At 33.5% G+C, this 72089-nt stretch overlaps 5 protein-coding genes and 1 non-coding gene across 10 annotated transcripts; 2 read left to right on the top strand and 4 right to left on the bottom strand.

Moving 5' to 3' along the window:
• Positions 1-2909: 2909 nt before the first annotated feature.
• On the bottom strand, positions 2910-14900 carry LOC126701884 (uncharacterized). 4 transcript variants are annotated; one of them, XM_050400310.1, is made up of 10 exons: positions 14772-14894; positions 12795-12933; positions 11364-11493; positions 11140-11219; positions 8255-9361; positions 7183-7220; positions 6892-7093; positions 3859-3945; positions 3357-3409; positions 2910-3099 (listed from the first exon to the last, which is right to left on the bottom strand). In XM_050400310.1, exons 2-8 carry the CDS (start codon positions 12927-12929, stop codon positions 3943-3945), a joined length of 1695 nt encoding a protein of 564 aa, XP_050256267.1. In that variant the 5' UTR covers positions 12930-12933; positions 14772-14894; the 3' UTR covers positions 2910-3099; positions 3357-3409; positions 3859-3942. The 4 variants fall into 4 exon arrangements, with proteins under 4 accessions (XP_050256267.1, XP_050256266.1, XP_050256265.1 ...); XM_050400309.1 differs by lacking the exon at positions 2910-3099 and having other exon boundaries at positions 3130-3409; positions 12795-13031; positions 14772-14900; XM_050400308.1 differs by lacking the exon at positions 2910-3099 and having other exon boundaries at positions 3130-3409.
• A 6236-nt stretch (positions 14901-21136) lies between these two features.
• TRNAS-GCU (transfer RNA serine (anticodon GCU)) lies at positions 21137-21218 on the top strand. The gene has a single exon. It is a non-coding gene; the product is annotated as a tRNA-Ser (tRNA).
• Positions 21219-35095: 13877 nt separating this feature from the next.
• Positions 35096-36385, top strand: LOC126702699 (calmodulin-like protein 3). The gene has a single exon (XM_050401520.1). It carries the CDS (start codon positions 35413-35415, stop codon positions 35863-35865), a length of 453 nt encoding a protein of 150 aa, XP_050257477.1. The 5' UTR covers positions 35096-35412; the 3' UTR covers positions 35866-36385.
• A 3955-nt stretch (positions 36386-40340) lies between these two features.
• LOC126703067 (uncharacterized) lies at positions 40341-45740 on the bottom strand. 2 transcript variants are annotated; one of them, XM_050401977.1, is made up of 3 exons: positions 45589-45740; positions 43783-43856; positions 40341-42785 (listed from the first exon to the last, which is right to left on the bottom strand). In XM_050401977.1, the coding sequence occupies exons 2-3, from the start codon at positions 43793-43795 to the stop codon at positions 40870-40872; spliced, it is 1929 nt and encodes a 642-aa protein (XP_050257934.1). In that variant the 5' UTR covers positions 43796-43856; positions 45589-45740; the 3' UTR covers positions 40341-40869. The 2 variants fall into 2 exon arrangements, with proteins under 2 accessions (XP_050257934.1, XP_050257935.1); XM_050401978.1 differs by having other exon boundaries at positions 40341-42694.
• A 3724-nt stretch (positions 45741-49464) lies between these two features.
• Positions 49465-52464, bottom strand: LOC126703835 (uncharacterized). The gene is made up of 6 exons (XM_050402904.1): positions 52373-52464; positions 52056-52195; positions 51382-51461; positions 50894-51271; positions 50160-50802; positions 49465-50003 (listed from the first exon to the last, which is right to left on the bottom strand). The coding sequence occupies exons 1-6, from the start codon at positions 52462-52464 to the stop codon at positions 49465-49467; spliced, it is 1872 nt and encodes a 623-aa protein (XP_050258861.1).
• A 9047-nt stretch (positions 52465-61511) lies between these two features.
• On the bottom strand, positions 61512-63335 carry LOC126703834 (uncharacterized). The gene has a single exon (XM_050402903.1). The coding sequence runs from the start codon at positions 63333-63335 to the stop codon at positions 61512-61514; it is 1824 nt and encodes a 607-aa protein (XP_050258860.1).
• Between the last annotated feature and the right edge of the window lie 8754 nt (positions 63336-72089).

Below are 72089 nucleotides of genomic sequence, written 5' to 3'. Positions count from 1 at the left end.
AAAGTTATGCAACAAATTACTTGATGTAAAATGCATTATTTTAAATTCACCACTTATATTAAGAATGAACTCAGTTAAACTTATTAATACTTATTTAATAATTTTAAAGTTATACAAATCCTAACATTGTTATATAAAACAAAATAATACAAAGATAAGTAAAACAAATACACAAGTTTTATTTCTACACAATATCAACATTCTAAAATATAAAACAAAATTACAAATGACTTATTGGATAACCCATTTGATAAAGAATAAAAACATATAAGAAATTTACAATCTTGAAAATTAATTTTATAATCTATTATTAATTGTGGTTGGCACTCTATTTCAATTGAGATATACATTAAAGTTTGATTGCTTACTTATTTATACATGGTCTCTTTTATGAATATCATATCATTGTTAAGTAACACACACACTAGGAAATATCATAATTTATTTTGAAAAGTCATTTATTTTGGACTTAATTGTTAAAAAAATAGGTCTAAGCATTCATAATTTATACTAATTTGATACTTTAGCTTCACTATTTTCACACTTGTGAATGTTTCTCACACATGTCTACAATTTTAAATCTATGCTTTTAACTCTACTGTAACCAGATTATCTTGGCATGTATTTTACTATTTGATATTTAAAAATCTTTACTCATTACAGAATGCTCAACCATTTATCTTTCAATTAATTTGCATGCATTTATGTAAATGCATCAATTGTTTCCTTAAAGCTCACAACAAACAATTAAACCAATATTGTCTTAATTTTACTATTTTTTTTTTTTTTTTTTACCAAAAAAAAAAAGTTTTAAAAAATGGTTCGGGTTCGAGTCGGGTCGGGTTGACCCACAAAAAACACGGGTCGGGTCACGGGTCAACCTGTTTTTGCTTCGGGTCAAAAAAATCGGGTTCGGGTTGGGTTTTTCGAGTCGGGTCGGGTCAGAAAATTCTGACCCGTTTTGCCATGTCTAGTCAAGTTTGACTCAACTCAAACAATTTGAGTTGATAGTTTTTCAACACATCTAATCCTACTTGATCTACCATATATATAAGTTTTTATTATTACCCTTATTTTAATCTTTTAGTCTAATTTATTTTTATATTTTGTAAATTAGTTTTGATGAATTTAGAAATATTATGTGAATTTCTCTGATTTATTAAAAAAAACTTAAATAGTTCATGAAAATTCAATTTTCTCATTAGGCATAAAACATTCGAGCACAATCTATTGGATTGGAAATTTCTCAACTGGTCCTCGTTATATTGGGTTTGAAAAACTCTCCAATCCACCCATATCATTGAATGTTGAAGGTCCCAATCAGAATCCATGTTTCTTTCTAAAAAACCTATTCTCCCTTCATGATTAATTAAAGAGAGCGGGGTTCCCATCCATTGTTGTGCAGTCTTTATTTTCTGGCCAATTTGTACTTCAGACCCACAAAATTGGAGTTCAACCTGATCAATTAACGTTCTTTAAATCCGTCCTAGCTGCGGAACCACTAACTGGACCGCCTTAATGCTAAAGCCCAAAGGGATAGTTTGATCTCATTTACTCTGCTGCCCATATAGCATATAGATAGTTGGTCAGGACCATTGTTTTTCACTTCAAAACTGATACGGAACCTGCCAAATATGGCATCATAATGTTTTGTAATGATGCTTGAAGAAAATCTCAGGACGAGCAGGAGAAACATGGGTAGTTTATGGTGCATAGTAAGCAACATTTGTCATGAACAAATGTTTTAAGTTAAACAAAGTTTCTCTCCAAACTAGTTTGGAGAGAAACCCTACAAACTCATAATATATATTTATTTGAGTGTGAGTTTTGAAAATCTAACCATTAGATTACATGTTCTTATCCTTAATGCTTACAAAATTTCAAGAAAATCAAAGATCAATTACTATGTAATCAAATAAATGTTAAAATTTCAAATTTTTGTAATCTAGAGTTTTATATAAAAAATAAGTTAATTAATCAAATAGTAAATAACATCCGATTTGAACGAAATTTGATATGCATGTTAAGAACATAAAAAATATGAAATTCAACAGTTAGATTTTTAAAATTCACACCCAAAAAAGAAATATATGAGAAGTTTGAAAAATTTCTCGAGAAACTTTGTTCTTTCAAGTTTTATATAATAAGAACGTTTCTACCTCACAGATGTAAATCAAGAGGCCCACCGCCCACTCAAATGCTTTTTTTTTTCTTTTCTTTTTTTATGACATGAAACTTCACCTAGGTAGGGCCCGTTGGACCCACCCCTAGGGAGTAAACCATATATGCCCTACCTGCCAAAAACTGTGTATCAAGTAATTCTAGGATACTCCTAAGGATCGAACCCAGGATGTCTGGGTCTACAATTTATCTTAAGCCTCCAACCACTAAATTGCACCCTTATGGGTTCCAAATGCTGTTCTGCTAGAACAAACTATAAAATAAATCAACAAGCATCATGACACCCAACTTTTTTGCTCATCTGTATCGTATCAGATAATCATGTATTTGCATGATGCTTTTATATAAATGCATTTCTGACATTTATTGCAAATAGCACGACTGAAAAGAAGAGGACGAAAAAAGGGGAAGATTTAAAAGAACAAACTATCGAACACCTTGTTATATCCCCACTGCCCTCTCTTTTCACTTGTACTCAAGCTTTTTTCATTCAAACCGCTTCATCAACAATTTACAATTATAAGCCAAGCCCAAGCATGATTTTCAAGCTGAATAACATAACATGAAAGGCTCGAAATATGCTAGCCTAATCCAACCAAGCTCACAATTGCAGTGGTTGTCCTGCCGGTCATCATATGTAGCTGAACATAGATACCAGTGAAACTAACTAACCGAAACCCAACAGAATTAATTAATAAATGGACTTGCAAGGAAGCAGGGAGGCACAATGAAATACACAAGTATATGAGAATTTAATACTGCTTATGGATGGGTGTAAGTTGCGCTAATATACCAAAGATTTAGAATCATGATAAGAATACAAACATCACTTTAGGCTGAAAATTTTCTGCACAAGCAAGATCAGTCAAGGTTGGCTCAGTCCATGAGTCAAGCTGCCCTGAAGCTTGACACTCACCTCTAAACAAAATAAAATTAGGGTCAAGACACTCAACCCAAGTTCTCTTTTTCTATATTCATGTAGCAAAAAGACGGTTTCATGTCGACAAATAAAATAAATTAATGTAATTATGACACCAGGATGAAAATATTAATAGAGTCCACTTTTCAAAATTCTGATACAACACCACCGCAACAATGAATTTTCCTAATGAAAGAGTAATGATTGACTTTGTTACTACTTTAAGAGATGAAAAGAAAATAAGTTTTATGACTACCTTGTAGTTTTGTTATGGATATCAGTATAATGTTCCCTGAAGAATGTAGAGATCTGCAACACATTGACATTATTAGTCCAAAATTCAAAGATCACCACCTCAGATTCTACTAAACTCTTAAAGAATGAGGCCAGAAAAAGACATTAAGAGTATAGTAAGGGTGAATTTGAACAATCCATGAAACTGGAATCATTCAATCACACTCTTCTTACACTTTTTAAATTATTTCCTGGTGTCCAGATTTTCTTTATTTTCTTTTTAAATCATTGTCAATATATACCATGCAGAAAAGTAGATTGTTTTCATTATATATATTATCCTAAAATAGAACCCATGAAATTGAAGTTAAGGCTTTGTTAAAATAAAGAATGAACCCACATGAAGAATGCAAAGAGTTGTTTCATATGCCAAACAGAATACGATGGATAGGTTCAATTCCATTTGACATCTAACTTGACCCTATTGCTTTCAAAACAGGGGTGGAGGAATATTTCATACTTACTATAGACTGTACTCCCACTACAGAAAAACTGAAATATGTTTTCATTTGAGCCAATGCTTCTTTTGTGGTCTAAATGGCCTGAACTCACTGCAAAAGAAAACCAAACATATTTAGAATAACTGTGATGGAAATAAGCTAACATATAGATTATATAAAAAGAAGCATATTTTCCATCAAAGCAGTCTCTAAGCAGTGACGGAAACAAACTAAAGTTTTTCTTCTAAGTACCTCACTTGTCATCAATATTGTTCCTTGGGAACAAAACTAAAGGTGAAGAACCCAATTAAGAGTGCCTTAGCACAAACTGAAGGCTCCAAAACGGAAAAGGGAAAAGGAACATGAATACGATAAGAAAGGTTTTATAATGCAAGGGAAGCAAGTAAGCAACTTTTGTTTGAATTTTCATATATGAGTTTGCATCTGGAATAACAAAATCTGGTACCACTAATTTCACTAAGGTAATTTTTTTTTATGGGAATTTTGTGTACATGAGTTATCTCTTCCATTCATATAAAATCTCATCACTTATATAAAATAACTAACAGCAAAAATTATTGCACTTGGAGATATGGTTAGTACTTTTGTCACAACTAATTTGATTTGAGTTGCTAAAAATAATATATAACTAACTACATGGTTCAAGGGTATCTTTAATAGTATGCTCAGGTCTCCAAGGGATGGGTGAAATCTAGGTGTTGACAAGTAGAGCATGAATAGTCATTGTAAACTTGACGGTTGGTGTAATAGCAAGAACCCACAAGAAATAGCAAGGACTGGCAGCCAGGGGATGGTGAGGACCCTATTAACATAGAACATTCCTGAAAGATTTTTGCTGTTTTTTTTTTTTTTTTTTTTTTTTTTAATTTTTTAAATTTCTAAATGTTTCCAGCTTTCTCGGTAAAATTAGAGCCATTAGGTTAATATTAATTAAGACTGTTTTAAATACATTTTTCCTTGCAAAATAACTACTTTGGAGCCTTTAATTTTATCACATTGGAAAATCTTGAATCATTACAGTATACAATCTACAGAATTCCAATCTTTTATTTTTCTCATCTGGTGTGCTGAATTTCAACCTTGTAGACTCAAGGAATTATTACTCTAACATTTCTTCCGCTATCATACTACATCAGGTGCAATTGCTTTTTAAAGCCTTGACTAGCCTGGTTGCAAGTGACAAAGTTTAAAACAACCACTTTGTTGATGATGATCAAGAAGGTGCAAGCCATTCAAGCTACTTGATAAGTTAAGATGGAGGCATTACAAACCCTAAAACAGCAAGCCAAACACATAAGCTAGAGCATAATTCAAAGAGATAAATGATTGGCTTGATGCTTTGGAGTTATACATTGGCAGGAACAGGGATAGGAAATGGGATTGTGTTAGAGATCTATTTTATGACTAACCTATCGTTAGACTTATTTTTGGATATTCTCATAGGCACCTCTATAGGGATGACACCAATGGAAATGATGAAATTTCATGAATCATAAATTTAAAACTTTATGTATTGTCTTGGAGTTTTGGAAAAGTTGTGCAAATTGTCATACAAGGTAATTCACCTAAAAGTTATGTTAATGAAAAGTTTGCTCAACTAATTGCAGATTCGGATGCATCAGGTAATAAATTTTAAATTGCATATTACATTTTGTATAACTATCATGATGAAGTTTCTGCATTGTAATTATGACATATCCAAAATGTTGCTATCATATACTCTTGGGTAAGCCATGGATTGAGGAAAAAGTAGCAGTATATAATTCTAAGAGCCGTGTCTGTTTGTTGAAGAAGGATGAAACCAAAAGTTTGTATTATTAGAGAAGTCAGAACCTTTGCTTTATTTAAGAAGAAAGTTCCATTCAACAGTTATGCCAAAGAAATCAAATCAAACTGAACATTTGGAAGTTGATGAAAAAATCATGAAGAGATCAAGAGGAAAAAATGGAGTTGATTGAGGAAGTTAAAAAGATCAAAAGCAAAGATCTATTAAATGAGGAAATTTCCAAAATAGAAGGCCACAATCCCAAGGATCTAATTGATTTTGTGAATAATGAAGTATCATAACAATTTGATTTTGTCGGGAATGAAAGATTTGATTTGGATGTTCTAATTTGGTGAATCTTCTCTATTTTGAATTTCAAGTTGCTTGTTTGGTTCAACAGGTTAAATGCATATCTGAAAAGAATACAAAAGGGGTTGAATAATCAAAAAATTTATTCTTCTAATATGGAAGATTTCAAAATTTCATACTTTAATTCAAGGATGAGTTCTTTCAGGTAAAGGGGTTTGGCGTAGAACATCATTGGAAAATTTTTCTTGATCTTTTTGTAATTTTCATAAAAATTAAAATTGAGATTTTATTTCTGTTAGAGTCTGGTTTTCACAGAAAGTTCAACCAAGACTCAAAAGCATGACTCCTTTTTTTCTCCTCTAAAAAAAGAAGATGAATAAAAAAAAGGACAAAACTTAGATATACCTTAGATGTTGTTTCTTTAGTTACCCTCTTAAGATTCAGCCATGTGACTATTTAACTAAAAAATACACTTCCTTTCCATGAGAAAAAATCCACATGTCAGAATCGTAAAAGGGAAACCTAAGGAACAACACCTAAGTACTGTATCAGGAAGAAGGAGAAAAAAAGAAGTACTACCAAATTTATTGGGGAACAAAAAAGGGAATATTTTATATTTCCCAATGGCTAAAAGAACACAGGAACAAAAATTAAATTCACTGTTTCTTTTAACCCAAAAGAAGTTAAAGCAAAAGAAATTATACATGAAACAAAAGTACCCTTTGGAGTGCTAAGAAAAACAGGTTAAGCACATTTAAAAATGATTTGAAACAATATGGAAGGGTGAAGTTGCCAATGAGCTATAGCTATATTGGTACTTCCTCTCTCATGATAATTGGTTGGAGGGTATGCATGCGTAACTTACCAATAAAGAAAGAAGTATGGCTTACGTTTACTGTGGTAACCAAAACCACAATCAATTGCAAACCTAAAGAGGAAAGTATAAAAAAAAATAAAATAACCTTAGAAATCAGCCTCATGGATCTTCTAGGAATTGCTCCACGAGCACTATGATTTGAGCTTCTTAAAATCTTTGCATCAGGTTTACCATAGGGACTTCGATCTTCTCCATCCACATGTTTCCTCTTTTTGTGAAGTTCTTTAGATTCTGTATCATTAGAGCTTATACAAGTCCTCTCGACTGAGTTATTGATCTGTGAGCATCTGAAAGGAGCAAAATAGATTCATTCTCAGATAACGACAGCAAATTTAGACATGCCACAACAAGAAATTTGACTGAGAAGAAAGATTACTCTGAACTCTCCCTTCCATTGATAATGTTGCTCCTCTCCTGTACACAAAAGGATATTGTCACAAAATTTCAACATGATTGAATTTACCAGCAGAAAACCGTATATCTACATTTGCAACCTAAATTCCAGGCATACATAATGAATATTAACTCACTCACTCCCTCCCTCCACCCGCTCCTCTCTCTCTCTCTCTCTCTCTCTCTCTCTATACAAGGAAGAAGGGAGGGAGGGAGAGAGTTAACTATTCATCACATATTTAACTCCTTCACTCTCTCTCTCTCCAAGGAAGAAAATAACCAATAGAAAACTAAGCCCAAAACCGAATAGTCAAATTCCTAGACTGGTATGTCTCATATATATGTGGTACAATATACTTGCAAACTTTATTTAAAAATATCCATCAACAAGCACAGAAAAAATAACTAGTCATAAGAAATGATACTAAACCAAGTGTTCATAATAGAATCCATCAATTGCTAACCAATATGTACCTGACTAACAAGCTAGAAAGAGGCAAAAGCAGGTATTTTGTTATCATTTAAACTGATAGACATGTGGCTGGGTTTAAATGTGATCCAAAATTTTACAATTAGATCACTAAAAATTACAATATACTTCTCAAACATTCACTCTCAACTACCTCTGCTAAAATATATTGGCAAGCATGGAACAAACAATTGCCTACAACACAAAGCAGAAATTCATTGGAAAAAAAACCCTTGCACGTCAAGGTGAGATCAGATTTCATATATAATTTTATTATGCCCATTTTTTTATTTGTTGACTTGACAATTAGCATAATTAAACTCAAACTCTCATACTGGTAGTACATGATGCAGTACATGTAAAACACCACCATATAATGCATTTACACATATCCTGATCTCCAGGAAATAGACAAGTTTTTTGCAATAAAATTATAGAGAAAAATAAAAACAGAAGTGCAAAAAAGACAATTTTAAAATGGGGAATACTTTTAGTGATAGTCCTTTTTTTTGTTTTTTTTTTGGGGGGGGGGGGGGGGTGGGGGTGTTGTATCATTCAGGTGGAGAGGTAGAGGAACAGAGCATACCCATTCTTCAACACATGTTGGCAAAAGGTCATTATTAAGCTCACTTGAGTTGGCTAATGCACCTTGTTCTGTATTGCGCTTAGGATCAACCAAATCCAGCAAGCCATCAGTTTCAAAAGCTGAAGTTGATGCATCTTTACTTGCAACGTCTGATGTTGGCATCTCCGGAGAACCGCTTGCAGAACTTCCAGGATATACCACACTAGGGTTCACAAGACTGCAACTGTTTTGCATGGTTGAGTTCTCAAAAATTTCATCACCTTTTGAATTTTGATCCTTTGATGCGAGAGGGCTAAGTGGACAATTGGATTCTGAGTTGACCACAGAATTGCTTGCTGACTTTAACTGCAGAGTGTCAGTGATGTCTGAATCAAGGATTACAGTACACTGATCTTTTGCACAAGATTCAGCAGCAGAATTTATCTGGTCCTGTGTATTAGAACTAGGTTCGGACGAGATAAGCACTAGATCTTTCTTCAAATTCTCTGATTCATCTAAGGCCATGCCACAAGACATTATTGCAGAGGACAGTAAAGATGCATCACCTTTATCTGGTCGTTCAAACCCCATATGATCATCTTCTATCATTTTTGAACTTGGGGAAGATCTTTTTAGTACATGACCATCATTGATTTGGACTGAATCTACATTACCTATAAAGGAATTTTCTGTTTGTTTATTAGCCTCTCCAAAGTGCCCAAGGTCCTGATGAAGACTTCCCGACTTGTTCCTGTGCACACCCTCGCAAATATAAACCTCATTCTTAAATCTTTTAGTCCACTCTGATGGGCTTGAATTCAAATCAACATATAGATTGATCCCCTCTTCTGACATGACATAAAACTCAAAAGAAGCGGAAGGAACTCTTGTAGATTTTATTATAGAGGCAGCAATAGCATTTTCTACAGGACATGCATCAACATCCATGTTACTATATTTAATCTGGGGCATATCTTCCACGGTGCCATCTCTTGCAAAACCCAAAAAAGCATTACTAGGGCATTCTCTTAGGGTCTCATTATGATTAAGACCACTTTTGTCATGTTGAAAAACAATGTGAGAGTGGGACATCTCCTTAAGATGACATACTGAACCACCAAAAGCATCCTGCATAGGAAGCCACATATGAATACTAACGGTGCAACAATAGGAATCTAACAGATAAAAAACTCTTTTTACAAACAAGAAAGAAGGGATCCCAACCTGTAGCATTCACAGCTTCTCAGGCTACTCAAACAACCAGAAAAGAAAGGAAAAAATAAATAAATAAATAAATAAAAGGAAGAGATTTGTCTTCTCCTTGCACCTAGTTGAATTAGTACAGTTTTTTCATCATCTTTTTTCTTTTTTATTGGAAGGTTACATCTGTCCAGTGAATCCTGAACCCATACCCTCCACCTTGTTCCTACAAGAAGATAAGGTGCATTTGAGATAGAGCTTATTGGTGTAAAATTGTTTCACCATCTTGCCTATTCATGCTAAAAGTTGTAGCCAAATAAAACTTCCTTATCTGATACTCAGTGCTTTCCTTTAGAGGAGAATGGCAAGACGGTACAATCCTTTTGTTAGGAGACCCATGTATTAGTGAGGGTTAATTTTGTACTTTTATATTTTAACAAATGCTATTTATAAAGAGGAGTTAGCCACTATATTTGGTAAATTCTCTCTCCCATTCTCAGTATCTTTCTTCCTTGTCTAAAAATTTTATAAGATCATAGAAGACTCTGGTTGCCCATAAGGTCTTTGCTTAAAGTCTTTGTGTAAAATTGTTACCATCTTACCTATTCATGCTAAAAGTTGTAGCCAAATAAAACTCTCCCATGTCTGATACTCAGTGCTTTCCTAGAGGTGAATGGCAAGACAATACAATCCTTTTGTTAGGTGACCCATGTATTAGTGAGGGTTAATTTTGTACTTTTATATTATAACAAATGCTATTTATAAAGAGGAGTTAGCCACCATATTTGGTAAATTCTCTCTCCTACTCTCAGTATCTTTCTTCCTTGTCTAACAATTTTATAAGATCATAGAAGACTCTGGTTGCCCATGAGGTCTATGCCTAAAGTCTTGCTAACCCCCCAATTTTTTCCCCAGTAAATTCCTCTATTCTCCCTGAGCGAGAGTCAGTCTGTTCAGATTTATTGATTATGGCTTATACAACATGTGAGATGAAATGGTGAGATTCTCTTGGAGGAGATCCACTTTTTTAATAACAAGCCCATCAAGACTTCTTTTTAATTGATTAGCAATTAATATTGCTAATAACCAAGTATGTCATGAGTGAACCAAACACACTAAATCTAGTTTCAACTTGTGTGAGACATGCTCATAAGGAAGCAAATAACATATGTTCAGTGATCTATTGGGAGATACTTTTACATAGACGTTAAGTAAGAACCAGTTCCAAATCTTTTTGAAAAGTTAGGCATTATATACCATGACAGACACCTGTCCACAAACTTGACAGTGAGGGTTAGAAGAGTTATTTATTAGTGAAGGGTAATTTGAACTTCTACATTTTAAGCAAGGGTGTATGTACAGAAAAGTCTGACAATATCTGCAGCAGGCTCTTTATCCTTCTCTCTTATCTGAGAATTTTATAATATCTTTCATGCAGCATTGGGCCATTGGTCTTAAAAATGGCTTAGGAGGAGCCATGAAACAGATGCAGCTATTTAGACCCCTCTCCGATTAATAAGAATTGGAAATAGCACTGTCTTATAGGGTCCACAAGCTGTATCTTAAGTCAAGAAATCTTTCCAAAACAAACTGTCATTCACATACCAATACAATAAGCCCCAAAGAATGGTGATAATTGGCAAGGAATATATTTAGTATGCCATTCAATATCTATCTAAAAGAAATTCAGTCATAAGGAATCAAACCTTATCATGGTATTTAATATTTTGAGAGCAATTTCCCTTTTTATCTTCCTCTCTGAGACACAATATGAATCCATTGCCATCTGTGACAGAAGCAATCAGTTGCTGTTCATCCATTTAAGATGTTCTCATCACAAAGTCAGGACAAATGTCCTATTAGGCAATACAAGATTAATTTTACATATTAGAAGCTCAAATTTATAAGGCAATCGGTAAGTAATGGAAACCTTTTCGGGCATCCCCTGCAGGATTGAACAGCGCTCCAGGCTGCAGTTGCGGTATTGATGACGTAGGAGGTGAAGCCCCATTGATCCCACCTACCCTTTCCACGGATGATTTTGAATTTAAACTCTTGTTCTGGAAAATTCTCAAATATTAATGATGGGTGTATAACTTGACTACTATAGTTTCAACTTCATCTTAAATAAATGTGAACTCAAAGCATATTATTAAAATAGAAAGTTTAGAGAAGCATGACAATAAACAATCTAATGGATACAAAGAATTTGAGCATTTTTAGTATGTAAAAAATAATATAGACGAGTTAGTCTATATCAAGGAATGAAAATTTAAGTTCTATATCAAGGAATGAAAATTTAAGTTTAAGTACATCCCTGGTCTCTTTGAATTGAATTCAAGGAAATGTCCACTTTCTAAACAATTATGGTAAATTTGTTATATGCTTATATGTGATGATGGCAAAATCTTTTAGTTATTTTTCTAGTGCATTGTGACATAAATTACATATTCAAGAAAATAATAAATGGGTCGATAGATATGGAACACTAAGACCATATATTTCAATACTTTTCAACAATTCAAAAGGAAATAATTCAGTTGTACAAAAAGAAGCACTTAGTAAATGACCAATAAGGCCACACACAATATATTTTTATACATGTACACAAGCACACCTAACCAAAGACTTGATTGGCATTTTAAAGAACAAGCTTAATCAAGCAAACTTGAGCCCAAGTTCCAAGTTAGCAAAGTTTGCACAAAATAAATTTGGGCAATTTAGGCCCCATTCTGTTAGTTTACCTACTAAAATTTATAATAGACTGACTCTAAAATGTAAAATAAGCGGTGCCCCTCAAAAACTGGTAATGGGTAATCCCCAATTTTATTGCTCATTACATTCTTTCCATATAAACCAACAACTGTTGCCAATTAAACAAGCCAAGCAAGCTTGGGCCTGAGTGCTCCATATTGGCACTAGCTCGAACCAATTGGAAATAAGGCTTTAAATCCTTAATGCTTAGCTTGAAAACCCACTCCATGGTTCATATTGACTCCTTTTTACCCTTGAGCATGACATGCTTGTTCTACACAGATCATGTTGCTGTAATTTGAGAACACCTCAAATAGTTTTCATTTTGATAAGTGAAAAATAAAAAAAGGAAAAGAGAGAGGTATTCTCAAATTAAAGCTGTCTTAATACCCTATTATACCATCAATCCCAAAAGGTTAAGATGAAGGGAAGTGGGAGAAAAATGTGTGTACAATACATACGCACTAAGAGTCTATAATTATGAGCTCAAATATGTAATATGGTGTGCACAAATGGAAACAACACAGTAATAAGAATCAACATGTAAGCTTCCCTTTATATATGATTTGTTTTAGTCAAACAAAAACAGGTAGCATGGAAACAGTACCTCTAAGTAGGAGATCAGCAGTGTTGCCAATTCAGAATGTGACCTATTAGCAGGCAATCCATACTTTTTGCACAAACTTTGAAGCTCTTTCCTTGGGAGGTTGTAATAGAAATCCTCATTTTCCTTATTTGCCATCTATCTGGACTCAAAGCGTCAGCATATAAGAACAAGGGTCTATATCAAGGACGCATCATTAATTAAAGAACGAAAGATTTGCGGTGGGCTATTCTTGTAAAACTGTATTAGAGAAGGAAAGAAAACCAAGTTAATAAATGGATGAATTGTTAAACATAAAGTATCATTGGAATTAATGACGTCTTACTTGTAAATTTCACAAGAAGTTGAACTCTTTTACAAATAATGCCCCCACGTTTTTACATCATGCATTTCTTCTGTGAAACTGTGGCCCTTATATTATATGCATTTGTTGTGATAATTTTTATTACCTTTATCAAATTATATGATAGGTTACTTGACATAACCCCACTCTTTGCATAAGTGACTATATACAAGCAATGCAAAACTGTATTAGAGAAGGAAAAAAAAAATCAAGTAAAACACAAGGTTGAACCCTTACATTTCAACTTACTCATAAAATCGCACAATAACTTTGATTTTTTTTTTTTTTTTTCCAAACAATGCCCCCATATTTTAACATCAAGCATTTTTTCTTTTAGAACTATTGCCCCTATATCATACACATCTGTTGTGATAATTGTTATCTGACACCCTTATCAATTTATGTGATAAAATACTCAACCAAGCACACTTTTTGCACTTGTGAGTATTAATGGTATAAGACCCCCACCCATTTAAATTCTCCAATTTTAATTCAGATGTAAAACGCGTGTCATCTAAAAAATTCAGTGTCTTAAAAACCCATGTAAACTACACAAAATCAAACAAATGCCACGCGTCTCACATCCGGCCAAAAATGGAGGGAATTGGAGGTTTTAAATGTGAGGGGATCTCATCCCGACAATAAACAAGCAATAATTAATTACCAAAGGAGCTTGACTGTCATTTTCATAAAATGATTAGATACTCCTGGAACACAGTCACGTGCTGCTACCTCCTCTCACACTCATAGTGGACCCTACCATGAATTTAATTAGTGGGATCCGCTATAAATGTGAGAGAGGGGTGCAACGCGTCACCGTACTCCAAGATTACCCAATAATTACTCATCATCTTTGGAAATGTAGCTATATCCATTCCTTTGCCAATGAAATTATTAGATTGCCAAATGCAATGTGGCTTATCTTTTTTGCAAAGTTGAAATATAATTACAAACAATGAGTAGAGGATTAGATTACCAGTAACCCATTGGTTCGGCATGTAACCTACCAATTAAAAAAAAAAAACAGAGCAAAAATATTTAAAAAAACAATGCAGCTTCTAAGACTTGGGGGCTAGCTTGTCTGAAGTTTATCAATTAACTATAAACGTGGTTTCTTTCAGTGTATTTCAGCTCAAAATAAGTTTAACAAACAACAAAATAACACACACATACTCACAAACACATACACATACACACACACACAAGATATAAAATTCAAACAGTGTTTCTTTTCTTAACCTAAAGTAAGTTCCAATTTCCTTCACAAACACGAAAACAGAAACACGAGAAAACCATTTCCCTAATCCCTTAACTTTTTTGAACCCTACTCCCTCCGTTTGGAAGCTGAGAAAACAGGAGGAAAGAGGAAAAAAAAAGAAAAAAGAAAAAACCAAAACATAACTTCGTTTTCAGACAAATCGACGCACAAAACCAAAGCTACAAACCACTTCTCAGCCCTCTCATACAACGAAGAATCCAAAAACCTAACCTCGATTTTTGTTTCGTTTACTCACATTTTCCTAGCGACCTCAAACGTTTCGTTCAAAATTTTGTATCTTTCACCTTAACGGAGTCAAATAAAAGCGAACAAGGAAGTAAGAGAAAGAGTGAGAGAGAGAGAGCAACAGAGAGCATACCTGATCAGAAATTTTCCCGGAAAATCAGTGAGAAAGTGCGAGAAAATTTTCAAAGAGAGAGAAAGAAGACTTTGAATTTTAGTGTGTGCAAACGAGTCTTCAAAATCTGGTTTTTTTTTTTTTTTTTTTTAATATTCGTTCAGATAGAAAAAAACGGTGTGAGGAATGGCATATTTGTAATAATGAGGACTTCGAGGGGCATTTTTAAATTATGTGTGTTTGGATTAGAAGCGGTGTTTTTGTACGGTGTGGTGCAGGAATAGTACTGTACAGAAGGAGATCAATTTTGGTTGGTTAATGAGTGATGTAAATTGCGTATTTGTGCCTAATTGGCTGCGGTCTATGGTACAATAGTTTTAACGGTGGAAGTGATGGCATGGAATCTAAAAATTTAGATAAAGACAACATGGGGAGCGTACGGATTTGGCAATTTGGGTTCTACTTAAAGGATTTGGTGCCAGATGCCTCCAATTGGGCAATCTGATTCAGAAGTTGCTGCGTTATAATAAGCACATTTTCTTTTCTTTTTTCTTTTTTCTTTTTTGGTATAGAGTTTAACGACACAAAATTTCACGACATTTTTGTAATAAACAAAGGGCATTAAATCGTGGTAGATCATAATCAAAGTAAGGTTATTTAGGGACTTATTATAACTCAAAATTAGAATATTATGAAAATGTTGTGAGATATTATCGTTTCTTTAGATTTTCTCTTAGTTTTAACTCCAATAAAGCTGTATGAATACAACTCGGTGTCCTAAAATGAGTAGGTGTTTATTTGATATCTTGTGTAGAAGTATTGGATGAACACCTCACCAATGTATTTTTAATCTTAAACCATAAATGGTAAAGGCATAATTATTAATATCTTACCATATAAACAAATTTTTATCCTAGATGATGCATGTATGTACCACATAAGAATAAGAATAAAAATAAGAATATTCTATAGAGACTTTTTTTTTTAATAGTATATTTATTAACAAAGAAATTATCTTCACCCTAAAATAGAAAAGAAATGATAAAAAATAAAAATAAGATTTAGAAAAGCACTTCTTGAAACTGTTTTTTCTCACAAGTAGTGTGCCTGTGGGAGGTGGGGTTGAAGCAAATGACTGTATAGTTGATGCTCTTATGCTGCTATTAGTAGATCAAACGCTATCTTTCTTGAATTGGGGGGAGGGGTTTGTTAGTGGGAATATTATTTGATGGATGGTTAAAAAATTTCAGTTTACTTTTGTACCCTTAACTTGTGTTATCGTTAAATAAATCTTAATTAGGTAATATGGTTATTATCGGAAGTATAAAAGGTAAATAATAAAGAGTTCTATTCTCTTAAAAATAGTATAGATAACTAGCTTTTACAAACACACTTTTGTGTGTTGTGACTCGTGAGATAAATTTTGTTATTTATGTTTTTAAGAGAAATCATTTTCCCTTGATTCTCAATTTACTTTCGCATACTTAATTTATCTTATTAATGTAACTTTAAGTTAGGTAATAAAATTATGGTATGGTATATGATAATAAAAATAAAAGAAAGTACACAAAACCTCATTGTTGTTTCTTTGTAAATCATGAAACCCCTTGAAATTTTGAACATAACAATTAATCTCATGTGGTATTTTTATGTATAAATCGTTAAATATCTACGAAAATAAATGATAAATTTTTCATGTGATGACACACTTCCATATTAAGGGATGTATTTTCACATAAAACAATATCATAAGGGCTTTTGTGTTATTCTTAAAAACCTCCAATAACATAGAACTATAACATAAGGGGGGTGTTAAGATTTACCATTGCGGAAACTTTGTCAAAATAAATTTGACACTAAAAATAAAATATCTTGTCAAATACTTTGTGATAAATTTTACTACACTCAAATAGAATAACAAATGAGTTATCAAAAAAATAAGTTTTATTGATACCTATAACATCACACACACTTTGCTACAAACACCACTCTATTTCACTCACTACTTATTTGCTATCTCACCACTTATTCTTGCATACCACACTTCTCTATCGGATGCTTTGATACAATCCATAGCTAGCCTTATATAGAGATTACAAAGGAGACAAGAAAACAAAGCATTACATGCAAAGTAAATGTCGAAAAAAATTTAAATTAAAAACTCGCTATTTCTACATTCAGAGGAAGCCAAATTGGTTTGATACTCAAACCTTTTAACTCACCTACTAAAGAAGGAAACGTCACCTAAAGACATGAAACACTTCTTTATCTTGATCTCTCATTCACCTATTGTTTTTTTTTTTTTTTTTTTTTTTGAGAAATCCAACAACTTATCTTTATTCAGTTAGTTGGTAAATCAGCTTGCAAAACATTAAAAATGTCTGGAGAAACATTCTCTATCTAAACTTCAAACAAACAACAAAGTCTAGCTCTCCTAGCTAAGGCATGTGCTATTGCATTGCCTTGCCTATAAGTGTGAGAGAATGACCAACTCCAAAGGGAGTTTACAAAAGACAAAGTGTCTATAACTAGATGACCAATATCAGAATTCAACCTATCACCATTTTTTAGAGCCAAAACAATAGACTAGGAGTCACCCTCAATTTTTTTTTTGACTCAAATCGGTATTGCTGACTCAATTTTTGAGGGTGACTCATTCACCTATTGTTAAACATGCAAAACATTGGATTTATATATATATATATATATATATATATATATATATAAAAGAAAGAGGATTTATTTATTATCTAAGGAGCACTGTTACAAGTATTGTCTATTGAACACTCACGAGGAGTGCCTAGTTGCAAAATATCACATACATATTTTACATAAACAAAATTTGGACATTCATTATATTTTCTAAAACTGCATTTGTGCTCCTGTCCCCTTTTTGCTAGTTCATTTGCCATGCCATTTGCTTCATGGAAGATGTGATGTGAAAAGACAATCCATTATTAACCAAGTGATATCTAGCAATCCAAAATCAAAACAGAAAGTTCCAATACCCAAACACCATATGTTGTTAGCCAATTGAGGAGAATTTGAGAGTTGACTTATAGGTTTTTATGTTTATATCCTAACCCTCAAGCCCTTTTTAAACCATATCTAATAGCCCATATTTCTGTAATATTATTTGTAGCAATGCCTATGTGAATTGAGAAACTTTTTATTCTCTTCCCTAGCTGTCTCTTAATACAACTTCACCTCCTACTTTACCAATGTTATTTTTAGAACTACTATCTGTATTTAAAGTAACAAAAGAGGGTTGTGGAGGATGCCAAGATATTCTTTTAGTGACTTTTGTTCCCTTTTCTTTTTTCTTTTTTCTTTTTTCTTTTTTTTTTTTTTTTTTTTTTTCTATTGTATGCAAGATGATAAAATTCTGTGGCTAAGTGTAATGTGCATTATTTGGTTTAATGTTTCAGAAGGACAATTGAATATCCTATTATTCCTAAGTAGCCAAAGTTGCCAAATTCCATAAGAAAATAGAATTTTCCAAGGCTCATTTGAAAAGAGCTGGGAGATATATTAGTTAAATTTTCGTGTAACCATATTCTACTAGCGATTTATGGAAAAATAGATATTTCTCATTGTCCCGAGAGGGCAATCCAGAATTTCTTTGCCCAAGGCCAGTCTCGAATGACATGTAAAATACTTTCAAGATTTAGACATCGAAAACATTCAAGGCCAATACCATGTTGGTGGTGAGCAATAAAGGAATGTGTATTCTGTTATGAATGCATTTCCATATAAAAGTTTGATTTTTTTTTTTTTGTAGACATGGGGTTTTCCATAGCCAATTCCATTGACTTTTATCAATTTGAATCCCTTCATGTGTGTATATGAATTTGGATGCTTCTTTCACATTGCACTGTCCATTACTATTTGGCCAAATTAGTTTGCTTGGTTGAATATGGTATTGTGCCAAAGGAATACTTCTAATAAGTTTCTTGATTTCGTCATGTAGTGGAATGGTTAAGGATTTTAGATTCCATGCACCTCCTTGATGCACAAAGTCCATGTTAATTTCTTCTTCTGCATGGGATAAAGGACCCTCAATATGATACCTAAGAGGTCCCCTGGTATCCAATTGTCATTACTGCAAGCCTAATGCTCTAGAGCCCAGTGAAGGTTTCGTGTTTTTAGGGATATTGTAGGGTTTTTTTTGTAATTTGCTTCCTAATAATAATAATAGTTACACTTTTTTACTCTAAACTTCCACCTCATTCATAATATCTCCCAAACTATCAATTTGTTTGACACCAAATTGAAGAATTGTATTTATGTCTAAATTGAGTTAAATGAGAGAAAAATTGGATGTAATGACAAAATTACCCTAATTAGTTGCAATGAAAAATCATTGTCATTATTTTTTTAACACCCAATTTAGACAATATGAAGAATATTGATACAATCCTATCAAATTAAAATATCGATGGTAAATTGATAGTTTGCATGCTATTGAAAATGAGACAAAAATTTAGTATGAAAAAAAATGTAATTTAATAATAATAATAAGTATGATTAGGTGATGAATCTAATCATCTGTGACCTTTGATTAGTAGATGATGTCCACTGAGCTGAAGTCGTGGCCCATTCACATCCATCGGTATTTTGGTTTTCATATATCTCAATTCACAATTGTTGGGTGGGAGGCACGCAGCATGAACCATCACTCAACTAGAAACACTTTTTTTCTATTTTTTGGTTCATAATCATATCCTACGAGTCAAGAGCTTGTTACTCCCTATCAAAAAAAAAAAAAAAAACTTGTGACTCAACTGATTGATACATTTCCAACGGAGACATCTAGAGTTCAAATTCTCTCACCTCCAACTATCGACGAATAAAAAATAATACTATTAATTTGTATTTTTTTTTTATTGTTTGACTATATTAAGTTATAATTATTCTCTCTCTCTCTCTCTCTCTCTATATATATATATATATATATGAAATGGGTTCAAGTGACATAATTTTTACATTGTAGATTCTAAAAAGTTTTGAATATGTAGAAATAAAATTGTGGTGGTACGTTCCTAACAACCCTGGACTTATTAGGCCTAAACCCCCAATTAATTTATATTATGGGTTAGGTTTAGCCCACAATGGAAGGTCCTAGAAGTGATTTGTATGGTAGTGGGCGATGCCCAAGTAATACTTTGATAATAGGTTGCTTGGAATTCAGTCTAGCCAAGGAGGCTACCAAATAGCAAAGTTTCCTTTTCTAAAGTTCGAGCGGAACTTCCTTATCCCCAGAACTATGTTCTCACTTTTCTCTTGTGTCTCTCTCTTCCATGTTTTTTGTTCCAACCCCCCTTTCTTGAGCTTCCTTCCTCCTTTATACTCTTGCCTTAATGTGTCTGCCATGATAAGAGAATATCCTGCATGTATGTAGGTCCCTTCACTCGTAAGGTTTTGGTGGGCCCTACTACCCTGTTTTTTAAATGATTTTCTGGTAACTTGTGCCTAACGTTGAATCCTATGTTCAACGGGCGGATTTTTCCAAGGCACTACTTTATGTCTTTGGTCACGGTGGACATTTGTCAAAATGCAACTGTCGAGGCGGGGTCCTTCATTTAAAACATCTCAATACTCACCTAGTTAAAATGGCCCTATCTTGGGCCAAACTAACCCTAGATAGGCCTAGGTTGGTCCGGGACAAGGTCGGCCTTTTGGGCCAAACTAACCCTAGATGAGCCTAGATTGGTTTGGGAATAGACCAAACTTTTTGCCCACCTACAAAAATCTAAAGGTGTACATAATACACATAATTTAAAATCAATTATTATTAATATTTTCCATTATATAGTAGTTTAAATGATGTAACATCATATATATATATATATATATATGTTGAATTTCATTTTAATAATGAAATAATCCCAATGTATAATTTAGATATGATAGACTTTAATCTATGGTTTCGATTTTATGATGATATCATATTTCTAGAGAAAAAAATTTCCCATATATTTTAAAGACAGATTGGGAATATAATAACATCCATCCTGAACCATATAAATCAATATGAATGTTAATTTTTTTTTTTTTTCATATTTAAAATACTGAAATACCAAAATTTACAAGAAGGTAATCATGATATATAAAAGAGCGGCTAAAGATTTATTTACCTTTATTTGGCCTTATCTCTCTCTCTCTCTCTCTCCATATATATATATATATATTAAAAAAAACACACATTAAATTTTTCAATGGCTACAAACTTGGCCAATGCATGAGTCATTGAATTTTCATCCCTTTTGACCGAACAGAAACAACTAACAAAGTTTTTGTCTGCCTCCTATCAATTAATAAGAGTCAGCTTCAGCAGGTTTGAGTTTTGTGATTCATATATAAATTATCGTCACACGTTCACAAACGTCGCTTTGGCCGAGTGGTTAAGGCGTGTGCCTGCTAAGTACATGGGGTTTCCCCGCGAGAGTTCGAATCTCTCAGGCGACGTTAAATAATTTTTTTCCCTAAAAATTTGTGAAAATGCAATAATTTCAGTCAGTTGTACTACTTGCATGATTGCAATGAGAAGTAGTGAAATGCAGTCGTTTCAGTTGCTTGCAATGTTCCAAGAACTTGCCAAATTATGAATAAATTGTTTCTTTTTGAGACCAAAAGTGGTAATTGGTTATTTATTTATTTGTTTTTTTATTTATTATTTTATAATTCGGTAATTGAAAGAGAGGGGATTCTAATTTAAACCTAAATGTTTTTATTAGAAACACAAAAAAAAATTCAATTGAATTATAAGGTTCTTAGCAACCAGTGGATATGTTATGTGGTGGTTTAAGTTGTGGTATTGTTATGGGGTTGGTGTATGGGCTTGCCGCTTGCATATGTGAATTTATGAGTTGGTGGTAGTGTTGTTGTTAAGTCAAATTTTGTTTTAGGGGTTCAATGTCATTTTGGCTTAAGCTTGAGAGGGGTGTAATTTCAACTCCTCTTATATTCCTAGTTCTTCTTACATAAAGATAAATCTGGGGGAGTTGAAATTTGGGGGACACAATGAAACTAGTAAGGACTTCTACTTTGATCGAATTGTGATGGACCTTCCTAACCAAATATGATCACATACAAAAGATGAAGACCTCAAACCATTCAAGACCACCCGAAAGGGGCTGGTCAAGGAGGTTCTAATAGTTAGGTTAGAAAATCAGTGGAGAAGATGAGCAATGAAGAATGAAATAATACAGTGTATGAGACTTGTTAGACATACCTTATCCTGTTGAGTGAGGGAGAGAGAAGATCTGGCAGGAAATTGACCTTAAGACCTAGCAATAGACTTGCTAGTTCGTTGTTCCATCACATCAATTAAGGAGATGTTTGTCAGGATAGTATTCCCATCCACCTTTAAACTAAGCAATAAGCATTTCAATTAGTTGCCCCCTCGACTTAGCTAAATGGGTGCATGTCAAGGCAGCAGTTCCAACATGTAGACAGATGGGACAAGTCTAGGAGAATTGAATATGTTACTTGTTTCATTGGTCACTATTAGGGGGCATCAATGGCCTGAGCCGGCATATAGACATAATGGGCTCAGCATAGTAAGCTATTATCTGGTTAAAAATATTAATTTTGGTGGTGTTAAAAAATTATATTGCTATTTTTAGTACCTGAATATAAAAATATGGCTATAAAAAAAAATATTTTATTGTAGTGTTCACACTACTTTTAGCTGTGGTGTTTGTTTTTTTATTATTTTATTATGTTGTTTATGTTATTTTATTGTGTTAAAAACTAAAATAAAACCACTGATGTTAGATGTTTTATAAAGTGAGAAAGTAAAGTAGATAAAGTAGCATTTGACAAAGCTAAATAGCTAAAATTATAGCTCCACCAATGTGAATGCTCTAATAAGCTAGATCGGGTTAAGCCAAAAGAGAAAGCCTCGACCCATGGGTAATGCTCATTTTGTCTTAAGCAGGCTGGGCTACCAGGTTGGGCTTAATGGGCTACCTCATGAACTTGTGTTAGCATCTTATTTTATATATATATAATCGAAACCTTTGAAACTCCTACAATTTTCCACGTCACCACTATTTTATTTTTCTATTTATTTTAGGTTTTATATTTTATATATTTATTATTTTTTTAAACAAAACTACTCTCTATAAAACCCAACTACAAGACCATACGCAAGAAACCCAAAAACTGAAAACCCTAGACCATTTATCGTTCAGTTTCTTCCTTCTCTACTTCGGTCTCTATCTTTACACTTTGCTTCTGTAGTCAATACCATCTGAGACTTGGCTTTAAGTTGCAAATGGTTTGTGTTTGCGTCTAAATTGTGGTTTGTTAAGGCTTGAGTTTAACTTGATCTAATATGTCTTTTATCTTTGAAATTTCAAAATATATCAAAAAATCCAGAAGGGAATCTGACCAGAGTGGGAATTATCTTAGAAAGCCACGTAAGGAAGAGGAAGACAGTGAGAAGGAAAGGTAAGGCATGGGGCTTCTTTGGGAAGTTTGTTTACTCTATTAAGGTTACAACTAAGACATTATATACCACTTACATCCATTCAAACAAACACGTAAAGCTGTACATTGAGGTCTATACAAATAAGCCAAAGGCAAACGACCACGTTAATTAACATCAATCACTCACACATGAATCATTCTTCTTTTTTCCTTGTCGTACCCTCTTTTTCTATTTGTTGAGATAGAGTAAATTTGTGGTTTGGTTGAGGGTGCATGTGATGGCTTTTGAAACCCTTCATACTCACTCAAATTTTCACAATTTTCACATCATTATTATTATTTATTAATTTTTTACTTTAATGTATTTCATGCTTCATTTTAGACTCTATAAAATAATAAATTTGAATTATTCCTCCACGGCACTAACTCTAAACCTAACACAACCTCTTTTTATTTGACTTAAAATCCTACATTTAGAAAGAGAAAGACAAAACTCTAAACCGGAAAAGCTAAAAAAATTTCAGCAATTTAATTTGAGATTTTTTGATTTGTAGGTGGTTGCAAACCATTATGAAGTGAGCCAAGCTTCTTAGAGAGCAACCTTACTGCAAGGCTTAAGGTGATAAAAATTTTCCACCCTTTTGTTTTTTTTAGTATGTGTTAGCTTTTGTTGGGTATGAATTATGAAAGGTGTCTGGGCAGAATTTTTTTTAATCAGTTTTCCCTACTCTCTTAAATACTGGAGTTTATTGCATTGATTAGAAATGTTGATGATTTTTTTTAAGGGAATGCCTCAATGAAGGATTGGTAGGTATATATATATAATACTAATATATAGAGAGAGAGATTAAAGATTGGGGAGCTGTAGTTTTATTTTTCCCTTCACCACTAATTTGAAAAGGAAAGAAAATCTTTTGAATATTTTTTTTGTTAGTTTATTTGTTTTTCATGATTTCAAATCCTGATGAGAATCACTTTTGCTATGGAATACTAGACATATTTCACCATTAATCTGTTACGAATATATTTGTATTTTAGCGTTCATGTACAATGATGCTAGGAGTAATCAAGAAACTATAATAATTTATAATAAAAAAAACTTACACACAAAACAATTGTAAACTTTGATCTATAACTTTGTTTTATTTTTTATTTTATTGTTGGTGTGTAAAGAAAAGGTCGGCTAAGAATCAAGAAATACATCTTTATAGATTTGAATTTGAATTTAAATTATGAAATATGTTATTAGTAGCTCATCTTCAGCTTGAATTTAATGCCACACCCTTTATTTATTTATTTTTTTTCATATATATGATCAATTTATATTTTTACTTGATCAGTGCTCTTTTTTGCCATTCAATTGGTACCTCTTCTTCTTTTTTACATTCATATATTTCATCTATTCTTTCCAAATTTTTCCCTTTTTTGTGTGTGACAAGGGTTTGTTTTGTTTATTGGCTTAAAAGTGTCCAAAGGAATTTATTTATTTATTTAAATAGTTCTACTATTTAAACCAGATGACTAAAGCAAACTTTACTCAAAATTTGGTACATTTATTTGTCTTTGCTCCCAAACAATGTCATTTTATTCATATGAAGGTTGAGACTATACAACATTATTGGTGTTAAGAGTTTCACTTTTGGTGTTAGTATTTTATTTTTCCTCTTAAGTTGTAAGTTTTATAAGTGAAAATTTACAACTTTTGCTCTTCTTTTCCATGCATTGCACGGGTTAGCGATTAGTTATTTTTATAAGGAAAGAATTAATTTTTTTATAAGGGAATAATCAATCTTTTTTTTTTTAAGAAAAGAATCAAAGAATTTAATACTTAATTACAAATTTTTTACGGTCAAATCTATTTAATTTTTTGTTTTCTTGATGAAAAACTATTTAATTTTTTTGATTAAGGCTTTAAATGGTTTTTTTTTTTTTAATTTTTATCTTTAATATTAAAAAAATGTCAAATGGTTAATTCAAAGTTGCTAGACTACTAGTATAATATATGTAAAGACTCAATTTGTATCGATCCCAAACTCATATTGGGTTCGAACGCTAAAGGCCCAAACAATAAATTTGTAGAGCGTGGATATAAAAGAACTAGATTAACTTCAGAAGAAAACGGTTAAACTTAACGTTTCTAGATGGATTAATGCAAATATTACGATCAATTTATCCTTGAAACAAGCTAAGTTCTTTATTTCGTAAGATTTTCTTCTAAGCATCAATTGTTTAGAAGTTCCGATCTTTTTTCTCAATGCATTCTTCCATGTTATATATTGCCCTCTTAGTGTCACCTTCACCACACACGTGTAGGTTGGATTCAGGGGATTCCTTCTTGTCCCATCCAACACTTCCTAGAACCTTTAACTAGCAGCTATAAGACTATTTCATTACTGTTCGGGCATCACCTCCACATTAGTGCGACCAGAGAGTTGGTTGAGAGACAATTAATGTGGAGGCAGCAGTTGTTAAAGATATTTGTTTATCTTTTCTTTCTTACCATTGGCCCCATGTCCCACCTTTAGTGGTAATGTAGTTTCGAAGTGTGTTTGTGACAATACGACGTTCAGTTCGTCTTCGGACACATATTGCCGAGAAGGATTTTGTCCTCGGACGAATACTGGACCCATTTCATGTGATATTTACTCCTCTTTTCATTTGGTTCCCCTTATAACCTTATGTGGGCCTCCTCGGATGGTTTAACGTCCTCGGATGGGCCACAGGCCCAGTTAACACGGTTTTAATAATTATTGATTAACTGACCCCCACAATATATATTTAGTAAACTAAATTTAATATAATCACTTTAAGTATCTTAATGGTTGGAGGAGTTTTTTTAAGAAATTCCTCTATAATGTCTCAAAATCAATCCTTCATACTACCCTTATATATTTTTGTTATGAATCCTGAGTTATTGGGTTGGGCTAATGGGCCATTGGGCATAAACTAGCCCATAGCTTGATCCACTTTGCTAGTGGGCTACCTATATGCCTCAATAACAACGGGCTGGGCTGCCCATTTGCCTAGTGGGCCGTCAGGCCATTAAGTCAGTTCATGGGCAATAGACTATTTGGTGACCCTTAGTCGTTGTGTTCAACCTTTATGTTTGGCCTATATATTTTTGTTATGAATTTTGAGTTATTGGGTTGGGCTAATAGGCTGGGCTACTGGGCTAGCCCATCGGGCGCCCATGGGCCTTAATAACAATAGGCTGAGCTGCTTATTAGCTCAGTGGGCCATTAGGCCATTGGGTTAGGCCATGGGCAATGGGATATTCGATAACTCTCATGCATTATGTTTGGTCTTTGCGTTAGACCTTTGTGTTGGGCCTTTTTGCTCCAATCATTGTGTTTAGCCATTGTATTCAACCTCTGCATTAGGCCATTAGGCCTTTTTGTTAGGCCCTTGAAAAATTTGTATTTAGTTTGGTTATTAGATCAAACTAGGGGTGACAAAATTGGACACGACCTACGAACCTGACACGACATGACACGAAATTAGTAGGCTATGAGTTGAGTCTTAATGGGTTCGTGTCGTATTTAGGTTGACATGATTGACCCATTTAATAAATGGGTTGGGTTAGTGTTTAACATATGGAACCCGTTTGACCTGTTTGACCTATTTAATTAAATGACATTTTATCAATATACTTTTCAAACCCTAGATATATAAACTTATTAGTTGTTGTGATTTATTTTCTTTGACATATAACGATTGATTATTTGTGATATTAAGATATGTTTTAGTTTTGAATTACTATTTGTGATGCAATTACTCGTTAGTTCTAAATTTTATATTAAAAATATTTTTTTGTTTGTTTTTTCATAAATTTTTTTTCTTTTCATTTTGAAAATATTTTATAAACAAGTTGACACGACTGACTCGTTTAATAAATGGGTCGTGTTAGGGTTGATGAATCTTGACCCATTTAATAAATATGTCGGGTTAGTGTTGACTTATATAGTCGAATACTTATGAGTTGCCACAACATAAATTATTGCCACCCCAAGATCAAACACTACAAATGCAATAATTCATCTATAGATTAAGCATATCAAACTTAAGGGAGGTGTAGGGAAATAGTTTCTCCTACATGTGATACCTTCTAAAAAAAGTATAGAGAAAGCATTGAAAGCTGGCGCTTGACATTTCTATTGCTTCTTTGGCGTGGGAGCCTGCGTGATTAAAGGGATACATGCCTAGATTCTCTTGTAATATGTGCGACTTTAGAGAGAGAGAGAGCAGCTCATGTGCTGATGGAGACAAATGTTTCCTAATTCTAAATCTGTATCCAGTTGTAATTAAAATGGATAACAACAGCCATACTTGTCTCTCACTCTCTTGTGTTTTAGTAACTTATAAGTCAACCAATCATTATAAAAGTACTAAAAGTTTAAACCTGCTACATCGAAACACACGTTGCAGAAAAAAAAAGAACGAGTTGCAGAAAATTAAGACTTACCATTTGTGTCATATAATGTATATGATAAACAGCATCTAGTCCAATTAAACTGAGAGTCAAACAATCAAGTGACAAGTTGCATATAATATACAGTGTAGACTTGAGAAATTGCAGGGCTTTGTCGCAGAGATGGCACATGTCTGTATTAATAAATTTACGGAGAACTTTTATTGGAGGACCTTGCCTCTGCAGATTAAATGGCAGCAAATGAATTATAATTCGGGTTCGATTTGCTAAAGAAGTCATATTTGTTTATTTAGTAAACCAAAAGTTAAGTTCAAACTTTAACGTAAGCTAGCTCGATTATTAAACGAGTCAAGTTCAAACATAATGTGTATATGTGAACAAACTTATAAACATAATGCTCGATTAATTTATATATATATATATATAATATTTTATGTTTATATTTATACATATACAAAAATATGCGTATATAAACTTTATATTAAGTCATGTAAGTTAATTTGTAAATAAATTTCTAAGATATCAAATTAGTATTTATAAATTGTGATAATATAAATAATCTATTTTGTAACAAAAATTATATATACTAGTAATTTTTAACAATGCAAGGTTAGTAAATCTAATTTTTATATGTTAATAAACGAAAATCATTTTAACTTTAATTTATGTATTAATTATTAGTATAGATTTGTAAAGAAGGGATAACCAATCTTAATCACAATGTTTACTACGTATGTAAAAGAAGTTAATCAAGTAGATCATGAACAAATTAGAACTTGTTTAACAAAAAATGAACCAAACTTAATATATAATCTGATTTGTTGATAAGTCTAAGCTTAACTCGTATTTAAAATAAAATTAAAATGAACCATTATGAATTTTTAATACTCGACTTAACTTGTTTATGACCCTAGACAACTTGTCTATGGTGTCAATTATGGCTATAAGTACTAGAAAAAGAAAGAGTAAATTATAATTTTGTGCCAAAAAAATTTGGTACGGGTTTCATTTTGAACCTTTTGTTAGGGCCTGAAATAATAATTTAAAGAGAACATGTGGCATACTAGAAGATAGATAGCTAGAAAAAGAATGGATGATGAGGCGACCCAAGTGAGAAAAACTATAGCAAGGAATGACGCAACTTTCTTTGAAGTGGTTACAAGAGAAATGGGGCAGTTATATATCTTGAGTAAGTTAGAAGTAGCCACCTGGAGCTGTTACTAGAGCGGACATATATAGCAATTACATAGTCAACATGAGAATAGTTGCCTTAAGCAAGTTTTTGTTTTTTTTTTTTTTTTGAGAAACCGGCCCAGAAAGCAGGCCAGACTATTTTATTGCTGCAATATCAGAAACAAAAAAACTTATAAATGTCAGGAGGGATTGAATTTCTCCACACTTAAATAGGAAAAGAACTTATTTCTCTCCAGACTAGAGCATGTGTTAAAGCATTGCCTTGCCGACGCGTACGAGAGAAAGAAAAAAACTGAAAATAATTAACTGAAGACTTAATGTCTTTAATCAAATGACCCACAGAAGGGTGATAAATAGACTGATTTTTGATTGCCGAGATTGATTCCTCTGAGTCTCCTTCAAAGATCGAGATGTGCAAGTTGAGTTCTTTAAGAAAAACTACTGCCTGTCGAGCTGCCGAAGTTTCCAGGACAACTACGGATGATGGCAGAGGGATAATCTCGGACATTGCTGCCAGAACTTCACCAGTGGAGTCTCGGACCACAACTCCAATACCTGCTGCTCCCAATAATTGCATGTCAAGTGGTAGTGAGATTCAACAAAGGAGCGACGCTAGGAAAGCATAATAAGAAGTTGCCACTACAGTCTCAAGTTAAAATAAATATTCATTCTATAGAAAAAAGGATACCACGAAAATACTAGAGATCCTATTGAGATATTTTTAAGATAATTTTTTTTAGAAGTATTCTAAGATAATTTGTTCTTAGATTCTTAGGAGATCTTCTAGTTTTTAGTATTTGCGAAGAATTTATACTTGTAAGTGCTTTTCCTTGCAATTTATGATCTTTTCTGATCAAATCAAATTTATTTAAGTCTGATGCAAGATTTAGTTGTTAGTCTATGGTTGGTTTGCACTTATGCTTGCTTTCAATCAATTTGATGTTAGAATCATGACTTAGGATCTGATTTGGTTTTGTTTACTTCAAATTAATTTACTTCGAATTAGTTCACTTCGATGTAGTTTACTTTGATTAAGTGCACTTTGAGTTAGTCTGTTTAGGAATGGTTCACTTCGAGTCAGTTTGTTTTGAATCAAGTTATTTCTAATCAATAGCATTGGAATATGAGTCAGACTTAGAAATTGAAAATTAGTCTCTTGGGGACTGTAGTTACTTTAGTTTCTTATCTATCATTGAATTTGCATTGCAACAAAAAGTCTTCTTAAGTGAGGTATTTAAAACTGCAAACCCTAATATGCAAAATCAAATTTTATTTTGAATTGGGTTTTCACTTCAAGTACCTGCACACATTAATAAGAAATTAAACTTAATTAAAAATTGGTTTTTGATTAAACACCTTTAAATTTGAAAAGATCATACTTGGTCCCTCATAGGTCAAAAATCGAGAATTTTGGTTTCTTTTCATTTGTTTTGGTTTTCAGTTTTGCATGCCTAACGAAATACTGAAGTAACCCTTTTTTGAGGGACCAAATCAAATCAATTACATATCCAAGGGACCAAAATCAAACTAACTTCATATTTAAGGGACCAAAATTAAACCAATCCCATTGATCGATAAGATTGTTCTCTTTAAATTTTAGGTATCAGATATTAACTTTTTTAAATTTGAATGATCAAAATAAAACTTATCCCTAATTTAAAAGATCAAAAATGTAACTTAAAATATATATGCACATATATATATATATATATATATATATAACTACTTTGTGGGGGAAAAAAGTAGCATGGTGATGACTAATGAAACATCGATATATATCCTAATGTCTTTCGTTGGAACATTGCAATTGGAGGTTGCATTAGCTCAAAAAAGGTTTTCCATAACTACCTGTTGTAGGGATGGAGCCATGTTCAGACCAAAGGAGACCATCCTCCCACCTTAACTAATAGCTTGTTTGGATGGAGGGGGAGTAGAGGAGAGTAGAATAGAGGGAGGGAAAGTAAGTTAGATTATCTTGTTTGGATGTTTTTTAAGGGAGGAGGGGGAGAGATTTGGAGGGGTTTGTAGAGGTTCTGACTACTTCTAACCCTCATTTTTAATTCTCCTAAATTGTAGAGATTTGGAGGGAGAGTAGAGTATAGAAATGCTTGACCAAATGAATTACCAAATTTATCCTTACCATATTAACAAAATTACAAACTATGAAAAGACTAATTATTCCCCCCTCTCTTACTTAATTTTAAAGACATCAAAATAAAGTGGAGGATAACTATTCTCCTCTACTCTCCTCTCCCTCCAAACTTTCAAACATGGCATAAGGCTCCCATAAAAAATATGGCGCCATAATTGAGGTTCTGACTACTTCTCTCTAAAAGCATTTTTTTGATAATCAATCACGGTCAAACTTCTCCACTCTTTTGTTTTTATTTTTTATGGTCAAACTTCTCCTCTCTTTTGTTTTTATTTATTTTTATTTTTTTATCTTAACCATTCTTTTTCTATCTTACCCCTAAATTTACTCTCTTGCATGCCTAAAATTTATTGTCACAAGAAAGATTAAGAGAATCAACCATTTATCATTTAAAAATGAGATGTTTACAAATCTTGAATACAAATATTTAATTACTAATTTTGCATCTAAAAAAATTGAAAGTAATGAATTTTGAGTAAATAATTATAATATATAAATTTAAATAAACATTATTTATTCAATATCTAAATATAAGAGAATACTTTACTTAAAATGTTGCTTTAGCTTTGGGCCCCAAATTTTATCAAGTCAGCCCTAACCTACTCCATGGAACAAGCCACTCACAACTAATTGTGGATCCCATTTACTTATAAGGTCCACAAATTGTGAGTGGCATGCTTCATGGAGAAGATGCATAAGATATTTACAACTAATCAATCTATATAAATATATATATATATATATATATATTTATATAGATTGATTAGTTGTAAATATCTTATGCATCTTCTCCATTATATATATATATATATATATTTATATAAAAGCAGAGACATCACATGGGAGAGCATGAGGTTCTATTAAGTGGCACATTTCTTGAGACTTTCTCATTTCCACATCATCAAAGTTTGCATTTATGTAAAACTTTTAGTTCATTAAATGTGTCAATGGAGTAATATACTTTAAGAAAGTAAAAACCTCACGTGGGAGAACACGCGGTTTTGTCATGTGGCACTTTATTTGAGTAGCTTTTCATTTAGTTTTCCACCTCAACTTCTTTACATATTTTGGATTATGATAAAATTCTATAAATAGAATATTACTATTTTCATTGAGTGTTTAACCTACTACTATCATACATTAATACTTCAATAACATAAACGTGACATTATAAATTTTGGATGATATTTACATAAGCCAACTAAACATTAACATGAAATTACAAATTTTTTATGCTTACTCCAAGCCAATGAAGAAACAAAAATAATGATTAAAACTTTTAGAAAAAAAAATTATTAAACAAACAATCAAATAATTACACCACATTTGTTTTAAGAAGATATTACACCACATAATAACTGATTTCTAATTTATGTAACATTTTCTCTATAGCCTAAATTCTTTATCCCCTTAATTTTGCATTACATTATTAATTTAACAAAAATATCTTCATATTATCGCAACAGTACTTCATATTATTACTTAATTTTTTTTTTTAACATTCTATATAAGTTTTTCACATAACAATTTACAGTATTATCCGCGCATTGCATGAGGCCATTGTTAGTTAGGGATTAATTATCGTTGGCTCCACCTATGTGAGACTTTCTAATAATTAATACATAAATAAGAAAACCAAATTAGGTTCTGTTGCTAAAGTTCCAAAATCAATGAACTTGGTCACAATCAACAAACCAAATTAATTATCGAAACTCTATGAAGATTGGGGTATAGTTTAGAGTTTTGACTCTTGACCAGGAAAGGGATTGTACAAAGTGAACTAAAACTTCAAAAGCAGCGTAGCTGGAGGCACTTTGATGCTTGAAATCTTAGTTTGTAAGCCAACTGGCAATCTTGTCGAGTGGACTATAGTCTCTATACTCTATAGCGTAACCCCTCAACTTTTACTTTTTGCACTGGACCTATTTGCTTAGTGGGGTTCATGTATCGTGCATAATCACTCGCTCACTATGATGTTCCTCATTCTAATTAGAAAATAAAAATGTTGTTTCTCAGAGAAAGACTAATTCTCTCAAGTTAGTATGAGGAATTATTCTCCTAATATTCCCTTAAAAATATATAATAATAATAAAAAAAAACTTCCTAATAGGTTAAGAGGTTAAACCGAAAACCATATATTTATATGCGGGGTCTATTTATCCTATAGAGAGATACTACGTCTACAACATATTTATAACAAATCACAGGTGGTTAATTGTTATTGGTTCAAATTTCAAACTAACGCAAAGATTACTTTTTTGCTCCAATAATAACAACTAATAACAACTTGCCACTTAGGATTTGTTGTAAAAATGTTGTAGAAATGTTGTAGACATATCATTTCCCTTATCCTATAATAACAAATGCAGATTATATATGTTAGCGTGAGTTGAGGTGCAATCCTGAGATTGTGACAAACAAAGAAGACAAGAATTTTCTTAAATGAGTTGTCACTTCTTTTAATTTATTCATACTAATTGTTGTTACCAATATATGAATATGATGCTAGTAAGCTAAACATACACAATTTTGCACTATAAAGTCCCTCCCTATCAACTAAATTTGGAGGCACACAATTTTTTCCACAACTTTTAACATGATAGGTTGACATGACAGGTTATAAGAGTATTGTACAATTACTTTTACATGGACTTACCATTGACACTAATTTTATTTTCCATCAATCACAACTTGTTACTTTCTGTAGTTGTAGAAAATGTAAGTCTAATGTGCGAGACACATATATGAGATCTACCTTTGTATAAAAGAATGTGTAATACACAAGTACGCCGACTAATTTCATGTAAGCAAAAATGCATTTACTTAACAAAAAAGTATATGGACACAAAAGAGTATATCAAATAATTTCATGTAAGCAAGAATGCATTTACTTAACAAAAAAGTATATGAACACAATTTTTTACCATAACTTTTACATAACTTTAAAGTGGTCGATTGTAAGTGGTAGGAAAAAAGTATAAGGTTTATGAAAAAATGATTATCTACCAATCATAATCGACCACTTCATCAAATTGTAGCAAAATTTGTGGTCAAAGAAGAACTGTTTTTCTAATATCAAAGGGTTTTATTAAGTGTACCCTTAGAGCATACATTAATAAACCATTTTAAAAAGCTTTTTATGAGAAAATGAAAAAGTGATAAATTTTTTATCAACTTTTCATAAAAAGTTTTTAAAAATGAATGATTAATGTGTACCCTAAAGACATACATTAACCAAAGCATATAAAAAAAAAAAAAAACACTTAAATTTTTTATTATTAGGTGAACTCCCTTAATTATGGGAAGACAATAATAGGTTGCTCTTATTGTACGGCTGTACCTATGCAACTACAATTCACCTAAAAGGCTAAATAAAACTCACTATATACAAACAACCCTAATTCAATTTCAAGGTATTCTAATTCTTTGGAACGTCGGTCATTTTCAAGCCAGTCCAATATCCACATCAATTACCAAACCTCACCTAAAGAAAGAAATCCATTACTTTTTTTTTTTTTTGACTGAGAAACCATTACTATTACTTCATGAGAAATGCTAGTATTTTAACCCCAAAAAAATAAAAAAAAATGCTAATATCACAAAAAGTCTTACAATTTTTGCCACAACCATATGCCAAGTTACCCCACGAATCTACTAATATTTCCCATGTACATAATGAATTGTGAAGCTTTTTGTGTCAATTACATTTTTCTCACCGCATTGGCCCTATAGTAGCTAATACTTACTTCTCCTACTGCTGCCACGTGTCACCACCCCCCCACCAATGCACAAGTAGCCATTGAAGCACATCCAACGGTCAAAAATCTGCCGGCCTCCCTTTATTATTTAGCGCGTACCAGTCCCCAACGTCTCTCTCTCTCTCTCTTTGATTTCAGATCCGTTATCAACGGTCACATTTCTCTCCCTTTCATTTACACCATTTAAAAATTTTCAAAGCAACGGACAACAACTTTCTATAATTGTTTAGGTCTCACACATACACACTAAACAACAACAATTATAGCAACGCGTCTTTGTATTTGAAAATTGTAAACTTTAATGATAATAATTTGTGTCATCTGATCTAATACCGCGTAAAGTGTCACTATTATATGACAGCTCTTAAAAGCTCCCACCACCATCATCGTTCATCAACTCTCTCTACCATGGTGGATCCAATGCTCACCTTAATTCTTCTATTTAAGTAGCCAATTTTCTCTCCAAGTTTTTCTCAACAATATTATGCAAACAACACCCGCCACACAATCTCTCTCTCTCACTCACTTACTCTTTCCATATATGCCAACTATTTTTGTTAACAATTTTCCTTGTTTACAATACAACCTCCTTCCTTTGGTTCAATCTCCATAATTCTAATCCTCTTCCTCCCATCACCCTAACCACCACCACCACCGCTACCATTGTCATAATTGTCTCGTGCCCGAAAAAGAATGGACCCCATGGAGTTAAAGCGCGTGTTCCAATTGTTTGATCGAAATGGGGATGGGCGTATTACGAAGAAAGAATTGAATGATTCATTGGAGAATTTGGGTATCTTTATCCCGGATAAAGAGCTAATCCAAATGATTGAAAAGATTGACATTAACGGAGATGGTTGCGTGGATATTGATGAATTCGGGGAGTTGTACCAATCGATAATGGACGAGCGTGACGAGGAGGAGGACATGAAGGAGGCGTTTAATGTGTTTGATCAAAATGGTGATGGGTTCATCACTGTTGATGAATTAAGATCGGTTTTGGCATCTCTTGGTCTTAAACAAGGGAGGACTGTAGAGGATTGCAAGAAGATGATAATGAAGGTGGATGTGGATGGAGATGGTATGGTTAATTATAAGGAGTTTAAGCAAATGATGAAAGGTGGTGGGTTTAGTGCGTTGGGATGAAAAAAAAATAAAAATAAAACAGTGGTATTTTGAAGGGGGGTCCAATATAGGCTGTAAATATTTTGGAGATCCATTAGTAGTGATGAAATGTGATCCTTCTCATGGCTACATTCCTTTGGCTCAAGCCATTTCTGTAGTGTATAACGCCTGTCGGCATGTGTCGGACACACGCACCAATGCTCTTGGGATTTTTTTTTTTTTTGGGGTGGGGGGGGGGGGGGGGGGGTTGGTTTGGTTTGGTTCCATATTAATATCATCAAAGAAATTAATTAGTTGTGTTTTATTTGTGAGCTTTTGTGTTCGACTCTATAAGATTGGTGTGGAGGTTTCTTTTTTCTTTCTAATTTCCTGTGTCTTTATTTGTTCATGTTATTTTAATAGTGTGTATTGCTATGGATCTGATTCATTGTGGGGATGATTCAAGGGAAACCCAAGTTTTGGTAGGCTCTATTAGAGCAGAATTGTAAACCAAAGTCTTTCTAAAATCCGTTTATTAAGAATATTCAACTTATTTTTCTTAGTGATGATGTGTATGTCCTACTCAAGAGAGGAGAAGAGCGTATACACATTGTTTTTCTTTTAACAGCTAGCGTCTCAGTTAAAGTGTATTTGAACAGTAATTAAGTTACTGATGGCTCTTTGTTAGAGAATTCATGCCAAACAAAGGTGTCGGTCATTAAAGATGACTATGGGGAAGTAGGTGTGCAGATTCTCTCGACATATAAGAGAAGCTGCGGGTGTAGTAGCGGAACTTTAGGATGTTAGATTATTCACATTGGTGGTCTTAAATGACCAAAAAGTTATTTTAGCACCACAATCAACAAAAAACATACACATTGGAGCTGTCATATTTGAAAAAAAAAAGTGACAACTTGCTACAATGAACTGTTACCATAGTCCATTGTATGTAGCAAGTTGCTACTTGCTTTATATATATATATATATATATATATATATATTTATATGTTATTCAATCTCTCTTATCTTAGCCTCTCTCTAGGCTGAGGGTTGCGGTGGTTGGGTTAGTGGGTCATGTCGTAGGTCATGGGTTGCATTTGGTGGGGTGGTTTGGGTTGTTGTGAGAATCGGTTTACAGAGGAGTTGTTGTGGGTATGGGTTGCGATTGCTGTGGCCTATGGGTGTGGGGGCCTATGGGTGTGGGTATGGGTCGTGCAATTTTGGGTGATTTTCTGGGTTTTCATGGCTGCAATTTCATGGTTGTAATTTTATGGCTAGGATTTTTATGAGATTTTTATGAGGCATGCAGTGAGATTTGTGGGTGATTTTCTAGGTTTCTTGTGTGATTTCATTGGCAGAGGACGACAATGAAAGAAGGGGAAAATGTGAAAGAGGCAGAGACAAGCCATGGAAGTGGAAGTGGTGGTTGTGGTCATTGTGGAAGTGGTGGTGTGGCTATGATGTAACATTATTCTTGTGTGGTTGTCCAATTCAACCTTTATATTTTTAAGTCCCTAAAAGAAAATTCTTTATTTTTTTAGAGAGAGAGAGAGAGAGAGAGAGAGAGAGAGAGAGAGAGAGAGAGAGAGAGAGAGAGAGAGATGTGAAAGAGGACAAATCGGAGAGAAGAGAAGTAGGCAGGTCCAAGTAGAGAGGTGGATTCTTTTGGGTTTTTGCTACGAAGAAACAAACATAGAATGTTGAGAGGGGTTTTTGTTTCTTCTACTTTCTCTCTTCTTCTTTTTTTTTTGACGAGTAATTCTTACACTTGTACATGCATTTAGAGAAATTTATTTTTGATTTTTAATAAAAAAAAAAGCCAAATCATTAAAAAAATGCCAAATTATTGTTCCATTAGTCACGTAAATAACACCATTAACGGTAGTTAGTAAAAGGACTAATACAACTCAATTTTGTGATCAACTCAATTTTGTGCTTGCTTCAAACTTGAAGGACCAATTGTGCTCGCTTCAAACTTGAAAGACCAATTGTGTAGGATAAACTTGAGGGATTAACATTGTAGTTTCGCCAATTAATTAAGAGCAACAAATATGACTTGTAGCTCCATTGCTTTACAACCAGAAACTACATGTCGTTTTGATAACTAATGATAGACCAAGAATGTATTGACCCATTTGCTAAATTAATCAATTAATTAGCCAAGTTAATTAATTAGATTCAATTACATGCAATAAGCGTGGTAGCACAAACTAATCTCCAACTAAGTTAAATGCAACAGAAAATAAATTTGACACAGATGATTTGTTTACGAATGGGGAAAATCATCGAGACAAAACCCCACCGGGTGAATTTAAGGTCACCACTCCCGAGAATCCATTATTATCAAAACAAGCGGTTACAAGTAAAAGAATTCCAATACCTTATACTAACCTACAATTGAACCTTTACCCTAATACCCAATTGGACTTGTAATGTAGTGACAATCTCTCCTTTCAATGTGTAGCTTCAAGTACGTGATTAACCAATTGATGCATGGATCCCAGTATGTGACTAACATACCAACTTGAGAAGGATGTTGGTTGCAAAGTTCTTCAATTCATCCACAAGATGAAGATCAAAAAGTTCCTTGTTCACAAAACCCTACAGCGTACAAACGCAGCAGCTTCTTCAAGAGAAAGATGAACTAGGGCATATGTCTCTAGTCACAATATGCTTGCATAAAACCTTTGCATCAAGTTTCATCAACTGAGACGGCCCTTAAAATAATCCTTATATATGTCTAGAGTTGTGAGAAAAGAAAACCTAAACACAAAGCATGGATATGTGTGAAAAAACATATCTGGAAATCTGATTTTCGTAATCTTCGATAGATACAACTGTCAAGCTATTTGTCGAGTTTCAAAGAATTAAACCTCAATAGATATATCTGTCAAGCTTTAATGAATATCACTTCTTCACTTGATTTTGAGACATATTTGCATGGCTTCAATACTTGGGCTTGAACTCTTGCTCCTTGAAGTATTAAACACATCTTAGATTTATCCAATTACAAGTAAAATGCGTTTTGTCAAAGAATTAGTTAATTCTAAATGACATATATTCATAACACATTCCACATATGTCCTAACAACTAAGGCGATAAGCTAATTTAGGGATATTTTATAGTTGTAATAGATTTTTATTTTTATTTTTTTATTTTTTATTTTTACCAATGAGCAGTAGAAACTAGGAAAAAGAAAGAAAAAACTACTAAATTACAAATGTACTTTCTAATTTTGCCTAAAATTTAATTCAATAATCTACTTTCACTTTCATTTAATTCAATCCTAAACTTTTAAGTTTATTCAATCTAGTTTCTTTGTCAATTTCCGTTATTCAATTTAGTTATGGTAGTAAAAGTCTTACAAAGGACCATAAAGAAGGTCATATTTTTCTATCTTTATATTTTTTTTTTATTTTATAGTCGAGAGGTGCAATTATATATGCTATTGGATCTTTTCATGACAATAATTAAGGATCACTTAGGTTGCGTTTGGATAACTTATTTTTTGCCAACTTATTTTACTATTCAGCTTATTTTTGCTACTATTTATGGATTCTATTGCATTTTTTGGTACTATTTATAAGTCCCACTATACTATTTCAACTAACTTTTCCTTTTATTTACAACACTTTCAGTAAAAAGTTTTTAGTTTCAGCAAAATAAGCGGATCCCAAATAGACTCTTAATAAAAAATTTAATAATTTTTGCATGATAATTAATCAATTATCCTGCATGATTTTTATCCGTTTTACCGTTTGTATATGTAATCTTATCTTGTCCTTGGATTAATCAAATTTCATTTTGAGACAAGAAAAGAACGGATTTTTTTTTTGAGAAATGCTATGTCTACAACATTTCTACAACATTTTTACAACAAATCCTAAGTGGCAAGTTGTTACTGGTTGTTTTTGTTGGGGCAAAAAAGTAATCTTAGTGTTAGTTTTAAATTTGAACCAATAACAACTAACCACCCATGATTTGTTGTAAAAATGTTGTAAAAATGTTGTAGACGTAGCATCTTTTTTTTTTTTTTTGTTATGTACAATCGAAAAAAAGAAAGTTCGATGCTGACATAAGGATAAGGAAACCTTGTTTTTTGGTTTTTTTTTGAATTTTTTTTTGAAGTAAGAAAACCTTGGCTTAGAGCAAACAAAATCCTAAAGCTTTGGAACAAAGAAGCACTAAAACATCCATTATAGAAATAGAAAATAATTTCTTGTAAATTAAATTTAACTTCCATTACAATTTATTTCATTTGCATTGATTTAGAGACGGGAAAACAAGAAAACGAAAGAAGTTATTGTATTGTAAGGGCATGCCAACTTAAATATGTGGTTATAAGTTGACAAATGATGCGGGAAAGGTCAGATCCGCAACTTCTGCGGAACCAAACAATGGAAATATACGGAAAATAAGAAAAGCTATACAATTCTACTCCGATCTATGGTTTTTCAAGCCATGATCAAGACGAAGAGAAGAGATAAAAGAGTGCTATAGCAACTCTTAATGAAAACTTACAGGTTTCATTATAATAATCAATTTGAAAAAAACACAAGCTGCCTTTTCCCAAGGTCCTCTTACACCCTTTTATAATAGAATTTCACTTACCTCACGATTAGGATTCCTAATCAAACTAGGAAACATAATAAAGATAAAGATAAACTAGCTAGGAAAGCAAATAAATCTAAATCCTAATTCAAATTCAAATACAAATAAGACTCCCATGTCAACTGAAAGACTAATAAGGGAAATAACTAAATTGGAAATTTCCTGCTTTCCAACTTCTATGTTTGAACTTTTTGAAGATAGACATCATCCTTGTGCATGACTGGCATATTAACCTTAAATAAGGAAGGTAATCTTCTGGATATGTTGACCTCCTATTATTTCTCCCCAATTCCTGCCGTAGAATGCCATCAATCCCTTAGTTCTCGTTAAGTGCCAAATCTCCAAGGTTGCTACCGCAGAATGCATCGTCCTTGTTAGATGTCCCTACATCAGACAATAACTTACAATGCAAAAATATATAGATCCCGAGTCCTCTATGGTAGAGTCTGTTCTCCCTGTTGTGGAACTGGTAGTGGCACTCGAAATTTTTCTTTGAGGTCCATATGCTCTATCAAAAGCCAAACGTGCGAAAGAAACTCCCCACCGTTTCGGAGCTGTTGAGCGTGGTTATTTCCTTGACAAAGTGTTGCCACATGAGCTAGGTTCTCAACCCAAAACTTAATCAAGATTTCCCACTTTTGCTCTTCCTTTTCTCCCAACTTTTGTGCAACTGCATATGCACATGGTAGGAAATTGAAACCCCATAAATGCTCCTTGACAAGTTCACCATTGTCTGGTTCTATTTCGGGGTAAGTCGTCCTGTCAGATAGGCGTATCTTTAATCTTTCAATAACATTGGGCATTGGTGATCCGAGAACAACCCAACTTAGGAGATCATCCTGAATGTAGCTACATGATTTCTGAAAGGTGACCTTTGCACTTCCCACTGAAAACATGAAAGGACACAAAGCAAGTATGTACATCATATAATGTGATATCTCCTTAATCACATGTCGTTTATGATCCAATCCTGTATTGATATCATTATCAGTGTAAAAGCAAATTTCCGTTGCAAGGTGCCAGATGATTATGCTTTCATCAATATCCACGTTTACGCTTTTATCCAAAGTTAAGTACTGGTTATAGTCTTCAGAAAACCCTGGTCCACCCAATTCTGCTTTTTCTAGAATTGTGTCCCAAACCAAGCTTTTCAGTTCATCAGAAATCTGCTTGTTGGTCTTATAGAAAAGCATCTCTAGCTCTGTTTTTAGTTTTGGCAATATGTGAATGAAGAACCACACTCTTAAGTCGGCAAAGATTTTTGGGGTTCCCTGCAGAACTATTCCAGGATTTTTCGAGCCAAAGCTAAGCATATTGAATTGACCCATTGTGTTTGACCACTTCTGTGCAAAAAATTGATCACTGCTCATTTTTGGTCTCAAAAACTTTACATTCCTATATAACCATCGATGTGCCATATCAGAGGCAATCAGTAAAATCACAGCATATATCTCTATAACTAGAGCTCCGCCCAGTAGAATGTAAGTAATAATCAAATCTGTTTGCAGGTGTTTGTGCCTCTCATTTATGACGAAGAATACAAACACTAAAACAGTGGAAGAAAAAGTGATGCCGCGGAAGATGCAAACCCAAGCCTTAGAAAACAAAGGTGCCTTTGTGTAGAAATCATCATATGCAAGTCCAAGATAAATCTCAATCATTTTGAATACCTTTCGAAAATCAAGATTTTTTATAGTTTTAAGTTCGCTTGTGTAATGCGTCATCTTCTGATTTTGAAAGAGAGGTCTGAATTTTGGAAAATTTATTACAAAGTTATCATATACATCAAATCCATCAAATGTCGCATTTGCATACTTTTTGGTTGAAATAAATGTCGTACCTTCTGTAGTGTCATTTGCCAATCGCATGACAAATATCCTTTCTGCATACTTAATGAACCCAGCAACAAGCATGGGAATAGTAAGAAGCGAAAGCCAATGGTCCTTCAAAGACACCTTCAAAGACGTGATAAAGATGTAAAATGCCGCACTAGATTGAACAATTAGTCCAAGCAAATGCCTTAACCACAATTCGTTGTCTTGTATTGCATAAGCTGTGATTGTGTCCTGGCCACCAAGGTGCAACAACATAAACGGTGCCCAGAATGTCATGAGCTCATTATGGTCTTTAGAATCATTGCCAGAGTTTCTTTGTTTACTGGAGATGACACCCAGCGCAACAGTTGCCACTGAATCAGCCACAAGGTAGCAAAGCCAGAGGAAGATATGGATCCACGTTTTAACATTATATCTTCTTTGTCTACCAAAGTGAAAAAGAGAGAGTTGCAAGGTGAGACTAATAAGGACCAGAACTCGTATCTCCCAATTATTCCATAATTTTTGCACAGACTCTGGAACAAGGACAGATCCAAGAGTTCGAGTGAGGGGGGCCAAAGTATGAACAAGTAAAAAAATATTGATGAAAATTCAAATTAGTGTCAATTTAATATTAACAAACTATCAACAATTGAAAAGACACAAAAAAACTGTTTCTTCACATATTGCAATGCAAGTATCAAAAGAGAACTTGACCATTTTTTAAATCTTGGAAATCATTTATGATTTTTTTTCATATTATATGTTGTGACAATTTCCCTTTCAATGTATAAAATCAATGAGTTGGTCAAATTTTTTTTTTTTCCATTTTATTGTGAAACTTAGTTTTGACGACATTATATATCCAATAATCTTCAAACAAAAATACTAATTATTATTACTAGGTAAAAAGAATACACGAAAAAAAATCCAAAGTAATAAAAAAAATGTAAGAAAAAATCACAAAAAAAAAATGCTAATCTAAAAGACTAATTTGTAATTAGGATTGTTGTTCATATTAATGATTTATGTCTAGCATAGTAGCATGTCTCTTTGATATAATTATAAAGATGCTAAACTAAAAGATAAAATAAACACAACAATGTCAACTAACAACACTATATATTGAGTGATGTCAATGATGCTACAAATTTTACTACATTTTACAAATATGTCACCAATGAAAAAAAAAAAAGGGAAATAGTTGCATGGCGAGATTGACAAGGACCAGCATTTGTATCTCCCATTCCATAATCTCTACTTAGACTCTGGAACCACTTCAAAATGCTTTCTCGTCTCCAAGAAAATCCAACTGTTCAAAACTTTACCCGCATTTAAACCAAAACATGCATGTTATTATATTTTGACAAGACATGAACTAAAATTTAGTTAGCATATATAGGACTAGTCAAGGTAGCAAAATATGGAAATTAAAAGATACGAAATTTTGGTACAAGAAGTTTTTCTAAATTAAGCTTAGTATATGATTACATATGTTAATTTTTTTTATTTATTTAAATTATAGTAACATACCTGTAGTTAACATCTTCCTTCATACAGGTTTTGAGATCTTCTAGATGCCTATCTTGCTTGGATAAGAGTTTCTCCTACAAGCATGAAGCATGAATATATCCTTTGCCTAGTTCAAGTGTTTTTATATATAAAAAAGCAATAAAAGTAAAGTATTGGTCATAAAGAAAACAAATGATAAAAGCATATATCAATTCCTTGCTTGTTGAAAATAACAGAAAAAAGGAAAAGGAAAAAAAAGTACCAATCCTTTGTGTCATACCCTCAACTAGGAGGAGGTATATCATGCATCAGATGCATTCACATGGGGTGAATCCCACAAGTGTGTGAGAGGGAGGACTCATGTATCTAATACATGGTGTATTTTTCCCTCAACCAAAGCAAAAGCTACGCACGCTTATAAAGTTTTCACCCTTCAAATGTAAGGCCTTCCAAGAGACAACCAAGTATCCTCAAAGAAAATTTCATCAAATGAATACAAAAAATATCCCCAATAACTCAATTCTCAAAGATTTCCACAGTATAAATAGGAATCAGATCCCAAACCTCATGTTCAATAATGCTAATAAGCCAAAAGAAATATGACTATTACAAGACCATCTCATCCCAAAATCACTAAGCTCATTTCATGCACACATCACATCAGCAAAAGTCCTAAACTTACTATTCTTCATAATCTAATGGCCTGTTTGGATGGAAGGGGAAAGGAGGGGGAGTGGAGGGGAGTAGAGTAGATTTAGCTTATTTTTTGTTAAATCTACTCTACTCTACTCTACTTCCCCCCTCCCCTCTATCGAAATGGACCATAAAATTGGAGGGGAAACAGGGGATGAGTTTGACACAACTCAATAAGTAAGTAACCAAAATCCTATCTAGTAGGAACAAGCATATTCATACATAAAGTAAATGAACTTACATTACAAGGTAATTAGTAATTGAATCAATCCATGCCTACTTAAAATTCCTGCAATTTCCCAAGACCACTCCAACATAACCTAAGCCCACCATAATTGATTCAATTACTAACTTGTACAACAAAAATACTACCTCTAATGTCTCATGGAATTGTCATCCATACTTGGAGTTGCAATTTCCTCTACATTAAAGTTCCCACAGACATTCTTGATTTCATTGTAAAAGACTACCCTATATAAATAAACCATCAGATTTCCATTGTCCATCTAAATTAAACTAACCACACCGAAAGTCTAAGGCGGAGCCCCTGGCAAGCCTAGACTCTCATCTCTAAGACAAAAGTATACAACCTCAAGGAAGACCCACAACACCTACGAATTCAGGTTTAATTTAGACCCAGAAACAAAAGCAAATAAGAAATGTATGCAGCAGAACAAATCTAAAATAATAACCCATCTTCTCCTTTTGGTTATTCAATGATTGTATGCCATAGAGAAAGAACCTCAAAAAGCCAAAAAATTAATATAATGCTAAACTTTTCCACATTCAGAACAGGAAAAACCACCAACACAACATTCTTCTCTTTCAAAAAGTGTAATTAAGCCTGGAAAAACTATAAGTTTCATTTTCTAATAAACAAAAACGACAAAAAAAAAAAAAAAAACATAATACTCAAATTCAATTCCTTTCCTTTTCCTCCATTTTCAGAGCAACCAAACAGAAATTAGAGCCTTAAAATTTCCTCAGAATCTCACACTTGTAACCGAAAAGCACAAGATAGAGAAGACAACACCACAATTCGAACTCAAAACCAGTGATTGAATCAACAAAGAGATGCGAAAACTACAGTACGAGCTGCGAGAAAGCTGCCCACAAGATGAGGTTTGAACTTACAGTGACGTTAAGCGGACTCTATTGAAGCTCTGAACCGATACTTCGAGAGTGTGTCATTGCAAAGCGTTAGTGTTTGAATCGAAGAGAGAGAGAGAGAGAAATGAGTGTCTTTGTGAGCTCAGAGAGAACATTGTGTTTTTAGTAAATGTGAATTCCTAGTTCAAGGACCAAAGAGTTTCTCAAAATAAAAAAATAAAATAAATAAAAATATAGAAAGACCAAAGAGGAAAAGAGCCGTTGACTCGAGGGAGACAATCAAACAACAGTAACGTGGGAGTCCCGCGTATTTAAAAAAGTTTCAATTTTTTTTGTTTTTTTAACAAAGTAAAAATTCTATTATAACCTAATCTAAGTGTATAGGTGTGAAACTCCCTCCTAAATACTTAAATCCCGATTCTTTTCTCCTACACTCCACAAGTATTACTTTTAGAGATATTATCCACTAACAAATGTGCATGGGATATCTATTAATTTTTCCATGTTTTTATTTATTTATTTATTACAATTAAACCACTTAATTCAGTTTTAACTCATTCTCACATTTTAAGTGTGAGTTATGAGAATTGAGAAAAAAAAAAAAGAGTAATTCTAGTACTACATAAAATGTCATAATTTTTGTGATAACTATTATACATGTCAAACTATGACTAGTTATCTGTCACTTTTATATAAATTTACTACTTTTTTTCCCCTTTCACAATCTGCCATGTGGATAGTTGTGGCACAAGCTATAGTGTTTTATGTGGATTTTTGAAAAAAATAACCAAACAAAGAGAAAGGTGAGGCACACGGAAAAAAAGAAAAAAGAAAAGGGAGATGAAAATTAAGTGATTGAGGAATGAGGATAGACCAAACATTGCTGTAAGTTGTTGAGTTCTTACCTTAAAAAGTGAAAACTTGTGGCCTCCTCTTCTGAAATTCTTTGTTGTATGAGGTAGAAACACAAATGAACCTTACCCTAGCTACCTTAATAATTATTAAGGTAGCTAGGGTATAAATACAGTAGTCCCACTGTCAAAATTACAAAGTTACCCATTTATTATTATTATAAATTGGGTATACAGTTTGCCTTGCGCAATGGTTTCTTTAAAAAGTGCATTTAAAGTGATCTTGTGAAATTCTGTTTCGAGTTGCTTCAAGTCTACGTCCAGTCCTGCCTCGAGGTTGCTCAAGGAGGTTACCTTGCTTCACGTTTGAGAGGTTAAGGCTTAAAGAGTTAAAGAGAGTTAGAGTGCCGGATGTGCTAAATGCTAATGTTAGCATTCCAAACATTAAGGGCTGTTTAGATTCCAAACATCGTTGTTTAAAATGATGTGAAAATTGTGGTTTAAAAAGTGTTGTTGAAACACGTGTTTTTAGTGTTCATAAAACAAAAAAATGTACTTAGTACCATGGTTTAAATAACATGTTTCAGTATTTGAAAAACATAAAATATGTGTTTGGTATGTGTGTGTTTGATTTTTAAAAAAGCTGATACCGTGTATAAAATAATATATTTTATTTGATGAGAGAGAATAAATCCATTTTATATACCGTTGCCCTTCTTTTCTCATTAGTGTTTCTTCTTTACGGGTGGGACCCATGGGTAAAAGGAGAGAAGAGAGAGAAAGTTTGTCACATCAGGTGGGACCCACGGGTTTGAAGGTATTTATGGTACGGCCACTGGAAAGCATTGTTTGTTGTTCAAAAATAGGTCCCAGGTGATTTCAAAAAGCATTGTTTAAAAACCATATTTTCAACAACATTGTTCAAACAACACTAAACATAGATACCTGACTAAACACATGTTTAAAACTAGTGTTTAAAATCGATGATCAAACGGGCTCTAAGGGTTTGTTTGGTAGCGTTATTTGAACAACAGTTTTCATTGTTTAAATAACATAACATATATATTCACAATATTTTTTTCATCTACACGTATTTCTATAATATTTAAACAATGTTAGTAGAACAACGTTACTAGAACAATATTACTAAACAGGCCCTAAAAAGCATGTTTCATTGGACGTCCTAAATTTAAAAGAATTTAGTATTAACACCCAAAAAAAATGCCACAGTGTAAAGTAGCACAATTCTATCTTTTTTGGATTGGTTAATTGGTGCCTTTAAGACATTCATTAATCAACCATTTTAGGAATATGTGAAGTTCAAAATGTTGTAAAAGAATAATCGGTTATTTTTTCATAAAAAATTTCTTAAAATAATTTATTAATGGATGTCCTAAGAGCATCTATTAGTAAACCCATCTTTTTTTATTATATATATTCTCTCTCTCTCTCTCTCTCTCACACACACACACACACACACACACACACACACACAATGGTGTCACGTTAGTGACATGCTTTTGTTGATAGGCAACAATCTTGCTCTACCAATTATGGGTTGATGTACTTCTCACTCTTGCAGCCATTAGTGGCTGTGGATTTGTGGGTTTAATTGCTCTCGATCTTTTGATTTGGGTTGATTTTGGGTTTTGGTTGTGGTAGGCCATTGTTGTTTGCAGTGGTGGTTGATTTTGGGTTTGGTTGTGGTAGGCCATTGTTGTGGGTTTGATTGCTGTTGATTCTTGTGGGGTTAGTGGTTGTGGTGGTAGTTGCTTTGGTTCTAGGTTTCGATGGTGGTGGTTTCAAATCAATTGGTTGTGGTGGTAGTTAAGTTTGAAGGTGGAGTTGGTTTTGGGTTGGTTTATTGTTAATGGTTGTGGTTGTTGTTGTTGCATTTTTTTAGGAGGAAGAGGAGGCTTTGCTGGTGATAGTTGTTTGCTTTGGTTTTGGGTTTCAGTGGTGGTTGCATTGGTTATTGGTGGTGGATAGTTTATTTGGGGTGGTGGGCTTATGATAGTGGTGGATTTTTTTTTTGAGGTGGGGAGGGGGGGGGGGGGGGGGATTGATCTAATGTGGTGGTTCTGGGTTGTGGGTGGTAGACTTGGTGATGGTATTGGGTTTTGTAATTTTATTATTATTCAATTGGAGTTTATTTTATTTTATTTTAATGCGTTGTGATGTTAAAAAAGATGATGTGATGAAAGTGTATCATCAAATGTTATACTAAAATTAATAAAATAACTTTTAGGTGTGTTTATGTAACATTTTTTTTAGAAAATTCAATGTTAATGCTCTAAGGGTTCAGTAATGGCTCAATGAATAAGACTTGGTTCTAGACATAATTGTGACTCGAAGCATATATGTTAATTTGGTGCTTAGATGGTTTTATGTTAAAATGGGTCAACCCATCTTGGTACGAATAACTAACTAGATAATTTACAGTTAAATATATATTAAATAGGTTAAAATAGAATTAACTCATTTATTTGTCTTGTCAAAATAGATTGACTCATTTAGACATGAATCCATTTACGCTAACCTTAACTCACAAAAGAATTGCATTGTGTTTGTCGATGAATCAAACATTGTTGTCCTCTTATTGAATGTGTCCTTATTCAAAAAAAGAGAGTTACTAATACTTTAGAGTTAAGACTTGATTTTTATCAACAGTTGTTGTAGGCCATATGTTGCATTATCCTCAATTTTATGAGACACTTGTTTCAATATGTTGTCATTCTTTCTATGATTTTCTGGGCAGTTACCCAATTGGACTCTAACCCTTTTCATTCATATTTTAGATTTCTATAATTTTTTATTTTTGGGTAGTTATGATAGATGTTCAACAAATCATGTCTACTTCATGTTAATTTCTCTTTATTATTAGACTAAAACACTAAGCGGTTTTTTTTTTTTTTTTTTGGATAAGAAGTAAGCTTTCATAAAACCAAAAATTGAACTACAACAAGGAACAAAGAGCAGGCCAGCTACAACTAGTCCAAGTGTATCAAGTTTCTCACAATAGGAGGAGACACACCTCTCCACACCTGGTTTATATCATTACATTTAGCGAAATGGGCCAACCCAGAATACCATGGACAATATGGCCTAGACCTCCACTGAAATCCTTCGCCAATATTCGTTGAACAATTGAGAGTGAATCCGATTCAACAATAACTTGATGCAAGTCCAATTCCCTTGCAAGCAAGATCCCCGCCTTGACAGTAAGTGCTTCAATCTCATCCATCAAGAAGCAACCAGGGAGAACTCTACAAAGAGCAGCAACAGCCTCTCCTCTAGAGTCCCTTATTACCACCCCTATACTTGACCGCCTTCCTTCATTTGCAATTGCCCCATCAGTATTTATCTTGAAAACCTTAACTTGAGGCTTTTTCCAACTAACCTCACAGTTCGAAGGACCCAACATACAAAACTTCACAGCTTCTTTATAATCAGAGAGCATACTAACTGCATGATTCCAGACTTGCTCAGCCCCCTGATTGATCGCCTCAAACACTCTCAAGTTTCTATTATGCCAAATTGCCCAAGCAACCACTACCAACAACTCCATGTCTCTAGGAGTTCCCACATCTAGCAGTTTAAATGACAAATAAGAAAAATCCATATTTTTAGCCCCAATAACAATTGGACACTCCTTCCACAGGTCTCATATTTCCTTTACACCACCATATTTGAAGAGATCATGGTAAATAGATTTAGCCTCCAGACCACACACGGGACACATACCATCCATATTCACCCCTCTTTTCCTTAAATTTAACAGGGTTGGCAAGGCATTAACACAAGCCTTCCAAGAGAAAATTCTTATTTTTGGGGGGATCTTTAACTGCCAAATTTGCTTCCAAAGAGGAGTTCTAGGATCACCATGAGAACTCTCACCATATTCTGATGAGTTTATCACAGTAAGGGCCACGTAATACGCACTTTTCACTGAAAATTCCCCCCTTTTGTGCCCTACCCAAATTATTTTATCCTCTAGAAGACTATAGCTTAGCGGAATATTGAGAAATGTTTCAGCCTCAATAGGGAGGAATAAAGACTTTAGGGTGTCAACCTTCCATCTTCTAGTATCCTCATCAATTAAGGTTGAAACCATAGGGAAATCATCAAAAGGCCGAGGAGGAGATATTACCTTATAAGTTGTTGGGGTGGGTAGCCACTTGTCCTCCCAAATATGAATGAGCCTTCCATTGCCTACTCTCCAACGGGTACCCTTCCGAATCACTTCTAGGCCCTTGAAAATACTCCTCCAAGTATATGAAGGACTGTATCCCAAGTTTGAATATAAAACGTCTCCATTTGGGTAGTATCTAGCTTTAAAGACTTTGGCGCAAAGGGAATCCGGATTTGACAAGAGTCTCCATTCTTGCTTAGCAAGCATTGCTAAATTAAAAGTTTGGAAGTTACGAAAGCCTATACCACCATTTGACTTTGCTTTACACATTTTTTTCCCAACTCACCCAAGCAATCTTTGACTCTTCTTGTCTTTGCCCCCACCAAAATTTCCTTATCATTCCTTCAATCTCCTTACACAACCCTTTTAGGATCAAGAAGTAACTCATAGTATAGGTGGGAACTGCTTGCGCCACGGCCTTTATTAGGATCTCCTTTCCTCCAATGGACAATAATTTTCCCTTCCACCCCACTAATTTCCTCCTAACTTTTTCCTTCACTTCCGCAAACACCTCAGTTTTAGATCTTCCAATAATGGACGAAAGCCCCAAATATTTACCATGCTTAGTGTCTTGCATTGGGCCAAGGATGTTCAACACCGCACACCTTTTTTCATGGGGAATGTTATGACTGAAGAAAACAGATGACTTCTCAGCATTTACTTTCTGACCAGAGGTAGCTTCATAGAGCTTAGGATCTCAATGAGTTTATGGCACTCTTGATCATTAGTTTTGTAAAACAGTAAACTATCGTCCGCAAAAAATAAATAGGTTACCATAGGGCATCCTTTGCAAATGGAGATTCCACTTAACGATTGATTCCTAGCTGCATCCTTAATTAATGATGAGAAACCATCTGCACATAATAGAAACAGGTAAAGAGATAAAGTATCTCCTTGTCGGAGACCCCTTGTAGGGAAGATGCATCTGTGGACTGCTTCATTGATAATCACAAAATAAGAAACAGTAGTAATGCACTTCATAACAAGTTGAATCCATTTTTCGCGGAAACCCATTTTTTCCATTACATTTCAATGAAACCCCGCTCCACACGATCATAGGCCTTACTCATATCAAGCTTAACCAATAAAATTTTCCTTCCCCTTCTTTTTATGTTCAAGATAGTGCATTAACTCAAAAGCAACTAATACATTGTTAGTAATGAGCCTCTCCGAGAGAAAAGTACTTTGATTTTTAGATATAATCTAAGGAAGGATGTTTTTTAGATGGTTTGCAATTACTTTAGATACCTGCTTGTATAATACATTGCATAAGCTTTTCAGCCTAAACTCAGACATCTTGGATGGACTATTGATTTTTCGGATCAAAGTAATGTTGGTTCTATTTATATCAGCAATTAACATATTAGAATTTAACACATTCAAAACCATACACATAATATCATTCCCTACCACATCCCAATATTTTTGAAAGAAGATAGTAGACATACCATTAGGTCCTGGAGCTTTTGTGGGGTGCATTTGTTTCAGAGCGGCCTCCACCTCATCCCTTGTGAATGTTGAGATTAGTCTCTGGTTCATCTCATCAGTTACTTTGGTGGGGATCGTATCTGTGACTTCCAAAATTCGGCTAGGGTGAGAAGTAGTGAACAACCTCTTAAAGTAAGAAATAGTCGTTGCAGCAATACTCTCATTTGTATCACATCAATTCCCATACTCATCCTATATGTCGCTAATAGTATTTTTCTTCCTTCTCTGCGAAGCCTTTGAATGGAAGAACTTTGTGCTGCGATCCCCTTGACCATACCAAAGAACTCTTAACCTCTGATGCCATAAAGTCTCCTCACAATCAAGCAGATCATTAATCTCCCTTTGTAAGCTGTTTATCTCCTTCCCCATGATTCCGTTTCTATCATGGAGAGATAGATCATTGAGAGCTTTCCTTTTGCTTTGAATTTGCTTGGGCATATAACCAAAAACTGACTTATTCCATCTCTCCAAGTCTACTGCATAGTTTTGAAGACTTGTAACTATGCCTCTAGGTGTACCTTGGTGCAAACCCCCTTCTCAAGCATTTTTGATAATTTCCTTACACTCCTCTTTTTTTTGTCCACATTTCCTCGAAGTGGAATCTACGCTTTCGAGATGGTTGTATCGCAATGGAATCGGCAATCAACAGAGCACAATGGTCAAAAGTTGAATCTACCAAATGGAGGACTCTTGTTCCATTAAAATAGCTAATCCAATCATTGGTGGCGAAGAGCTCTATCTAATCTTAGATATACACGATTTTCCCTTTCTTGCATATTACACCATGTGAAATCAGGACCGCTATACCCCAGGTCTTTAAAACCACAAGCATTAACCACTTCCCTAAATCCATCCATTTGCTTTTGGTACCTCGGAGCTCCCCCCCTCCCCTCCCCCCTCAACTTTTTCCCCCCAGACAGAATCTCATTGAAGTCACCATAGCACAACCAAGGGAGTTCATATTTTTTGCTCAAAGCCCTAAGCTCTTCCTATGACTCCTTCCTTCTATGGGCCTCTGGATTCCCATAAAAACCTGTAATTCTCCACATGAAACCCAAATCTTGTTCTGTAATAATTGCATCAATAAAACTTCGGGAATATCCTATAATCTCCAAATCAACTTCTCTTTTCCATAACAAAGCTAAACCTCCACCCCTACCCTTTTGAGGCACAATAAGCCCATTAACAAAATTAATTTTTTCCATTACTTTTTCCATAGCTTTCTTCTTAATTTTTGTTTCTGACAGAAAAACAATTTTGGGATCCCACCGTTGGATTAATTCGCCCAACACTCAAGTTGTCCGGAGTTTCCCAAGCCCCCGACAATTCCAACCTAAGGCTGTCATTGCTCTCGACGGTGCTGCCTAGCAGCCATTGCCGTTTCTTCACAGAAAAGAATTTTTTCCTTACCTTCACCATCATAGCTTTTCTTTTGGAGTTGGCCTTCACTTGCTACTAGCACCTCTATGTTCTCACATCTCTTTGTGCCCACTAATATCTCCTAAGTTTTCATACTAGCACCTTGGGCCTTTCCAACCTCCCTAGCAAACTTTTTTAAATTCACTTTACCTGCCCCTCCTTTTCCTTTACTTGGGTCGACTTACACAGCTCCACTTTCCTCATTTTCCTTATTCAACTTGGGCTTAAGAGGACTGCTTACTTCTTGCTCCTCTTTATTGGGCTTTATAGCCCGGCCCATAAGTGACAGCTCTTCCTCATTTGATTTGAACAACTCTTTGACTAAACCCCTTTTAGTTAGCTTTTGTGAAGAACCGGGCCCTTTATTCTTGCTTAATTTGTGCTTCTCAGACCCATGGTTGTCCCATCCACTCTGATAACTTTCTGCACACACGTCTGACCTCACATCATGCCTCCTTTTTTCAAAATTTTCCCTTTCCTTGAGGTTGTCTTGTCCACCTAGGCTGCCACTCCCTCTATTATCATCTTGAACGGAAACCACCAACTCCCCCGTGGCTTGAGACTTTTTCCCGAACTCACCTTCGCTCCTTTGCTCGTGACTGCTACTCCCTAAGGCTTTGGATCCTTCATTTGTTCCTTTCGAAGAACCCCTTGCCCTCATCCATTCTCCATATTCCCATTCCAATGGTTGCTTCTCAATCACCATACCACAATGCTTTTCATCATGTCCAATTTTTAGACAGGTGAAACAAAAAGTGTGCAATCTCTCATTTTTAAAGGAAACCCAACATCTTTCTCCATCCATATTTGTGACATATCCACCCCTTCTTAGTGGTTTCTTAATAGGCAAATCAACCCTCACTCACATAAATTTAGCATGGTCTGCTTGCCATGACCGTTTGTCCACCTTAATGACTCTTCCTATCTTGCCACCAATATCTTGTCCAGCTTCTTCAATCATATGCTCAAACGGTAAGCCCCAAACTTGGATCTAAAATGGTGCATGAGTGAAGACCAAATTGGCTAATGATAAACCTCTCCTCCACTGGCATAAGAGCAAATTAATCTCAAAATTCCAAGGCCCACTTCTCTCCACCCACTCTAACTGATACATTGAACTAAATTTGAATTGCAAGATATTATTTCCAACCTCAACTATTCTAAGATCAGAACCCATCTTCCATGCCGATCTCAACGTATTCTTAAGAGCCCTCTGATTTTGATTGCGATCTGCCAACAATCTTCCAAACAAGCTCAGTGCACATTCTTCCAGCAGGTCTGGTGTGCTGTTAGATGAAATGAAAATATCTTCCTCTTCTTCTTTAGTAAGCTGTAAATTTTTCAGGCTATCAATAATGGTATGCTCCATATCATGTAGAAAACAGAGTTAATGTAGAGAGAACAAAAACTAGAAAAGGATGAGAAAAGACCCTTAAGCTTTGACACCTAAGGGATAAAAGGCTTGCTTCTTGACGAGAGAGAAAGAGCTCTTACAAGGGAGAGAGAATGTAAGGTTTTCTCACCTTGAAGAATAAGCACAACAAACCACTACTAAGCGGTTTTTGGTGTAGGCTAAGTTTGAATCTCAAATATCTTATTCAATGACAAGAGACTTTACTAATTAAAAAAATTGGAACTTACAAATTTCTGTAATTATTTGGTTAGCATATGTTTGGTTGCCACATATATTTACATACGATAAATGCATCAATTTGGTTCCTAATTAGCTGGATATATATTGTGCTCTTCTAATGTCAAAGTGTCATTTAGTGATTAGCTAATGTTAAATTTATTTATAAAAATATATATATATATATACATAAAAAAATTTGTTGAGTATGAATCTTTTGCTGTGCTTAATGGTTTATTCTGAAAGAAATGATATGTAAAAGTTAGGAGAAAATGGGCTTTTGCCCCTTTTTTTTAAAAAAAAAAAAATTCCAGCATTTTGCCTCATTTCCCAAACTAATTAGGGAAATGCTCATGTTTTGAAACTAGATTTTCTAAAAATTGAGTTTCAATTTAAAACTAGATTTTTTGGATAATCAAGTTATAACAAACTGAAAATTAAAAAAAAAAAAAAAAATTTGTATGGAACTCGAGTTCATGGAGCTCGAGTTCCATGTATTTATTTATTTTTTTTAAAAGTTTGATTGCCTCATATCTATAGCTGCGTTCAGGGAGCCCTATAGTGGCGTTTTAAATGGAACTCAAGCTCTATGAACTCGAGTTCCATGCAAGTTATTTATTTATTTATTTATTTAAGTTTGATCGCCTCATACTTATAGTTGCGTTCAAGGAGCCCTATAGTCGCGTTTTAAATGGAACTCGAGCTCCATGCAAGTTTATTTATTTATTTATTTTTAAGTTTGATCGCCCCATACCCATAGCTGCGTTCAGGGAGCCATATAGTGGCGTTTTAAATAGAACTCGAGCTCCAAGAATTCGAGTTCCATGCAAGTTTTTTTTTTTTTTTTTTTTTTGGATCGCCCTATACTCGATTTTCTACAAATTGAGTTTTACATTGAAACTTGATTTTGAGAAAATCAAGTTTCGAAATAAGGGCATTTCCCTAATTAGTTTGGGAAAAGGGGCAAAATGCTAGATTTTTGCGCGAAAGGGGCAAAGGCCAATTTTCTCCGTAAAAGTCAAAGCATTATTCTTTAGAGGAATTTTTTTTTTTTTTTTTTTTTTTTGGAGAAAGAGAGAGAGAAGAAGAAGATCCATCCTATCCAAAAATATAATAGCATTTGTAAAATTAATTGAGTAAGATCCTAATCACAAACAAAATCACATTATTGAATAATTAATATTTGAATAATTAAACCCTTCCCGGTGACACCATCACCACTACCTTCCCCTAGTGCCCACAAATTCTCTACACCACGGGAAAAGAAAAAGAAGAAAATTTACAGCACTGCTAAGTTGACCACCATCCACTGTCCCCATATACGAATCTATAGCTGCACAGTGTTATGTTTATTTATGGGTCATGTTAATGAATACTCTTAGTGCAATTGTTAATAAACTATAATAAGAAAGTTTTGACACAACTTTTATGAAAAATATAAAAAGTTGTCAATAATATTTATTGTTATATCCTTCTGCCATTAAAATATTTCTGAAAATAGTTTCTAAAACTGGTTAACATTTCCCTTAGTTATTATTTTTAATGTTTCATGCATAGTTATTAAACCCGGACTAGACATTGACCCGGTCTATGAGCTGGGTCATTGAGTCACTAGTTCAACTAGTGGGTCAACAGTCAAATTGCATGATCAAATAACAAGATTTTAAAAATTATATTTTGAGAAATCATAGCCTAAATATGTAAATTAAAAAAAAAGAAAAAAAAAGGCATATGCCTAAATTAAACTTGCCATTATAACTCAAAATCAATGTTTCATAAGCAATAGAATTAGAAATTCTTTAAAATTCACAAGGAAAATAAGCAAATGTCTTAAGATTGCAACAAAGTTTTTGCTAAAGAAAATCTTGTTACATGTCTAAAAATTATGTATATTAAATAAATAAAAAGGAAAATCTCAAACTTTAATGCGTATTTCTCTTAGTCTCTCACACATTCCCACTGTACACGACAAAAAAGAAAAAAAAAGATGCAAACTAAAAAGCAATCAAGAAATAAAGTATGTAAATAAAAAAATAAAAAAAACCTAAACAAAATAAGATAGTTAGTGGCATAGAGTTATATGGTCATACTTACATGCTAATTGTTGGCCAAGTACACCTATTCAGGCTTCAAAGCATAAAAAAAATTTATGCATAGTAGCAGCCCATAGTAGTAGGTTTTGAGAATTATAAAAACTAAAAAGTGAAACAATGCTTTTTTTTTTTGGGATATTAATTTTTAGGTTTTTTCTTGTTTACATTACCACATTATCACACATTTAAATAAATGAAAAAATCAATAAAGTGAATCTATTAGTATAATTTTACATAATTCACAAACCCAGCCAGGTTAATAATACCTAGTTGAATCACACGAGTTGCTTAAAACCCATCGGGTTGCATTGACTGGGTCACATACTTTTCCTATCCAATTGATCACCTGGCCTGGTCAGTGCGCCAGGTCACCAGGTCACTGGTTCGACTGGCCAGACCAAATTTAATAACACTGGTTTCATGGTAACAATGATATTGTGACCGGAATTGTTATTGAGATTTTGACTCAATTAATTTGTATATATAATATTTTATTATTGGGTGGGAGGATAACTTAACCAATCCTTGAGGAGGAATGAATAATTTTTGGACAAGTAGAGGTAGTTTTGCATTCATTGAGTACCTATGTTGCTTATTAGAGCAATTGCATTAGTCCGGACAAATCTTTCCGTCTATTTTACACTAAAAACCTTTTTTTTTTTTCTTTTTATTTTACACTACCACTTTTTTCAAAGTACTCACATCAGTTCATCTATTTTACAATCCCCTCTATTTAAATAATAATATTTTTGAATTTTTAATTATTATTTTATATTTTTATTTTGCCCCTATCTTTTTATCTTTTCTTTTGTACTTATCCTTTTTTCTTTGTTCTTATCTCATTTCTCAGAGACTCAGACCAACCTTTGTCCTTCTTCTACTTCTTTCTTCTTCCTTTCACGGTAAACTCCTTCATTTCCTCATGGTCAAATCACCTCCTCCACAAGCATCTTCTTCTTCCTTTTCCTCTCATGGTTAAATCATTTATCCACCACAAGCACCAATCTCCACCATTAGAACCACAAGAATCAAAACCCGTCATCACTAATCTCCACCACATGAACCACAAGAATGAAAACCCACCAGCACCTTTCGATTAGATCTCCTCTACCTGTGTTCGACCCTTAAGCTGCCTCAAGCATCATCTTTGCCACAAGCATTGACCCACAATGACAGATGCACATGTAGAAAATCGTTCCAATCAAGCACCGATCTCCACCGCCAGCATCAAAACCCATTCCTGTTGACCTACAAGCATCAATCAAGCACCGATTGTTCCAGTTAAGCACCGATCAAGCATTGATCGTTCCAGTCAAGCACCGATTTGTCTCTTTGTTGGTTTGTCCATGTGGGTTTGTTTGTGTGTGGGTGTGTTTGTGTATCTCTGTGTTGATTTGTCTGTGTGGATGTGTTTGTGTGTGGGTGTGTTTGTGTGTATCTGAGGAAAAAGAAGATGAGGAGAGGAGAAGTCACTGAGTTCGTTGTGCACAGAGAAGAGAGAGAAAAAAAGGTGCGAATGTGAAATTAATAAGATAATAGGATACACATTTACAGTAACTGTGCATATATGCATGGTTACTGTAGCAAATTTGTAAATATACACAGTTTTAAAAAGACTGATGTAGAAGATTTTTGGGATAAAATGTGTAAAATTTGTTGGTTTTTGTATTTTGCAAAGTTTTACATCTACTGATGTGGATGCTCTTAGCATATATAAACACATAACCGACCTTTGGGTATTGGCTTTACATGGATATTTATGTGGGATAACAGAACCATTTGGATCAAACCCCCCAATAATATTCCTACTAAATCCTTTTGTTTTTATGATCCTCGGATAAGTTTCCTACAAGCTTCGATTTGAAATTTTCCCTCAAAAAATTTTTCCCTCAAAATTTTTTTTTTTGAAATTTGTATATTGATTTTATGATATTTAGGATAGCCAGTCCATGTCCATCAATGATGACCTTAACTTAAAGCTACAGAGACCATCATACCTTGCAAACGTGCTTTTATGAATTTTAAGGGACCGTTCGGTAAGAGATTTCTAATAACGTTGTTTAAGTGTTGTAGAAATACGTATACTATTTTTTACTATAGTACCAAATAGACCTTAAAATTCTTGAAAAATGAGCAAAGTTTTGGTATCCAAACAAGACTTGTGTCTAATGCATTAATGTACTAGACATGTTGAGATATGAACACATGTTCAAAATTAGATTCCTTGATATCCAACTTGCTTACTAAAACTATGTATTAGGCCAACAAATAATAATTAAGGCCCAATAGTTATATATATTTTTTAAAATTTCCAACTACTATATTTTCCAATAGTCTTTTTTACCCCCTTTTTTTAGCTGTCATATTTTTCAAAACGTACATAAAATCATTTAATTGGATCTTGTAGGCCACTTGCAACAATGATATAGCAAGTTGTATGAGCATCTAAATTTAACTTTCATTCTCGCATTATTTATTTATGGTAGGCTTTATTGTAATTTTGAATCTATCAAATCTATGTTAGTCTTGTGTAAGTCCTTAAAAAAATTCTATGTAATTTGATATTAATCAAATCTATGTTAGTTTTGAAATTTATCAATATATACAATTTAGAATGGATTTATTCATTAATTTTTAGTAGTTTTTTTTTTATTCTTTTCTTTCTTTAGCGATTTTGGATTATTATTATTAATTAACTTATCTTTACCCATTCAGACTAAAAAAAACTTATCTTTATCTTTACCTCTTTCTAATTTTTCTTACCAAAAAAAAAAAAAAAACTTTTGTTTGATAACCAAGAACCACACATTTCAGATCTCACTCCCACCAGCCCTCAAACGCAGAGAGAGAGTTTTTACTAGTTCCTCAACAAGAGAGAGGGCACTTTGATATTTCTTCACAAGCCTTCACGAGTTCTGTAGAACTTGTTTCCAGCACTTGGCCTCCACCATGCAAAGTCGCATTGTCCGCTCCATTATCATTCTCGCCACCACCAAGAACATGCAGCACAGATGGGTCAGATCGACTTCTCTGTCTTTTTTTCCCCCTAATTTGATTAGGTTTATGAGAACAAGATTTTGATTTGTGATCTGTATTGCCTGTTTGTGCTTTGATTGTGTCTCCCTCTTGAGTTTAGAGACATTTGAGAGAAAGGAGGTAGATTGAAACCTGTAGCCGTTGAGATAAGCTTGAATATGTTTTAATGGGTTTTTGTTAAATTTTTTTATTCAGTTTAATTAATTTGCTGATGAACAGTAGTTTTCAAAACAAGAGACATTAGCATCTCCAATGATATAACATGATATAACTAAATGCATAAAAATCTCTATAATAGAGAATGACATCATAAAAATAGTCTCCGATGGACTCTTTATAATCGAAAATTTTTTTTGCTCATGAACAGTATCTCATCAAGTCTGATGGGTTACTGTTTATTCTTTAAATGTTTTTTTTAATAATAATTAGGTATTGAATAAAAAAATGTTGGAAGATGTGTAGTTGTTAAAAAAAAAATAAATAATGAATGAAGAAATAATATTTAAATGAGATAGAGAATCAGTTGGAAAATGTATTTAAAAGGTAAAAGTCACTATTTATTTTCCAAACAGTACAAAAATTTGCCTAATTTGATGTAGATGCTCTTAGCAAATTTTTTTGGCTTATTAACAGTAACTTAAAGAGTTTGTTGAAGTAGTGTTTTTGTGGGTTTACTCTCCGAATTAAAGATGATTTTGAGTTTATAGAGTTTGTTGGAGTTGCTCTTATAAATGGTAACCGTTGGCAGACAACTATAAATAGAGAATGAATCTCCAATTTTGGACATGCACGACTATCCAATCAAACCAAGAACATCGATTCTCTCTCATTCATGTGAGTTCTTTTTTTTTTTTTTTTTTTTTAATTTATTTTGAATTGTAGTTTTGTAGAGCTTTATTAATTTTTGAGATATGTTTTTCAGTTTGGACTGTAGGAGTGAAAAAATTGCGATTGGGAAAGTTATTTTAAATTAGTTCAAATTGCAAAATATAAATTTGATGAGACCATTCTAAAAAATTTATTAGGTCCACAATTAGTTAAATTTAACATACATTACAATTTATTTCATTTCAGCAATTATTAAGAACAGAAGTTATAAGTTAAAATTATCTCAAAAAAAAAAAAAAAAATTTCATTTGCATTTATTTAGAGAGCGGAAAACAAGAAATCGGAAGAAGTTATTGTAGTTGTAAGGGCATTTCAACTTAAATCTGTGGTTACAACAAGTTGACAATAACTTACACTGCACAAATATGTAGATCCTGAGTCCACTCTGCTTGTGTCTCTTCTTCCAAATGTGGAACTGCTCGTCGTGGCGCTGGTGTCTCTTCTTCTTCCAGATGTGGAACTGCTCGTGGCATTTGAAATTTTTCTTTGAGGTCCAAATGCTCTATCAAAAACCAGATATGCGTAAGAAACTCCCCACCTTCTCGTAGCTGTTGAGCGTGACTAATTCCATTACAAAGTGCTGCAACATGAGTTAGGGTCTCAACCCAAAACTTAGTCAAGAGCTCCCATTTTTGTTCTTCCTTCTCTCTCAATTTTCGTGCAACCAGATCTGCACATGCTAGCAAATCGGTATCTAATAAATAGCCCTTGACAGACTCAACATGGCCAGGTTCTCTTTTGAGGTAAACCCTTCCGTCAGTTAGACGTGAGGTTAATTCTTCAAAAACTCGGGACATCGATGATCCTCTGCAATGTTTGAGAAGATCCCCAACGTGTCTACATGAAGATTGAAAGTTGACTTTTACACTTCCCATTGAAAACATGTAAGGACAAAAGGCAAGTATATACATTATGTACTCTGATATCTCCTTAATCACATGTCGTTGTTTATCCACTTCTGCATTGCTACCCTTATCAGTGTAAAAGCAGAGTTCCGTGGCAAGGTGCCAGATGATAATGCTCACATCAAGTTCTACAAATATGCTTCTATCCTGAGTTAAGTACAAGACATTATAGTCTACAGAAAGCACCGATTTATAAACATTTGGGTTTTCCTTAATCTTGTCCCAGACCAAGCTTTTCAGCTCATCAGAGACCTGCTTGTTGGTCCTATAGAAAAGCATCTCTAGTTCCCTACTTATCCTTGGCAATATGTGACTGAAGAACGACACTCTCAAGTCAACAAAGAATTTTGGGGTTCCATGTAGGTCAATTCCAGGATTTTTGGAGCAAAAGCTAAGCATATTGAATTGACCCATTGTGTTTGACCACAATTTATCATTACTGACAAATAATGAGAAAAAGGGATTAAGCTTTTCTAACCATGGGCATTGAAGTCCCTTATTAGAGGAAATCTGTAAAATCACAGTATATGTCTCTATAAATAGAGCTCCACCCAGCAGTATGTAAGTGATAATCAAATCCACTTTCAGATCTCTTTGTCTCTCTTTTACGATGAAGAATACAAACACGCAAAAGATGAAACAACGAGTAATGCTGCGAAAGATGCAACCCCAACTCCTATAAAACAGAGGAGCCTTGGTGTAGAAATAGTCATATGCATGTCCGAGTTCAATTTCAATCCTTTCGAATGCTCTTCGAAAATCATAACTTTCAAATTGGCCACGGATGCCTTGTCGAAATGCAACTGGCATCTTCTGATATAGAAAGAGATCTCTGAATTTGCCAAAAGTAATAAGTGGGTCTGTTGTTGTACCACCATTGTTGATACCAGTGTCTACTGGAGGTATCTCATCAGCGTCTACTGGAGGTTTATTTGCTGATCGCATGACCCATATCCTTTCTACATACCTGATGAACCCAACAAGAATCATGGGAATAGTAAGAAGCGAAAGCCAGTTGCCCTTCAAAGATGTGTTAAAGATGTAGAATGTCACACATGATTGAACAACTAGTGCAAGAAAGTGCCTTAACCACAATTGATTGTCTTGTATCGCGAAAGCTGTGATTGTGTCCTGGCCGCCAAGGTGTAACAGCATAAATGGTGCCCAGAATGCCGTGAGCTCATTATGTACTTTAGGATTATTATTGCCAAAATTACGGTTTTTACTGGAAATGACACCTAGTGCAATTGTTGCCACTGAATCAGCCATGAGGTAGCAAAACCACATAAAGATATGGATCCTTATTTTAACATTATATCTTCTTTGTCTGCCAAAGTGAAAGAGAGACAATTGCAAGGTGAGACTGAGAAGGACCAGCAGTCGTAGCTCCCAATTTTTCCATACTTTCTGCAGTAACTCTGGAACCACTTGAAAATGCTTTCCTGTTTCCAGGAAAATCCAACTATTCAAAACTTCACCAGGATTTAAACCAAAAGATAATATTATGTTTTGGCAAGACATAACTAAGTTTTAGTTTGCATAGAACTCATCAAGGAGACCAAAAATGAATAGAAAAGATAAAAAGTTTTGATAGAAGAAGTTTTTCTAAATTAAACAAACAATATGTGTTACATTAATGTAGCCTATATCGATTTTTTCCCTTTTTCATATGAATGAGGTACTTCGATTGAAATAACACTACAAAAAAAAGGACTTCTGGCCGCGTTTTTAAAACGCGGCTACATGCCAAAAAAACGTGGCTATAGCCTATAGCCACGTTTTTTTAGGCCACGGTTTCTAATGTGGCCTAAAACCCGTGACTATAGGACTGATGGTCCTATGGCCGCACTTTTTAACCGCGGCCCAATCCCGGGCCCTATAGCCCCGTTTAGAACGCGGCCTAAGGGTACGGGCTTAGGCCGCGTTTTAAACGCGGCCTAAGGTTGAGCCTTAGGCCGCGTTTTGAACGGGGCTATAGGGCTCGGGATTGGGCCGCGTTTTGAACGGGGCCTAAGGTTATTGTGTGATTGTATAATGTTGAATGATGAGCAGAACTATGGAAAAAAAAGAGTATACACAAAAGTTTATGTGGTTTGGCTTCATGGCATATGTCCATGGTGAGAATGCCCTTGAACGACTACATATTCTATACATAAATAAGTAAATAACTTGAATATATAAATACATAAAGTATTACATTTTTTTTTAACCAACAAAGAGAAAAAAAGAAAAAGAAAAATACTGATAAGAGGTAAAGTGAGAATTGAAAATGTTCAGATGAAAGTAGTAAGTTGAGAAAGAGTCTGAAATGATAATACAAAAGAGAAAAAAATGGAGAGAAAAAATAATTGTCAGCATTGCCAAGGAGAGCTCATGATCACAGTATTTCTCTTGGTATTGTTTTATAAGGAAAATTGAAATTAGAGATCATTTTTATGTAATGGGTTGAACGAGTTAAAATTTTGAATAATTAGAAATTTTTATTTCTTGTTTTCGAATAGGCTTTTTGTTGAATAATTTGTTCACTTATTATTGTTTGGTATATTTTTGTTTTTGTTTGGATTACTGTTATTGTTATTTGGACCGATTTTTATAGTTGTTATTTTTAAGCCCTTTTTTTGGGTTAAGGGGTTAAGGATTATGTTTGGTCTAGTCTTATTTTTGGTTGGGTTACTTTTATTGTTATTTGGGCTAATTTTTATAGTTGTTACTTTAAGCCCTTTTTTTTGTTAAGGGTTTAAGGATTATGTTTGGAGGGCCAGAATTATTTTTAGAGTGATGTTATATCCATAACATCTTCACAAAAAATCTTATTCGACAACTTGTTATTGGTGGGTAAAAAAGTGATGTCAGTATTGAATTCAAATTAGAATTAGTAATAACTTATCACATAGAATTTAATGTAAAATTATTGTGAAAATATTGTAGATATATAATTACTTTTATATTTGTTAAGCCAAAATTTTTGTGATTTTTAAGTCAGGGTGTTCAACATTTATATTAAGGTGGTCAAAATAAGTTAGTTTAGCAAATAGTATTTTTTTGGCAAGTATGTATATACATTTTTTTGCAAGTTAAGGTGGTCCTATGACCACCTTGACATAAATGTGAAGCTACCACTGGCCACTTAATTGGTTCATAATACATTTAACACTTGCTCTCAAATTAAAGGTGAAAGCTTGCGTATTGAATGTCTTAAATGTATAGCTTGATGTGGTTCCTATCTTGCTCAATGGTAAAATCTTGTATATCGCTGACATAACACTAATAAGTGGTAACAGAGTTGACATCTGGTTGGCATGATAGACATTGATCCTATGTCATTATTACCTTGATGTCTAGCTAGAATAATAGAGTTGGATCCTATATATGTCATTACCTTACATAGAAGACCAACCATGTGGATTGAGATCAGGTGCAATACCCTACCTGATGCAATTCACCTACTTTCTCTCACAATTTTTTTTTACATTTTTTACTTTTTTAACTTTAACTTTTTAACTCTCCTTTAATATATTTTATTTAATGGTTGAGATTGAAAGTTGATTTTTCAATTTCCAATCTTAGCCATTGATTACAATTGCATCAGGTGCAATACCTAGAGTATTGCATCTAATCTGAATCCCAACTATGTGCCTAGGGCTTACATGAAAACACCTTACAATACCACATGACCCTTTTTTTTTTTTTTGCCGTGTTTATGAACCCATGTGTGTCATTGGGATTTTGTTTATCAATCCGTGGGACCACGAGAAGGTCAAATGCATCCATTTCTTCTCTTTCTTTTTTATTTTTTTATTTTTTAAAATTCTTTTCTTTTTAATAAAAGGATAAAATACAATTAACATTTATGAGGTTTGGACTAGTGCTAACTAAATTTTAGAGTTTTCAAAAATGACCAATTTAGTTCTTAAACCGAACTTGGTCTCTAAACCGTCATTCATTTTTCTCCTATTTCTTATGGTACTTAGGAACTAAATTGATCAGTTTTATAACGTCTTAGACCAGACTAACATTAGCCAAAATCTCAAGGGTTAACTATATTTTGCGGAAAAGGCAAAACAAAATAAAATACAATTAACATTTATGAGGTTTGGACTAATGCTAACTAAATTTTAGAGTTTTCAAAACTGACCAATTTAGTTCTTAAACCGAACTGGATCTCTAAACCGTTATTCATTTTTTACCTCTCTTTCTTATGGTACTTAGAACTAAATTAATTAGTTTTATATCGTCTTAGACCAGACTAACATTAGCCAAAATCTCAAGGGTTAACTATATTTTGCGGAAAAAGCGAAACAAAAGCGGGAAGGTCCACTTCTTTGTCATCCTTGATGTCTTGGTGATACAGGACCACGGGAAGGTCCAAAAGCGGCTAAGAGATTCTTTCTTAAACCTAAAGTGTTTGAAGTTCCTCTTTCAATAGAGATCACTGATGCACACCTTGGGTGAAAATCATGATTGCTTTGCCACTTGATCAAATGATCATGGTTCGCTTGCATGAGGACCTCATGAGGGTGTCAAGGCGATAAACTCAGCTGTGTTTTGAGCAATGGTGGTGTACTCCATGGACAGTTCTTGAAGCTTGGTTAAGAGTGATTTGTTAAATGAGCACCCCCATGGTGAATCTAGAATGGTGTGAATTTCAACCCATGAAAGGTGGTTAGTGTAGATGAATCTCAAACCTTCGATCTGGGTCTGAACAGCTTGCACCAATATACGTGAATCTCAAGCATGGGTTTGGCGGCGACAAATGAGTTTGCGAGTGAACAAGATTGATTGGGTTTCTGTGCTTGTGTACAGCGGTTTTGCCAAAATCAAATTTTGGCTCTGATTCCATAAGTCATTAAAGTTGATATGTGAATCTGTGTGAAGATTGAATGATGAGCAAAAGTATGAAAAAGAGAGTGCATACAAGGGTTTATATACTGGAAATAATTCGACTAATCTTAGATTTACTCAAAGTTAAGTTGCTTATTCTACAAATACATATATGAGCTTATAATTAGTTTAGGTCACATAGACCACAATATATCTAAAAATTTCAAAAGCCATCAATAACCAACTGCAAAAACATCACACAGAAACAAACAATAGATAGCTATAGAAAATAGCAAGCTAAAAATCTAATATGCCCTTACGTTGGGCTAATATGTCTAATATATCTTTAACACACATGATTATATTTTGCAAATCTAACTTTTAGATTACATATATTTTATGTTCTTAACATGCATGTCAAATTTCAAGCTAATCGGATGTTATTTACTATTTGACTCATAACATATTTTTCATGCACAATTTTAGACTAAAAATTTGAAATTTAAATATTTAATTGATGACATAGCTGTTGATTTTTAATCTTCTTAAAATTTTGTAAGCAATGCGATATAAAAAGAAAATATAATCTAATAATAAATTTATTAAAATTCATATTTAATAAAAAATATCAAGTAAAGTTGTAGCACTTGACTAGCAAAACTTTGTCATTTAAAAGACAAAAGCAGTTCTCTTAGGGTACAATTGCGCTCCCTTCCTTTACGTCCCTCCCTCCACTTGTTTTATACTTGCAATAGTCCATTCTGAACTTAACGTATCTTCTGAGTAACTGTATAAATAATAGCTTCTTGAGTTTAAATGTCCAATGATGTCATTTTCTTTTCTTATTTTATTTTATTTTATAATAATTACAATAAGTGGAAGAACGGAATTAAACAAATAATACTATTGTGCTATAAAACTTGACGATATCTACAACGAATCCAAGTTTTTCTTTGCATTCAAATGTGATATATTACAGCAGCTCAAGGAAGCTTAAACAAAATGGACTCATAATTTCGCCCTATTGACAACTTAAATTTGTTGGGATCATAGTTCGACTTTTTATAACTGTTCTAAAAATAGGCTCATAGGATTTGATGCCAAATGCCATAAAAAAATTTGAATGTCTTCCTCATCCTTACTTGGTTTTAAATTAGAGTGACATCTTTTGGTTCAACGAATGGTGTCAAAATAGAGTCATCAAGATCATGAGTTCGAGTCGCAGGAGCCTCATTGTGAGGTGGAATTGTGGACAACTACTCTAAAAACAAACCCGCAGGGCGTGATGTTGAATAATCTAAAAGATTTGAATATATTTTCCTCATGACCAATCAGTTTTGAGATAAAGTGGCATAGATCACGGTCCAATAAAATTGATTTATTTGAGGCAAATAAATTAATCCAAAATGGTCCTATATTTCTATTCTATTTATTTGGTTTATTCCATTAATTAAATAATTAATATATCTAGTTAATTTTTAATTTAATTTTATTCTTTATATATAGTTTTACAAATATATTTATACAAGCACGTACTTGCATGTAAATATTTTATATTAGTCTATAAGCTTAATTATTCTTTACACGCATATAGGGTTTGGGTCATTTTAAGGTTTACTTGTTTTTGAAATGTCCCTTTACCTCCTGAGCTTGGCTCTGTTATGCAATCATTACCAACTCATGATCACTTTCACTATTACAAGAAAAGCAAAGAAATCAAGATCTAAAAGGGTATTTGATGTTGTTTTATTGACATTCCACTGCAATGAACTTCTGCAGAGTTATAATACCCTATAAGTATGAAATAAGTTAGAGTTAAGATCTCTGCTAATAGATATCCTTATTTTATAAAGAAAAAATAATGCTAATATCCTAAAAGCTTAAGAGATGCCATTTTAGAATTAGCCAACAGAATAAGAAAGAACCCTAAATTCCAGAAACCAGGAGCACTTATTTCTTGGAAGATGGTCTTCTGGACTGGATGTATAGATCCTGCACCGTCCTCACTTTATACATCGAATGAAAGAGAAAGGAAGAACAAAACTAAGTTGGGAAAAATGAAAATGAAAAAAAAAATTATATAAATCAACTAAATAGCGCGTCGATTAAGAGAGATATGTCATCTAAAAAAATGAGTTGAATGAGAGATGAGGGTGTTGGAGGCAAAAACACTACGCTCTTTGTTCATCTCTTGCACTACAGATCATGGAAACAAGTGTGAATCTTATCAAGTAGTAGAAACCAAAAGAGAACCCAATTATCTAGAACTCTCTATCGGAAGATATAAAATCCAGGTAAAATGAGTTATAAAGAAGAAAAGCAAACCTCTACACTATATTCTTAGGGCACTGTTATTGCACACACTGTTTGCAAATACACACTACCCAAATACACTAAAAACATGACTTAAAGTCATGTTGCAGTGTGTAAAAAACATATTGTGTGCACTAGTTTTTTCCCATATTAGAAAACTTTAATTTTCAGAACAGAGGAATCAAGAGAGAATGAAAATCATCATGCCGAAATTTGTAACCCTCATAAGAAACTTGAAGATCTGTTGCTGTTTCCTCTAGAAATTCAGCATTCCCAAAGTCAGCACTCAGCAGCATCAGAAAGTAAACTGTCATCAAGATATGAGACCTTTCTGTCTTTAAATTGTTTAGGGAGTTCAACTAATTTATGAGCTAACGCCTGCATCAAAGCTTTGTTACAAAAATTCCTTTGAAAGCATAGAATTTGGAGGGAAAATCAATTCAAAGATAATTCAGTCAAAAAGAGATAGGGGAAGATGACATTCTTCAAGCCAACTTAATAAAATTTACAAATTTCCTTCCAAATCTTGATTTTCTTTGTTTTTCTTATATTTTTAAGAGTGAAAATTATGAAGTGGGTAACTACTACACAACGGCGCTAATCTCGAGTGTGTAATATGAAACTACTTAAAACACAAGTAGACAATATTAAAAAAACTCAAACTACAAGAATGTAAATTAATTAACCTTAAACTATATTATATCTAATATTTTAGTAACATACCTGTAATAAGCATCATATTTTGTTCAGCCTTTGAGATCTTTTTGATGCCACTTGGATCAGAGTTCTTTTGAGAGGGTGAGGCATGAATCATTTACCTTGCTCCATTGTTTATATATATATATATATATATTAAAATAGGACAAAAGTAAAAGTATTATTCATAAATAAAAAAGAAGATAAAAACATATTCCTTCCTTGCATGTTGAACAAAAAAAAAAAAACAAAAGATAAAAACATATTCCTACCTTGCATGTTGAAAAAAGAAGAAAAAATTAATTAAAGTATGATCCTTTGCCTTGCTTACGGGTTTAATCCGGAAGTGTTTGCTTGATGTGAAATTTATATTGAGATGACTGAGACTTAATATGTGTTCCTGTTGGTTATCTTGAGCCCTTCACTTGAATTTGTGTTAAGGATTTCATAATGTCTCAATATTGACGGTCTAAGACATGATAAAATTCCGATTTGATGACTAATAAGTTAATTGTGGTAAAGTGTAAAACGTAAGATATGGCCAGTCGAGATTACGCTATCTCATTGGAAGCTATTTTGACGGAAAACAATCCCTTTTCTTAAAATCGATTTAAAATTACTTAAATATATAAGTGTTGAAAAGTAGTCAAAATTCTTGTAATTTAATTAATTAATACCTACTGATACTTTTTTTTTTTTTTTTTTTATGTGAACTATGACAATTTTAACTATAAAATTATAATAAAATAAAATAAAAATAAAAGTATGGAAAAGTATAACAACAAGCTGGAAGTAGTTCCTGAGGAGTCGAGCTTCCTTGAGAAAGCATTGTGGAAGGTTGGAACCCAGCCTTCCTAGGAATGCTACACAAAGAGTATAACAACAAGCTAGTAGTAGTTCCTAAGGAGCCGAGCTTCCTCGAGAAAGCATTGTGGAAGGTTGGAACCCAGCCTTCCTGGGAATGCTACACAAAAGGTGATCATTCCTTTCATGGATAAGCTTCGGAAAATACAAGTAAAACAAAATAAATTAAAGCAAATAACAAATATGCAAACTAACTCTCCCCCTGAGTTAAATACATAAAAAAAAAAAAAAAAAAAAAAGAAGTTATTTTCTCCCCCTTTTAAAAACAATTTTATCTCCCCCTAAACAAAACAAACAAGAGTCCCACATATGTCCACATTTCATCTAAATAACTCCCCATTTTTGTCATGTTTTGACAAAAACAACTCAAACAAAGAGTAAATAGAAAACATACGCAACAAAAGTCAAGAGATAATAGAGAATTAAGGGAACACAAAATAATTCAACTCTATAGAAAATAGAGGCAACTCCCCCTATGAACAACAAAGGTTAAAAACAAGCTTCTCACCCTATAAAAATTGGAAAAACAAAACAAGTTTTAGGAAAAACAGTTTTGGGAAAAATTTAGGAGGTGGGGAAAATAAAGACACACAAACCAAACTTAAAAACTAAGATGAGGATACATATGAAGAAAAATATTCTCTCTTTCAATAAATGCAAACTTGACACTATGTGACCCATAAACAGTTGCATGAGTAGAGAAAATATTTGCACATTGATTATCCATCATATCTTTTAAGAAAAATATTTTCTGCAGTTCACACATACAAAAAGCATATACTAAAATGTACAAAGAACTCAAAAATTAATCAATCAATTTTTAGATCAAGTTGAGTACCCAATTTAGCAAAGTGTATGCAGGTTATGTGTGAAAACGATGAGAGATATGACTACAAAACTACAAGATGGATACAGAAAACAATGCAATGCATGTGAATCCTAAACATAAATCCTGCATAAAAAAAGTTTTGGTCAAAAACTTAGAAACTGAAAATTTTTCAATTTCGATCGGTCGAGCATCGATCGAATACCAATCGAGATAGGCAGATTCAAACCAAAATTTTTATCGCAATTTCGATCGGTCGAGAGACAGATTCAATCGATCGAAAATCTGAAAAAATCAATTTTTTTGAAAAACAGAGCAATTTAATGCAGAAACTCCTCAAAGCATAGTGTTTCATGAATGAAATGCATGAGTATGAGATTAAAAATTTTTCAAAAACACTAAAATTCAACCCAGATCTTCCAAAAACAATTTTTTTTAATCAAAATGTCCTAAAAAACACAAACATTAAACACATTTTGTATTAAAATCAAGGAACATGTAAT

Source organism: Quercus robur, chromosome 10 (assembly GCF_932294415.1).
Source record: "Quercus robur chromosome 10, dhQueRobu3.1, whole genome shotgun sequence".
In the NCBI taxonomy this organism is placed as follows: Eukaryota; Viridiplantae; Streptophyta; class Magnoliopsida; order Fagales; family Fagaceae; genus Quercus; species Quercus robur.
This window is presented reverse-complemented; position numbering and strand designations above follow the sequence as displayed.

What these genes read in the sequence shown, in the direction of transcription:
- LOC126701884 (XM_050400309.1), bottom strand. Translation starts at nt 12,929, where the DNA reads ATGGCAAATAAGGAAAATGAGGATTTCTATTACAACCTCCCAAGGAAA. An exon ending in TGCTGATCTCCTACTTAGAG is followed by an intron (nt 11,494 to 12,794) that starts GTACTGTTTCCA and finishes AGAATTTTCCAG; the next exon opens with AACAAGAGTTTAAATTCAAA. An exon ending in AATGGAAGGGAGAGTTCAGA is followed by an intron (nt 7,094 to 7,182) that starts GTAATCTTTCTT and finishes TGCTCCTTTCAG; the next exon opens with ATGCTCACAGATCAATAACT.
- LOC126703835 (XM_050402904.1), bottom strand. Translation starts at nt 52,464, where the DNA reads ATGGGGAAGGAGATAAACAGCTTACAAAGGGAGATTAATGATCTGCTT. An exon ending in CAGAGGTTAAGAGTTCTTTG is followed by an intron (nt 52,196 to 52,372) that starts GTATGGTCAAGG and finishes TTCTCACCCTAG; the next exon opens with CCGAATTTTGGAAGTCACAG. An exon ending in AAGAGTCAAAGATTGCTTGG is followed by an intron (nt 50,803 to 50,893) that starts GTGAGTTGGGAA and finishes ATGCTTGCTAAG; the next exon opens with CAAGAATGGAGACTCTTGTC.
- LOC126703834 (XM_050402903.1), bottom strand. Translation starts at nt 63,335, where the DNA reads ATGGCTGATTCAGTGGCAACAATTGCACTAGGTGTCATTTCCAGTAAA.
- LOC126702699 (XM_050401520.1), top strand. Translation starts at nt 35,413, where the DNA reads ATGGACCCCATGGAGTTAAAGCGCGTGTTCCAATTGTTTGATCGAAAT.